The sequence below is a fragment of the Henckelia pumila genome, chromosome 2, assembly GCF_033568475.1.
Source record: "Henckelia pumila isolate YLH828 chromosome 2, ASM3356847v2, whole genome shotgun sequence".
NCBI lineage: Eukaryota > Viridiplantae > Streptophyta > Magnoliopsida > Lamiales > Gesneriaceae > Henckelia > Henckelia pumila.
Genome location: NC_133121.1, coordinates 154,764,777 through 154,836,865, shown reverse-complemented (window position 1 = coordinate 154,836,865; position 72,089 = coordinate 154,764,777). Strand labels below are relative to the sequence as shown.

The 72,089-nt window shown below is 37.3% G+C and overlaps 2 protein-coding genes across 6 annotated transcripts; both read right to left on the bottom strand.

The window, feature by feature from the left end:
• Nucleotides 1–15,500: 15,500 nt before the first annotated feature.
• Nucleotides 15,501–41,399, bottom strand: LOC140880175 (uncharacterized protein At5g08430-like). 5 transcript variants are annotated; one of them, XM_073284371.1, is made up of 14 exons: nt 41,029–41,399; nt 40,773–40,932; nt 39,896–39,932; nt 39,115–39,823; nt 37,879–37,991; nt 36,376–36,435; nt 35,192–35,242; nt 22,366–22,436; nt 21,088–21,290; nt 18,431–18,538; nt 18,098–18,142; nt 17,404–17,520; nt 17,216–17,260; nt 15,501–16,124 (listed from the first exon to the last, which is right to left on the bottom strand). In XM_073284371.1, exons 4-14 carry the CDS (start codon nt 39,740–39,742, stop codon nt 15,736–15,738), a joined length of 1,830 nt encoding a protein of 609 aa, XP_073140472.1. In that variant the 5' UTR covers nt 39,743–39,823; nt 39,896–39,932; nt 40,773–40,932; nt 41,029–41,399; the 3' UTR covers nt 15,501–15,735. The 5 variants fall into 5 exon arrangements, with proteins under 5 accessions (XP_073140472.1, XP_073140474.1, XP_073140470.1 ...); XM_073284373.1 differs by having other exon boundaries at nt 39,115–39,932; nt 40,773–40,815; nt 40,892–40,932; XM_073284369.1 differs by having other exon boundaries at nt 39,115–39,932; nt 41,029–41,124; nt 41,226–41,399.
• Nucleotides 41,400–49,616: 8,217 nt separating this feature from the next.
• On the bottom strand, nt 49,617–50,459 carry LOC140878744 (uncharacterized). The gene is made up of 2 exons (XM_073282360.1): nt 49,943–50,459; nt 49,617–49,828 (listed from the first exon to the last, which is right to left on the bottom strand). Exons 1-2 carry the CDS (start codon nt 50,457–50,459, stop codon nt 49,617–49,619), a joined length of 729 nt encoding a protein of 242 aa, XP_073138461.1.
• Between the last annotated feature and the right edge of the window lie 21,630 nt (nt 50,460–72,089).

The window sequence follows — 72,089 nt, the reverse complement described above, 5'->3', positions numbered from 1 at the left end:
TATTTTGTATCTCTCTTTTCTAACACTGTGGACCCAAAAGAACTAAAGGGTACCAAAATAAATTTTTTGTAGGGAAATAGGAAAAATGTTCTCCCTAGCATATGGTATCTAGACAGTGAATGTTCTAGACATATGACGGGAAACAAGGAGCTTCTACAATACATCAAACCAAAGGAGAAGGGAACTGTCACCTTTGGAGACAACAGCAAAGGAGTTGTCGAAGGAATCGGCTCAATAGGTATATCTGAATCTTGCTTGATTGATGATGTACTCCTAGTAAATGGGCTTAAACATAATCTACTAAGCATAAGTCAATTGTGCGATAGAGGTTATGAAGTCAAATTCACTCTCCAACACTGCACCATATCACTCATGACTGACAAATCCATAAATTTCAAAGGTTATAGAAGTGAAAATGTATACAAGGTTTTTTTAAATAATTTATATTTATCAAATATTAAAAGCCTTGTATCTTTGAATGTTGATGACAACATTCTTTGGCATAGACGACTAGGTCATGTTGGTCCTAGTACCATAGAAAAAAATTTTAAACTTGATTTAGTTGTTGGTATGCGAAAACTCAATTTAAAATTAGATTCTATTTGTGATGCATGTCAACTTGGCAAACATACAAGGAAATCTTTTAAAAGCAAAAATTTTATATCAACTTCTATGCCCCTTGAACTTCTTCACCTAGATCTATGTGGTCCCTCGAGGAACGCTAGCCTAGGAGGGAAGCTTTATGCATTTGTCATTGTGGATGATTTCTCACGATTCACGTGGACATTTTTTTTAGCCCACAAAAATGATGCCTTTGATTATTTTAAAACTTTTGTGAAACGTGTTGAGAATGAGAAAAATCTTTCAATAAAGCAGATCCGTAGTGACCACGGAACTGAATTTCAAAATGAGAGTTTTTCAAACTTTTGTGAAGAGAAAGGCATCGGTCATAATTTTTCTTGTCCTAGGACTCTTCAACAAAATGGGGTCGTTGAGAGGAAAAATAGGACACTTGTGGAGATTGCGAGGACCATGATATGTGAGCATTCTCTACCAAAATATTTTTGGGCTGAAGCAATGAACACTGTCTGTTACATTATCAATCGCGTATCAATAAGGCCAATTCTCAAGAAAACTCCATATGAATTATGGAGAGGGAGAAAGCCTAACATTTCTTACTTTCGAGCTTTCGGTTTCAAATGCTACATACATAACAATGGTAAGGACAACCTTGGCAAATTTGATGCCAAATCCGACAAAGGTATCTTTCTCGGATATTCTACCTCAAGTAAGGCCTTTAGAGTTTTTAATAAACGCACTTTACTTGTTGAAGAATCTATGCATGTTATTTTTGATGAATCTATGTCTACTATTGTTCGCACTAACATTGATGATGTAGAATTACTCGAAGAAGAGTTGGCTTCCTCAAGCCTAAATGATATAGATGTTTCCGTTGAGGAAACACCACTTCCGAAGGATTGGACGCTTCACAAAGATCATCCTATAGATCTTATTATTGGAAGTTCTTCGAAGGGTGTAACCACTCGTTCTTCTCTTAATAATATTTGCAATCATCTTGCTTTTGTTTCACATGTTGAACCTAAGTGCATTGATGATGCTTTATTAGATGATTCTTGGATTATTGCTATGCAAGATGAATTGAATGATTTTAAACGCAATGATGTTTGGTATCTTGTTCCTAGGCCGCATTATAGATCTATTATTGGAACTAAATGGGTGTTTAGGAATAAACTTGATGAGCATGGCACTATCACTAGAAATAAAGCTAGGCTTGTAGCGAAAGGTTATAGTCAAGAAGAAGGCATAGATTATGATGAGACATATGCGCCTGTTGCTATACTAGAATCCATTCGCATGCTACTTGCTTTTGCTTGCTCTAGAAAATTTAAGTTATTTCAAATGGATGTTAAGAGTGCTTTCCTGAATGGTGAATTGAAAGAAGAAGTTTATATTGAACAACCTGATGGCTTTGTTGATGCTTTACTGCCTGATCATGTGTATAAATTAAACAAAGCTTTGTATGGATTGAAACAAGCTCCTAGAGCTTGGTATGATAAACTGTCTACTTTCTTGCTTTCAAATGGTTTTTCAAGAGGAAATATCGACATTACTTTATTCACCAAGAATGTCAAAAATAATCTTTTGATTGTGCAAATTTATGTTGATGACATAATTTTTGGTTCTACTAATGAAACTCTTTGTCAAGAATTCTCTAAGTTGATGCAGGAACACTTCGAGATGAGTATGATGGGGGAACTTAACTATTTCCTCGGATTACAAATCAAACAGTGCAAGGATGGGTTCTTTGTGAACCAAAGCAAATACATCAAGGAGATTCTAAAGAAGTTTGGAATGGAGAACACAAAATCATCATCTACACCGATGAGCACAGCAATCAGACTCGACAAGGATGAAAATGGTAAATCTGTAGATCAATCTTCCTTTCATAATATAATTGGCTCCTTATTATATGCTACTGCTAGTAGACCGGACATTATGTTTAGTGTTTGCCTGTGTGCACGATTTGAATCATGTCCAAAGGAATCACATTTGTTCGCCTTAAAACGCATTTTCAAATATCTTTCAAATACTCCAAATCTCGGCTTGTGGTATTCGAAAAATTCTTTCTTTGATTTAAAAGCATATTGTGATGCCGACTTTGGTGGATATAAGGTGGACCGTAAAAGCACTAGTGGAACTTTTTTTTTTAGGAAACTGTTTAGTTTCTTGGTTTTCAAAGAAACAAAATTGTGTTGCGTTGTCAACGACCGAAGCCGAATATATGGCTGCTGGTAGTTGTTGTGCGCAAATTCTTTGGATGAAGCATCAATTGCTCGACTATGACGTCTCTTTTTCAAAAATCCCTATTTTCTGTGACAACACTAGCGCCATATGTCTAACAAAGAATCCGATTCAACATTTGCGCACCAAACATATTGACATTCGTCATCATTTTATTCGTGACCACATCGAACGAAATGAAGTTGAACTTCAATATGTTGACACGTCAAATCAAATTGCCGATATTTTTACAAAACCACTAGATGAAAATACTTTTATTCGTTTGCGTGGTGAACTTGGCATGATTGAGTTCTAATCACTTGTTGACATATTCTAAAGATAATGACATATTAAGAGGGAGCTTAATATAAAATTCGAGCAACTTAATTTTGGATAATACAAATTAATTGTATTTATTCAATATTATACGCTCATATTTTGTTAATTATATGAAATTTATGTGTTGCATTTTAGAAATCATATTTCAATTCTCATGTTTTTGCATACTTTTCCAGTCTTTTTGATTATCACAAAAAGGGGGAGAATTAGTTTGGTTAAATACTTTAACTAAAGGGGAGAGTTAGTATGGTTAAATGCATGAAGAATAAAATCGGTTATTTGATAAAAAAAAACTCTTCTTCACTAATTGTTTAATTTAGGGGGAGTTTTATTCATGCAATTATATTGTGCAAATTTAAATTATTTATTTAATATTGTACATTTATTTCTTCTATTTAACCAAGTTTTGTGATCATCAAAAAGGGAAAGATTGTTACGCCTTAAACACATACAAATCTCGTGTTAAGAGATTAATGTTTTTAATGCATTAACAAGTCTCATAATATTATGTTTTGATGATTACAAAACTCGGTTAATTGTTACTAACCATTTAAAGTGAGATTTTGCAGATTAGATTTATTGAAAAATAAATTATTGGAAGTTATTTTGAAGCTATACATGTATTTATAAAGTCTTGTATTGCTCATTGAATGGATGGAACATTGTTAAGAGATATGAAGAAAAAGACAAGAAGAAGCCAAAGTATGGAGCAGCAACTTCCGAAAATTACTGGAAATTTTCTATGACTCCAAATCGGATCTTCACCAGTCATAATCTAGATAAAGAAGTTTTACAAGTACTGTCCAAATTTGAGAGCAATCCAACGGCTAAAATGAGAAATATGAATTTTTCCATATATGCTGCACAGTACCCACTTCTGCAAGAAACAAAACCATGAAGATTCGACTTCAGAAAATAACTGGGAATGTTTGAGAAATCCAAATCAAATCTCCACCGATCAGATTCCGTATTATGATGTTATAAAGCTTTTGTCCACATTTCAGGTCAATCCAACGGATGGATTAAGAGATATGAATTTTTCAAATTTGTTGCACAGAACAGGTTTGAAAACATGATGAAGCGACTTCCGAAAATTACGAAAAATGTTTGACTCGTTAAAATCAAATCTCTACCATTCCGAATGAAGATCTGGATGTTTTAAAGCTTCAGTTCAAATTTCAGATCAATCCAACGGTTAGATTGTAAGATATGATTTTTCCACAAAATCCGCTCAGTGCTGGGAAAAAGAAGGCAGCGGCGCCGAACACTTTTTGTCTCTCCTTGACTTCTTAACACACGCTCCAAGCACTCAAATCAGATTCAAATCTTTGCCAACTATAAATAGAGGCCATCCAAGTTCATTTGGAGACATCCCAACTCATCTCTTCTCTCCTTTGCAAGCAATTTCTCACTATCAAAGTGTTTGTGTGATATATTTGAGATTGTTTGTAAAAATAGTTTGTGAGTTGGTTGTGCTATTGTTGTAAACACTTGAGTGTGAAGCCAAGTATGTTGTGCTATTGTTTTAAGCACTTGAGTGTGAAGCCAAGTGTTGTGTTGAGGCTATCCTTGGAGCCCTTAAGGCCAAGTGTTCGAGTTTTATCGGCGCGGTGATCATGTTGAGTTGTACGGCTATCCTTGGAGCCATCAAGGCCAAGAGTTGAAGTGCTAGTGGATCCTTGGTTAATCAATCTTAACCAAGAAGGGGAGACGTAGACGATTTATCATCGAACTTCCATAAACATATCCTATCTCATTTATCGCTTTATTTCTTTTACGCATTTATTTACCGCATTTATTTTTGATTGCTTTAAGTCTTTCGCTTGCATACTTGCATAATCGCTTTAAATTGCTAAAGTTGCCAATAGAACCTAAATTCCCCCCCCCCCCCCCCAATTATGTTTTAACAGAGATAACTCTAAAGGACAACCATGGGTAAGGGTAAGCTTATCCATGGAAATATTCACATTAAAGATGTATTACTTGTAGATAATTTAAAATATAATCTGATTAGTATTAGTCAATTGTGTGATTATGACTACTGTGTAGAATTCAAAAAGCACACTTGCATTGTAAAAGATCAATTTGGACTAACCATTATGACAGGTGAAAGAAGTGGAAATACTTATAAGGTAAATTGGTCGGATCAACCACTCACTACAGTCTGTCTGGTAGCAACAAAGATGAACCAAAATTGGTTATGGCACAAGAGACTAAATCACTTGAACTTCAAAGCGTTAGCCAATCTGAGTAAACATGAATTGGTTACAGGCCTGCCTAAAATCGAGTTTTCAAAGGATAAAGTGTGTTCTGCCTGCCAACTAGGTAAACAGATCAGATAAACTTTTAAAAGCAAATGATGTAAATCTTCTTCCAAAAGCTTAGAACTATTGCACATGGATCTTTTTGGTCCTATACCAGTAACAAGCTTAGGGGGAATGAAGTACACCCTAGTTATTGTTGATGATTTCTCGAGATTCACTTGGGTGATATTTTTAAAATCCAAAGATCAAACTGCCACCCAATTGATTAAACTTCTTTTAAGACTTCAAAATGAGAAATCTCAATTGATTGATAAAATTAGAAGTGACAGAGGAACCGAGTTTACAAATCAAACTCTGTCTACTTATCTTGAAAATCATGGAATCAAGCATGAGTATTCAACAGCTAGAACGCCACAACAAAATGGTGTTGCAGAAAGGAGAAATAGAACTCTAAAGGAAGCTGCTAGAACAATGATTGCTGATTCAGGTATTTCACAAAAGTTTTGGGCAGAAGCTGTAAACACAGCTTGTTATACTCAGAACAGATCAATGATTAATAAAAAAGTCGGAAAAACACCTTATGAGATCTGGTATGGTAAATTTCCAATGATATCTTATTTCAAAGTATTTGGCTGTAAATGTTTCATACATAACAATGGTAAGACTCATCTGACTGCACTCGATGTCAGATCAGATGCTGGCATATTTCTTGGTTACTCATCTGTTAGTAAAGCGTATAGAGCGTTTAATACTAAATCTCTAACAGTTGAAGAATCAGTTCACATTGTGTTTGATGAAACATCTATCACTAATGAATCTCCAAGCTTAAATGATCTTAGTAACAGAATAGAAGATTCAAAGCTTGACACATATGATGAGGAAGAGATCCAGATCATACAGAACAGAGAAATTCAATATGAGCCAGATCAGGTTGAAGAACAGAGACCAGAAGAACCTCTAGTTGATAATGAGATACCAATTAACACAGATCATGTTGAACCTCACAATGATCAAACCCAACAAGGAAACACATATCATCTTTGTCCATATTACAGATGGTCCAAGACTCACCCACCAAGTCTGGTAATAGGTAATCCATCGGCACCTTTGAGAACCAGAGGTCATATGATTAATGAATTCATGCATGCTGCTTTTATTTCTGAAATAGAACCTAATAAGATAGAAGAAGCTCTTCTTGGCAGTAATTGGATAGAAGCTATGAAAGATGAACTGAACCAATTTGAAAGGAACTCTGTCTGGCATTTAGTTCCTAGGCCCTCAGATAAATCTATAATAGTAACTAGATGGGTATTTAAAAATAAACTCAATGAAAGTGGTACTGTAATAAGAAATAAGGCTCGCTTAGTAGCACAGGGTTACAGACAAGAAAAAGGTATTGATTTTGATGAAACATTTGCTCCTGTAGCTAGACTTGAAGCTATTATAATATTTCTTGCTTATGCTGCTTTCAACGATTTTAAGGTATTCCAGATGGATGTTAAAAGTGCGTTTCTCAATGGTCTTCTTCAAGAAGAAGTATTTGTTTAACAACCCCCAGGTTTTGAAAGCAAAACTTATCCAGATCATGTGTTCAAACTGGATAAAGCTCTTTATGGGTTGAAACAAGCTCCACGAGCTTGGTATGATACTCTCTCACTTTTTCTTAATGATCATGGTTTTACTGTTAGTTCTGTAGATAAAAATCTTTTTAAATTTGTCAAAGGAGATCATACTTTATTAGTGCAAATATATGTTAATGACATCATATTTGGGTCAACTAACCCCAAACTATGTAAGAAATTTTCTGAGATGATGCAGGACAAATTCGAGATGAGTATGATGGGAGAATTAACATTCTTCCTTGGATTACAAGTCAGACAAATGGACAAATGAATATTTATAAATCAGGTTAAATACACAAAGGAACTCCTAAAGAAATTTGGAATGGAGAATTGCTTTGCTACTAGTACACCAATGAGTGCTTAAATCAAATTGGATAAAGATGAAGTTGGACCTTCAGTAGATCAAACCTTATTCAGAGGACTTATAGGTTCCTTAATTACTTTATCTGACAGCAAGCAGATCGGACATTATGTTTTCAGTCGGTCTGTGTGCAAGATTTCAATCTGATCCTAAGCAATCTCACTACATTGCTGTCAAAAGGATTCTCAAATATCTTAAAGGAATTCAAAACGTCGGATTATGGTATCCAAAGGATTCAAGTTTTAATCTTATTGGTTATTCAGATGCAGATTATGCAGGTTGCAAAATTGATCGTAAAAGCACAAGTGGGACTTGTCAATTTCTTGGAGACATGCTTATTTCTTGGTTTAGTAAGAAACAAACTTCTATTGCTACATCTACAGCTGAATCAAAATATTTAGCCGCAGGAAGTTGTTGTGCACAATTGCTATGGATTCAACAGCAACTCAGAGATTATGGTGTTGATTCATCTGAATCACCTATTTTCTATGAAAATACAAGCGCAATTGCTATTACATATAATCATGTCTTGCATTCCAGAACAAAACACATTGACATTCGTCATCACTTCATCCGAGACCATGTTCAAAAGAAAGATGTTCGTCTGGAACATGTCTCAACTGATCTGCAAGTTGCTGATATTTTCACAAAGCCTTTACCCGACGCTAAGTTTTCTTATTTTCGTAATGTTCTTGGTTTAATTGATATTAATTAGTTAAGCACTTGTTTAGGGGGAATATTTGATATACAATAATAAACATTTTTGCTCAAGAACAGAGGAACAGATGAAAAACATAAAGATATTGCATTTCATTCATTGATCTGCGTCATAAGTTACACGAGCAGAATCAATTCTACTACGCATTTCTTGGCTCCAGTTGATCATCCAAGCAATTAGGGAGCCTTGACCATTGCAGACGTCATCTTCAAAACATTGTTCTGCATCTCATCTCGCTCCTTGAGAAGAATGATAAGCCGAACTCTTGAAGACTTCAAGACATCTCGAGTATTTTGAGTACCAAGCATAAATTTGCACCATCGCATTCTAGCATGATTACGGTGACGCATTGCAGGAGTCAATGGAGGAAGGTTAGCATGGCGAGGACAGCGTAGAGAGTCAAGAAAATGCCACATCCTCATTCCTTTCTCGAAAACTCTTCTCCTGTACAGATCCTTCCGGATCTCATACTCTTGCTCAACAGATAAACCAATACTATTACTCATACTAGCTATTATCTTATGAATATTTTATCTTGTGACTCTAATATTTCTTTTAGTCATGCTTTTATAGGTACATCGCAAGAAAATGAAGGGACATCAATTGTATCAACCTCACAACTGTCCAATCAATGTTGTTTAAGAGCTGATAAAAGTTAATTTGCATATCTAGAGGATTGCATCAATCCTTCTTGAGATTCTCAAAAGCCTATCATATTTACCCTGTTTTTAATACCAACTCATATTCCATGCAGGAAATTAATTAGTTGCACAATTATTTCACAGACAGCATGTCCAATCACAAATAGTTCTTTTTTTGTTTACGTGTATACAATATCTTGCTTTGAAACTTTCAAAATATCATCATTACCTTAAGCATTTAATTTATTGTCTGTTCATTTATCTTTCTTCTGACTACTTAAATGTGTCATCTGCCTAAGATGAAGCGTTGATAAACTTTCATCCGGGACAATCTCATTTGATTTTCCCTTATTTATCTTTAGTAGTTTTTCACAATCTTATTCTGTATTATATGTTACTTCACTTCGTTTAATTTACTGAACAAGATAGAAAGATTTTAGCAAAATATTTCATTTCATAAACTTCGGAAGCTTACAAAATACAACTACATCTTACAAATACCTACCCTAATCACCTAGAGTCTTTCGTATTGGACCCCAGACTCTCTTCCTCACATCAGCATCAAGACGCCACAGGTTCAACCACTCAATCAGGGCCGGATCAAATCTCCTACCCTTGTACTCATCTGCATTAATCAGATGAGTAAGGACCTTCACCTCCTTCCTGTACATCAGAAAGGACACCCCCTGATGTGTAAGAATCTCATCAACAGTGATGACACCCGGCAACTCCATATACTTATCCTTGTGATCTTGTAACTCGCAATAATCTTCATATTTGCGTGGAGGGAATGGAGCTTGATGATACATCCGTATCTCCTCAACCTTGAACCAAAGCCTCATCACCCATTTAAGGATGAACTCTTGCAGCTCTTCCTTGAACTCTTTAACAGATTGATCGGAACTCATGATTCACCTATTTGCTCTCACTCTTGCCTTGAATATGCGAAAAGTTAATCGGACTCTTCATCCGAGTGTCCCATTTATAAAGGATTTTTTTATTTGTCGTTTTACATTCCTGAGAATTTATTAAAATATTATTTTATTTGCCGCGTGCATGACATATCTTATCAGCCGCATTTTATTTGAATTTGAATAGCTGCTTACGTCATGTGCCAAGTATTTAGGTTATTTAAACTTATCCGATTTACTCCTCTTCAAAATTCCTGAAATCTCTACGAAGCCCTAAAATTGTTTTTGCAAGAACATACTACTCGCATTCGTATCTCTAATTTTTGCAGGAACGACATTGCACCCATTACACATAACATTTTTTAGTTGATTTCCACACCATATTCGATCTTACAGATCAAGGAATGGTGGACATGTTCAGAACATTTGACTCATCTGGGCTGCGTAAATTTCTCGAAGGAGGGAAATCGCTCTACAAGCAGGCTTTGCCCAAGTTCTTTCAGACAACCAAATTTGAAGATGATGTTATAATTGCAACCTTGGGTGGATAATCAGTCCAACTTACATCCGCATTATTCACCACTTCATTCGATCTACCCCAACAGGGCATAACTGATTTCTCGACTATCTCTGCCAAAACAAAGCAACAGATGAAGAGCATGTACTCCTTGACGGACAAGTCAGTCCGCATTCCTTGCAAAAAGAAGGAATTGAAGATGGGATTCAGAATTTTGCACGATATTGTGGCCAAGTCTCTTCTGGCCAAAGCAGGTTCTTTTGATGAAATTACGTCTGAAAAATTTGATGTTATGGTTGCTATCTCTGCTGGTATTTCTGTGAATTGGTCTGTTGTTCTGTTCAACATCCTATCTGCTATGATAACTGCTCCTGCAGAACAATCCCAGGGATTTTCAATTTAGATCGGAGATATATTAAATGATCTGAATGTCCATCTAGGACCCTCTTCTGCACTTCATCCGCACAAGACTCTGAATGAGAGAGCAATTGAAGTTTACAAGGCTAAGCAATTAATAGTCTTCAAACATGGTTCATCTCATTCAGATGAAATTTAAGATCTTACTCTTCCGGATGAAAACAAGCTTCTATTAATCGAAGGTGCTAAAGAAATATCACCTCCCAAAAGGGCTACACCAAAGAGAAGATCATCGGCAAAGAGAAATGTGATAATTCATTCCTCTGATTCAGAGACCTCAGAATCAGATCAAATGATTCTTGCAGACATTATTGTGCCACATTTTCAAAAAAGACGAAGGACAATTAGACTCCCTCCTCGGATCCCTATGCCTACCCAAACTGAACCAGTTCCCGCCATACCTATTTCTATGGTTGAACATATTGTCCCTCCAGTACCTCAGATGAATATCACTACCTTCTGCTCTGGATTTTTCAAAAAGCCTGATGATGTCTCAAATCCAAAGTCAAAGTCTCAACGGCTAATTGATCTGACTGCCGATCGTATTTTCAAACATGTCAATATAAAGATGAAGATCTTTGATAAATGGGTATTTCATCGCACTGAGGATCACTTCACCAATATCAAAAATTTGAACAAACTGGAGAGCATTGCATCTCTTGAAGAAAGAATTCTTGAATGGGCTGAGACTCAAGTCATTTCTCGAGCTCTGGAAAGAAGAGAGTTTGTAAAAATCAGGCTTCAGGAATGCATTCTTCGATCTCACATTCGAATACAGAGAGCAAAGCTTCATCCCACTAGTTTGAACATTTTTGATATATCTGCCGCACTTACTCAACTGGAGAATGACGCTCATCTGTTAACTACAAAGGCAAATTTAATGAGACAAGATTTTTCTCTGGAAGCTCCAATCAAAGCGCAGGCTTCTTCATCTGATATGTGTTCTGAGATAGATGATTTGACTTTATCGGAGGAACTCAGTCTGTCTGCTGATCCAAATTCACCAACTGTCTCACATGTTAGAGTTGCTTCTCCTCCACAGAATTCATTAATCATTGATGTTGCCCCCACATATCAATCTGCCCAGGAATGCATTTCTAAGCAACCACTGACTTCTTCTCACTTTTTCGATGCGTCAAGTGATCAGTTTGTCATTATAGAACAGACTAACCTCTCTGTACACCATGAATTTGAAAGTGAAATAGAGGTACCACTGGCTGCATCAACTGTTCTCAACACTTTACCAGATGAAACTCTTATTTCTTCAGAAGAACAAGTTGCACATGAGTTTCCAGTGGATACTTCTACTCAAGAAGATTCCTTTATTGAAGAAATACTCATGGACTCTCCAGAACGAACGAAAATCTCTGCTATTGATCCGCACACAGCAATGGTACCGTTCGTTCCAGTGGAATAACAAAGTCATCTTTTATATGAGGAATCTCTGAAGATTGTTTCTTCTGAATGCTTGGTAATGGATCTGTCTCCTATATTTTAGGTAGTTAGGACTGATCTTATTCATAGTTTATTCAGGCCTATTACCATCATGTTCAAAGACAAGTTAAATCTTCCATCTGCAACCCTCTCAGAGATCTCTATCACAGATCCAGATGAATCGTCAAAGATTATGGACGATGTTGTTCTTACACCTCCAGTTATCTCTGCCCCACTGCTTCAAATTTGTGCTTCATCTGAAGCTGCAACAACTTCATCCTCTCGTCCAAATGAAGATAGACCCGATCATTCTCTCTCTGAATCTTTGGCTCAATTATCTATTATTGTCAGTGAGTTGCACGTTAATCAGATCCAGACATCTGCAGAACTTCGTGATTTCAAATCACACGTGCTGACAATAGTAAATAACATTAGTGAATCTGTTTTGAGTGTTCAGAAGCAACAAGCTACAGAATATATAAATATTCTTCGGAAACTTGACAGACTCGAAGCCTCTACAGAAGCTCACAATAAACAGATTAATGACACTTTTGGTACTCAACTCACGGTTATTCTAGACCTTCTATCTGAGAGTAGTGATGCCAAAAAAGGGGAAAAAGGCTATCTCATCTAAAGCCAAAGGCAAAGGAAAGAAGTAAGGACCACCAGATCAGAAGAAGAGCAGAGTAGAAAGATCATCTTGGAAAATTAATTTTTGACATTTATTTTGTCTAAAATTATTATTCGATCTATGATAAAATAATTTTGGAAAGCTCTTTGATCTATCACCTTTATCAAAATTTGATCCGAAAATGAACTTGGTTTTGACATCACCAAAAAGAGGAAAATTGTTGGAGATCAAACCCTAATAGTTTCGGTGATAACAAGTCAAAACAAAACCAAGTAATAAAATAATTCAAGGGCTAAATCTATTCGGATTCTTTCAAGAGGATCAAATATAATGCCAGATCAAATGCAAAATATTCGGATAAACCAATTGAAGTATAAATTGCCAGAACAAGTGCCCGATATCCAGATCAATCAAGAATATTCTCAACGGATTTTTCAGATCGATCTAAGACAGATCTAACATGCTATCAACCAGATCAAAAGCCTCACTTCAAAGTAACCGTTGTTGAGATTGTTGAAGAAAAGACAAAATCATTTAATGATATTTTGAACGTTAATTTGTCTCCATCAAAGTCAAGATTTGTGAGCTATTTATTAAGATATGCTGGCGGCTATTTATCAGAGATTGATTGGCGGCTATTTATCAGAGATTGTTGGTGGCTCACCGGCTACTTTTGAAGTTTATAAATACTCAAACACTTCAAATATTCAAACACGAGACCAAGAATGAAAAACACAAGCTATCTAAATCGAAGTTCATTCAAAAAGCCTTCACTCAGCATAACTCAGATACCCACATCATTAGATAAGAGTCTCGATATTCTGAGTTAGAAGATATTTCAAGATCGATCAAACTTCAAAGAAAGAATATACGAAATCGATCCAGATCAAAGTCATTCATAGCTATCCAGATCAAAACACCGAAACAAACTTTGTATTTGTACTGTGTAATTCAAAGCAGAAAGTTCGATCTGCTTCGAGAGAAAGTATTGCTAGGAGTTCCTCTCAAAAGATTGATTGGATTGGATTTGTACAAAGCCTTGTATAAATCAAAGTCTTTTAGTGAAATCTTTTTGGAAACAGAAGAAGGGGTGACGTAGGAGAATTCATCTCTGAACATCCAGAAACAACTCTATCTCTTTATTTACTGCACTTACTTTGCCTTATCTGCCTTAGCTATACATATATTCAATCTACGAGAAAGATTTCTTCCGCTTGTTATCTTTCAGATCTTTCGAGCAGATCAAAGTTTTAAGCAACAAAACTTCTGTCTGGTTTTAACAAATCAGATCGAAGACTCTTTATATTTTTAAAATAGTGTATTCACCCCCCCCCCCCCCCCTAAACACATATTTTCGATCCTAACATTCTTCAAAAGTGATTCTAATAAAAAGGTCGATGTTAAAATCATTATAATCACTTATTTATCAAACAATACTCAACTTTAATTTTTAGATTTTCACATTTGTTTTTATACACTATCAACTTCTGATTTTTCTTAACTTTTTTATAATTTATAAATGCATCACTTTTAAAAAAACATAATATTTTGCAAACACTCCCTTAGCGAGACAACAAAAAGTGGAAAAATCCTTGATCATGAGGCGATCTAGAAGAACCACCCAACCCAAGTTTGACAAAAATGAGCGAGGGAATTTCCGTCAGTCGACCGAAACGCGTTCTACGTGGCTGATAATCCATCTCCTATACTATATCCAACATTTTTTGAATTTCATGGCGCAGAAAAACCCACAATGAAGAAGACGCTGCTGAGTTCAAGGTCGTTAAATGCTCCAAATGCAATTCTTCGTCAGAAATGTTTCTCCACTTCTTCCACGGCCCTCATCATCAATCACACAGCATACCACCACAAATCATTCCCATCTACCTCTTCTATCAACTTGAATCCACCCCAGACGGATTCCAATCCTCCCCAGAGGACCAAGGAAGAGGCGTCTCCGCCGTCACTTGTGAAAAATGAAGTCAATCGCTGCTCCGGCTACCGTAGGCCTCACCGGGTTTAGATGCCGCTGCGGGGAACTTTCCTGCGCCGATCATAGATACTCGGATCGCCATGACTGCAGCTACGATTACAAAACCATCGGGAGAGAGGCAATTGAGAGGGAGAATCCGGTCGTTAAAGCTGCCAAAATCGTCAAAATTTGATGCTGAGATCGATCGGTTGTAGATTGATTGATTGATATGATATTTTTTCAGGTATTGTGTGTATGGGAATATAATTTTATTTTTCCTCAAGTTTTAATAATTTCCATGTTAAGTAATCATATAGTACAACCAGTAATGAGTTCAATATTTCAAAACACCAGTTAAGTTGTAGAACAATGTACATTCGTAGGTTATATATATATATATATATATATATATATATATATATAAATTTTCAGCTGTCCAACCAATGATGTCCAACTCATCCCCGACAACTAAAACACCCGGTAGTGAGTTTTAGTGATACAAAATTTTTTTAAAAAAACAACTAAAACCCGGTATAACGAGTTTTAATGGTCGGGAACGAGTTGGACAGGAATGGTCGGACAGCTGAAAATTACTATATATATATATATATATATATATATATATATATATATATATATTTGCTTGTTTGTCGGGAAATGAACCACATTAATCACTCGTCATCCCATCTTCTTGGATAATATCATTGTCATTTATAAGAACTGGGCTAAAGGCTTTAGCAGACAAGATGTCACATCCGGGTGGGGATGGATAAACAGGACTATATACATAATAGAAGCATAGCCTAAAACCATCTCTAGCGTGGCTCACCTTTTATCAAAGTTGGACATTGAATTGAACCTGAAATCTCTCCCATTTGTATTCAAGAATTTTTAAACAGAATCTTCCTACAACATGATCTTCTCTCCAGTTTAATTCCTAATTGTTCACACCAGAAAAGTTCCTAACCTTAAACTTTCTATTCATAAAACATGAATATTTCTATTATTCTTAATACACTACAGTGAATAGTTTATATAATATTCCAAAGCATTCGAATTTGCTAATCAAAATTTACATACCAAGTTGCTGAAACCTCTAATAATTCTCACGAAGGCAACGTCTGCCTCAGAACATCAATCAAAAGAACACTTTCATTTTGGCTTTGACCCGTTTTCCAAACCTTGAACTCCAAATGGAAGTAATTATAATCGCTCCATTGCTGCAATGTATTCAACGAAAAGGGACCCTGAATTTGCCCTTGGGGATCCAAATAATGCCATATGGGATTGTCGGAGGATTCACTGCCTATTTCATTTGTACCCATTTTGTCCTCTGGTTCTGATTCGTCGTCGCTCAACTCAATTACCTGGGTTGAAGCAGCTGTTTTTTCAGAACTTTGTTGAGGTTTGTTCTCTTTTGAATTCACAACCGGCATTTCTTTAGTGGTGACGGTACCAGTGATGGTGGGTTCAGGCAATTCAAAACTTCGATAACCTGCAATAATTTGTAACATGTTGACAAAGAGTAAGGTAAATGAGCTAGCAAATCTAGTTTATGTCGTGGAAATGAGCTACCTCAATAGTGTTTATATATATCGTTTAAGTGGGTGAAACTATAACATAAGTTTAGGAGAGCAAAAATACGCAGTCAGCATTAATAAATAATAATACACAAAAATCATACAAATTATTAAGAAACCCACTGGTTGGAGGTGGAATGCTACCCAGTCTATCCATCGAAGTTGTACAAACCAAGTTGAATGTGCCTTTTAAGTCTAACATATTAAATTAAAATTAAAACATATTCAAAGGTGTGCATAATTTCAATTCATCGCTGTTGCATGTTCTGTTTTATTTACTGAATGTTCATCATGTTTGCCATCGCTTATCACATTCCTGTAACCTTTTAAGGTAGAGATACGAAAATATCTAATGTTGCACGGCCTATGAGTGAAGAAAATGAAGGGGGCTGTACCCAAACTACCTCAATGCTATCAAAGAAGATTTCCATACTAAACTGCAGAAATATTTAGATGTAGTGTTGTAAAATGTGAGACTAAATTGGGATTAAGCAAGATTAAGTGTGAAGCATTAGCAAAACACAACTATTCGATCAAAAGTGATTAAAAAAATATTCAAACATTAGTTGACCGGATTACACGGGCTTAATGCATACAAAAAAAAAAAAAAAAAAGGAATGTTTTTCCTTTCCATATTAATATTGCAAAATTTTAAAAAAATTTCATGAAATAAGTTATTAAAAAATGTAGGTAATTTTTTAGGCGTTCTGAATTCTTGCCACGAAAATCCTTGATCTCATTTATTTTCCCCCAATATAAAGTTTTACATCTGATCTTACATATTTTTATGTTTAATTATTAGTTGTCTCGAGACTATTAAAATTATATTAACAACTAAACATACTTTTTGATGCTTAAGCTTGTAAAGCATATTAATTTATAGCGCTTTAGAGTCTTGAGCATATGGTAGTTGACATTTACAAACCCCCACTTCATTAATTAAATCATATAATACCCGAACTCAGAATTGATTTGAGAAGAGTTTCATAAGAAAACTGGCGCTTACTTGTTTCCTCCACTTGTTTGAAAGTCTCGCAAAAACTTTCGTGTCCTGCATCCATCATCAAGTACATGATTAGATATTGGATAGTAAAACTTTTGAATCTGAATCCATTTAATTACAGAAAACAAGCACTAAAAGCACATTGTTGATCTCGTTTTTTTAAAAATTAATATTAAAAGGCACAGCATTACGGTTTAGAGCCTCAAATGGTATGGCACAATTGGCATTGGCAACAATCCCATCCTTGTCTGCGACAACATTCCAGTCCTTGAAAGTAACTTCAGACCGCGTTGCAAGATCTTCAAAACCTGGACAGAAATGCATATATGGAATGAAATGGGGTGCTGAGAGTGCAAAGTAGTGGCTGCAACATTCCCATTTAAAGAATTCACAATGCAGGATCATCCAAAAACCAGGATAGATGAACAGCATCGAATCATAAAAGATCAGTTGGCAAGAAAATGACTTGGACCAGCACTTTCGGTCCCATATCACAAGTCTGCTGATACAGTTATCTCTACAACTTATACAAAACACTATTTGTATGTTCGATACATATCCATTAGCAAGCCTTTTGAATAAAACCTTTTATGCCATGAAATAGAGATGAACATCTAGTTATTGATGTAACACCAAATGTGGCAGAAAGTTAAATATGACAATCACCACCACAGATGATAGAAAATGTGGGGGTTGCGGTTAGTCTGGTATCTACATGTTAACAACGTCCAGGAAAATCTTGTGTAAATAAAAATCGACACTTAAAAACCTCAAATATATCCTACATCCAATTGTACTGAAGATAAGATAAAATTTTCAACAGCAAGCTCATGCAACCAAATAGAATTTTTTAGAGGCGAGTTCTGCGAGAAAACTGAGACTTACTCATTTCCTCCGCCTGCTTGAACGCCCCGTCAGCATTCGCATCTCCTACAATTCATTGATACCTAAGTGATTAAATACTCATTTATAACAAAAAAATGAAATAGGTAATAAATGAGTCTCAAAATTTTTATGCACAAGGTGTCAGAGATTCCATTTAGATTTCAATGGTTTGTGATTGATGACACGCATGGTTTAACAATTCCCAAGTTCAGCATCCTGAGCTTAAATGGCTAAGGTGTAGTTTCTTTGGTAACACATTATCAAAAGACATAAATTTTCTGCTAAAAGATAAAACATTATTATGAAAAAATAGTACTTTAAACATTGAGTTACCATTTGGAGCCTCAACAGGTATGATATCGAAAGTTCTACCTCCCTTTTCTCTGATAGCAATTGAATCATTGAGACTAACTTGAGAACTGTTAACCACATTCACAAATCCTGGAAAAGAATGACAAAGATGGAATGAAATGGGAGATAAGATTGCAGAGTAAATAGATGCTAATATTTACCAATTAAAAGAGAATAACTAAGCCCAAGATGTTTCTTTAGGGTCAAGTAAAGGAGTCTCCAAGCATAACCATCCAAGCATAACTGTCTCCATTGCACCAATGTGGAAAGTTCAAGCCCAAGGGATTATTCTGCTAAAATCTCTTATATAGGATTTGTTGTTGTCTTATCCTTTATTTAAGTTTTAAATAAATAAGATCATTCTATAGAGTGATCTTATATTTATGTCAGGATTCGATTTCTTTATTCGAATCATCGTACTCTATTATAAATAGAGTATTTTATTAATTTATCAGGAAATATTCACAATATTGTATTACGAGATCTATAGTTCTCTCCCAACGAGCCTTAAAACCAAGAGATCGAGAGGTTCTCTCTAAGGAACCTTGAATTTAAAGCATCATGAATTATGATCAGCCCTTAAATCGCCACATAACAATATGAAAAACCTGGGACCATGACACTCCGAGAATCCAAGTATTGAGATATTTTCAGTGTAAGCAATCAAGCAAGTTGCAGCCTTACAATTCCCAAGCAGCAGCCAAAATGTTGCGCACAGTCAGGAGCTCAACCATTGTGAAGCTGTTGGGACCTTGGCTAAACAAGAATGACAATTTCGCTCATTGAGCAATAGAGAATCGGCAACCAAGTGAGAGTTGTCGTGGTCGAAAAATACTCCCATTGAGGAGAGAATCATGATTTCAATATCAATTTTGAACAGTCCGGTGGAGAAATTGAGCTATTTAACTCATATTAATTCAACTAGTCATATGCAATTAGTGGTGATTCATGCACAATCCAAATGATTGGCACAGGAATGTAGTGAGGTATATCTTGGATAATAAGTCTTCTCCTAGCAGAGGTATAATATTCTCCAGACATGGTCGTCAGGACAAAATTGGTGTCACGACCAGTCAAGCCTAACAGTCTTCAGAGACTAGCTTATGCCCAACAGCACGCAAGGATATCGTTTATCGAAGACAGACATATGGGAAGTTCAAAGCTGCAGCTTAGACAGTCCTTGGTAGTGATAGGATTTTCAAATTTTCTATCTTCTCGTTTGTTTTTCAAAATAAGAGTTTCTCTCATTGGTTAGGGAGTTTTTATATTTTGGTTTAGACAGGCTTTTACCTTTTTGGTTTCTTGGTCATCAAGACATTTTATGTATTTATTGGAAGTTTTTGAATATAATAAAGATGTCAGAAATTTTATTCCTATCAAGGAGTTTGGTGATCGTGAGGTTCTCTTTAATGAGCCTCATCCTACAATCATCAAAATAGCGAGACGAGGGCGAAAATCCCATACACATGTTGACACCATTGCAAGTGGGAATTTCCCTGTTAATTGTGCCAAACTAGATCCTTTGCACGCGCACATAACAGTTGGTCATACATACATAGAATTTGACGAATCTAGATTGGATAGGAAGTGTAGGTCATGATATATAACATTTATCCTGGGCAATCTGATGACTTGGACAAGCAAGAAACAATATACAGTCTAGTGCAGAAGCTGAATATGTGCTCTTCATCATGCAACTATGGAGCTTTGCTTGCTAAAAATTCTCCAAAGCAAACTCAGCTCTGGTTCAGAAAAACTTAGGACACTCTTCAACAATAATATGGCAGCTACCAAAATCGCAAAGAATCCAGTGTAATACAATGGAACAAAGCATGTTGATCTTGCATGAGCCACATTAAAGATAATCAAGAATGTGGCAAAGTAAATCAGCTAGCTTTTATGAGGACTGGTGCTATTCCTAGTGTACCATTCACCATTCTATTCAGCGAGCATACATGATATTTATAACTAACTTGACGGTGAGAGTCAACGTGTACAGCTTGCATAATAAATTGAATTACTATATTTTCTCCTAGGATATGATTTGATGCATTAGTGTCAGTATATTAGCTGTCTAAAAAATCTATTGTATGCTTTCCCAAAATAGATTGTCTATACTTTGTGTGGAGAAATAGAAAGATTTAATTCATAGAATCAAGCATATTTTATACCTCAAATCAAAGAATGATAACTGAACAGTTACCACATTTAAGAATTGCTATCATGGATAAATATAGGCTTTTGAACATAAGTTACCCATTCAGGAAGATTATATAAAATAATGATGCTGTGTCTTTCTCTTTTCTCTGTGTATTTTGTTGTTTTCTTTGTTTTCATTTTGTAAAACGGCCCCTTCGTATGAATTCATTCAGCCAATTCATCATTAAAACAAACGCACCAAACAGAAAAATGAAAAATAGAGATGCTGGCAAGAAAATGAGACAGGCAGATAAGGGTGGTAAAGCAAACAAATATAGGTCAGCCTCAGCTATTAGCAGTCGGAATAATACAGAAATGACAATATCATGACGAAGAAGACATAGCAAAAAGAATTTGATAAGGATTTCAAAACTAGTAAAGAACATCAGGTGCGAGTAAAGAACCAGGAAAGCAAGACGTCAAAAGCCAAACAAACACACCTGAGGCATCTGCGCTGGATACATCTGAAGCCCTAAGAGCGGACTTCGGTGAACAGCTCTCTCTTTCTGCTTTTTCAGAAGAGACAGCCAGAGTCTCATCAGGCACTAATTCTTCAGCAATAACTTCTGGAATGGTAGCAAATAATTTTTCCTGTTCTGATGGTTTCTGTAGCTGCTTCCTTCTTTCTAGGAGCTCGAATAACGTAAACTCAATAAAATTAAGGAAACCATGTTGCCAAAATATAATAACAAATAAGAGTAGTGGGATAGTAGCCATTTCCCTCACTTGTGCCATCAAAGTTATCTAATTCCAAACAAAATATATGACTGACATGTCAGGAGTTCCCAGAAATAGACGTCGTAGGGGTAACTATATTGCTATTGTTACAACATCTTCATAAAAAGATCAATGAAACGCTACAAACCATTTTCAGGCACAAAATTATCATGTTTAAACTTTTTTTTGGAACAAAACAATTGGGACTCTTAAAGTTGGTATACTAGACAACTTTATGGATATTTATTAATTAGGAATAAAAAAATTGATGGCATAAAGTAAAGACAATTTAGCTTCGTTGACAAAATGACGGCAAGACCATGAAGAAACCTAACAAGGCTCTGTGGAGAGCATGAACTTCCACCGAAAGTAACTAATGTCACAGGAAGAGGCAGAGCAATCTACCCAAGCAAACAAGTCTGACTCAAAAACCAGGAAAACAAAACCGGGCAAAACAAGATTCACAAAGGCTACAACAAAAGTCCATTGAGAGAAAATTTGAAGGGAAATTTATTTTGGATGATGAAAATTCAGTACAATACAGTGTGTAATGGTCATTGGGGTTTAATTCTATTATTGGTATTTTTTTATAACAAAAAAAATTAATACATAAACATATGTACCGGGCATGTAATGGTCTTCTACCTGAAATTAAGCCAAAGAAATTGCCCAAACATATTACAAAAAAGGGGCAAAACTTGACAAACAACATTTTTACTGGTCAAAATTTTTTAAGATGACACATGCATCGTCTAGCCCACAAAAAAATAGCAGAATGGTATGAGATACATGAAATTGCCTAATTAAATTGATTTTATCATTTTCTTTTTACCTACAAGTTCCCATTTGTGTATGTAACTCAAAATAATGATTAGGTTTTGTTCCAAGAAGCAAGATACATGATATGCCTCAGCACATGTATAATGAAGTTGTCCAGTTGATATACAAACTAGAACGCACATATGAGTTACATTGTGAAAATTAGGCGCATCAAAGGATATTCTCTCCGCCGTCCTTTTTCATTGGCATGATCAATGAGCTTTTGTAACAATGGTATTTCTTTCGCAATCCACTACAAACCAAAAAAAAGGATTAATTGAAATATTCAGAACCACAGCAGAGGTTAGCAAAAATAAGAGAAAGAACTATTGAAATTATTAACTTCTAGATTACGTGATACACAAGATCAAAATTCTTGCTCAAGGATCACTTGGTTGGTAATTAAATGCGCCTCCATTTGCAAGAGTGAACATGATAATTTAGGTACATAGTAGATATAGCGGTGAATATTTAACAAAATGACATTTGTTTGACCATGAATTTGAAATATAACCTTCTCAATTTTTAACCTTTGTTTGGCATCTGTTTTCCTGTATGAGTGAAGGCCATTTTTAAAAAAAAATTTAAAGAAATGTTACAATTCAAAAAAAATGTTTGACGAAGGTTATATTTCAAACTCTCCCATTGATAGCGCCACTCATTAATGGAATTGCAACATAATTGAAAAAATATAAGCTTTCTACTCGTAAAATGGAATTGCAGCATAATTAAAAATATATATAGGCTTTGACTGTAACAAGTCAAGCTCGAAAACCACATCAAGCAGACTACAGAAAGAGAGTTTGATGACAAGAAAGATGACTAAACTCATTGGATTTTCTGTCGGATTAGGAAGACGGCCACAGTTTGACCAATACAGTTATTTTATGATAAATTTTACAAGATCGGTGTCCAAAATCATCTCTATTTAAGAATAATATTTGAAATTACTAAAATTATGACAAATATTGATACGAGTGCTTAAAATCATAGCCAAAAGGCATGTAAGTCATCCACATTACATCTAGCACCGTCACTACTGTGTAAGTGAGGTGGAAAGCTCGAATACACTTAAGTTTCTCATAGCTAAGGCATATACGTCAGTTAATATAATTTAGATATACCATGAGATACAACCCTAGTTACATAAAATATTCATCTAAATCTTACACTTCAATATTTTTTTTTTTATCAGAAACATAAATATTATTAATAATTAAAATAATTAAAGTACAAATTGTAGACCAGTGATCCACTAATCCTCAAAAGATGTTCAAGTAAATCTAGCTCAAAGCTAAGCTCCAATCCCTATACAAATCTGAAATAGCAAAAGGTTGAAATTCTTTTATATTGTGTAACCAAATTGATCCGCTCAACTTTATCTTGTCCCAAGTAACTTCAATCGAATCTTCTTCATCTTCAAATATCCTTCTGTTTCTTTCTAGCCAAACAATCCAACAAACGCAATGCACTAAAACACCCCACAAAATTTGCCCCCTAGTTCCCAATGACCAACCCAAATCTGCTCCGAATAGCTCTCTCGTGGAACCTGGTGCCACCCATGACAAACCCACTTCCTGCAGCAGCAACCACCATAAGGAACTTGTGTATGCACAATGAACCAACAAATGATCTTGACTCTCTGCCACTTGTTTGCACAATACACACCAATTAGGGCTCAAGGAGCAATTCGGAAACCTCCTTTGAATCACATCACAAGTCGGCAATCTTCCCAACACCGTTGTCCATGCGAATACCTTTACCTTAGAGGGAATCTTAGCCTTCCAGATAATGTGAGAAAGATCGAATTTTGGATACAAATCATCCGAGAAGAAGGAATCAAAGAAGGATTTAACTGAAAACACTCCTGAGTCAACCCACTTCCACCTCCGAACATCCTCCCCTCCGTCCACTAGGCTAACCCTACCCAAAACTTCCAACAAACTAGACAACTCACCCAGCTCCTCATCCCTAATATTACGACGAAGATGCAAATCCCATGAAGGAGAATTTAACGAAGAGATGGAGTCGCTAGAAAGAAAATGAGAAATGGATTTATTATGAGCGCTAGAGATCTGAAAAAGCGAAGGAAACAGAAACTGAAAAGAGAATTGCCCTACCCAACAATCCTCCCAGAACCTAATTCTATTTCCCCCTTTGACCTCTAACCTCACTGATTGAATAAAATCCGGATAAATCCTAGAGATGAACTTACAGGGACTCCGAAAAGTGTTATGTTTTGCCAGTCCCGCATCCCATCCATTCTCATGCATGCCGTATTTGCTTGCCACAATCCTCTTCCACAACGAATTACCCTCCTCCGAGAAACGCCACCACCATTTACCCAACAAAGCTCTATTCCTAGAACGGATATTGCCGATCCCCAGCCCTCCCCTACTCTTTGGCTAGCTAAACTTTTCCCAAGATACCAGATGACAATGTTTGTCCCCGTCCGGCCCATCCCACAAAAAATTCCTCATTAACTTTTCCATGGTCCCCGCCACCCCCCTAGGGATTCTGAATAGCGATAACTGATACAACGGAATGGCATTCATCACCGCCTCAATCAAAGTTAGTCTACCTCCTCTCGATAGAAAGATTTTTTCCAACTCGCCAGCTTTTTTGACATTTTGAACAATACCGGCTCCCAAAAGGATATCTTGAGAGGATTTCCTCCTAAAGGTACCCCAGGTAAGTAATGGGCCAAGACTCCAGCCCGCAACCAAAATCTCTAGCCATCTCTACTTCCACTTCGGCCTCACAATTAATGCTCAACAAAGCACTCTTATCCAGGTTGATCTTCAAACCCGACATTTCGCAAAAAGTAAACAGAATGTCTGTAGATTATGATAAATTAGGGTTTTATTTTATAATATATATTGTTGATTTGATAAGATATTATCTTTGTAAATTAGGTAGGATGAGATTTGTTATCCCTTATTCACTGGGATATGATTTACTCTTTGTAATTATAAATAGATGTACATATCATCTCAATAAAGTATTCTCCCGATAATTCAATATTCTACATGGTATCAGAGCGCCAGGACCTCTCAATTCTCGTCCAGCCCATCTTTCTTCTCTTCTCTGCCATAATTTTCCGCAGTCCACTCTATTAATCTCCTCTTCAGCGGCCCACCTATAGCACTATGTCGGCAGAATCTTCCACTGTCTCTGTGATTTCCAGCGACACAGTGGCTGAGAAATCCAATGGATCGATCGCTTCTCTTTCCGGCAGCGAGTTTTCATATCTACAAATTACCTCCCATAAATTAAATGGGCGTAATTATCTTCAGTGGGCTCAATCAATCAAGATCGTAATTTGCGGTCGTGGAAAGTTGGGTTATCTTACTGGTGATCTACCATCGCCTGACAACAATGACCCCTCGTTCAAAACCTGGACAGCCAAAAACTCAATTGTTATGGCTTGGCTTCTGAATTCAATGGAGCCCCAAATCAGTCGGCGTTACCTTTGGTTTCAAACCGCGAAAGAAGTTTGGGACGCAGCTCGCAAGATGTACTCCGATCTTGGAAACTCTTCTCAACTATTTGAGCTTCGCTCCAAACTGAAAGACATCAAACAAGGGGAGAAATCTGTCACCCAATACTTCTCTGAACTTCAGGATATTTGGCAAGAATTGGATCTGTTTATTGAAGATACTTCGCCATGTGCTTCCTGCAGCGTTAAAATCCGGCAGTCCTTGGAAAAAGAACGTGTCTTCGATTTTTTGGCTGGCCTCAGCCGCAACCTTGATGATGTTCGTGCAGAGTTGTTGCACGTGAACCATTTCCATCACCTGAAGATGCCTTTGCTGATGTTAGACGTGAGGAAATGCGCAGAAAAGTAATGTTATCCGATGATTTCTCCCGCCAACAGTCTGCCCCTGATGTCTCTGCCCTTGTGACACACAAAACATCATTTTTTACTCCACGTACATCCAAACGCCCTTGGTGTGAGCACTGTAAGCGCCCTGGACATACAAAAGATAAGTGTTGGGAACTACATGGTAAGCCCGCAAACTGGCAGCCCAGAAAGAAAGGGGATACGCACGGTTTTCACACCCAAATCATCCAGGATCATCCTGCAAATTCTGGACCAGCTGCACCCTTCACCAAGGAACAGATTGAGCAGATTGAACAGTACTGTCATTTTCTGCGTCAAATGTCTCTGAATCCCTCCACCAAACCCCCTGTTGGGTCCTGCTCAATGACCCAATCTGGTATGATTTTTTGGGCCCTTCACTCTACTTGTCTAGGATCTTGGATTGTTGATTCCGGTGCATCCGACCACATGACATCAGATTCCAGCTTATTTTGCAATTTTACTAATTATTCGAGTCCCACTTTTGTGAAAATTGCTAATGGGTCGATGACCCCTGTTATGGGTATTGGTAGTATCCGTTTGTCGCCAGATATTGTCCTCAATTCAGTCCTCCATGTCCCTTCCTTAGCATGCAATCTCATTTCTGTTAGTAAATTCACTCTTGATAATCATTGTGTTGCTAAATTTGTGCCTTTCTCCTGTCAGTTTCAGAACCCACGATCGGGGAAGATGATTGGCAGTGCTAGGATTCACAATGGTCTTTATTATTTGGAGGTTGCTCCGCCTGAAGGTCTTCCTACTCAAGTTTCGAATATTGCCTCTACTTTTGTTTCTAGGTCTAGTGAAATAATGTTATGGCATCATCGGTTAGGCCATCCCAGTTTTTCGTATTTAAAACATTTGTTTCCTTCATTATTCAATAATAAACATCTTGATACATTTGATTGTGATGTTTGTCCCTTGGCTAAGCATACTCGATCTCCCTTTACTTCTAAAACGTATACACCGTCTTCACCATTTGCACTCATTCATAGTGATATTTGGGGGCCTTCTCCAGTCACGACCTCCCAAGGAAAAAAATGGTTTCTAACCTTTATTGATGATCACACGAGGGTCACTTGGTTTACCTCCTTAATAACAAATCTGACACAAGTCAAATCTTCACAGCATTCCACAAAATGATTCAAACACAATTTCATACAAACATTCAAACTCTTCGCACTGACAATGGTACAGAATACTTCAACACCATCCTGGGTGAATATTTGTTGGCACATGGAATCATTCATCAAAGTACGTGTGTCGATACCCCACAACAAAATGGGGTATCCGAAAGAAAAAATCGCCATTTGTTGGAAGTTGCTCGGGCCTTAATGTTCACTATGAATGTCCCAAAATATCTCTGGGGGGATGCCATCCTAACCGCCGCTTACCTCATCAATCGCTTACCAAGTCGTCCTCTAAATTTTGCTACCCCTTTATCCCTCCTCATTCAGAAATTCCCTCACCTCCACATAACCCATAAACTACCATTAAAGACATTTGGTTGCACCGCCTTTGTCCATATCCATACCCACCACCGCAGCAAACTAGATCCACGAGCTATCAAAACTATCTTCATTGGTTACTCACCCACTCAAAAGGGTTATCGGTGCTACTGCCCCAAAACCCGGAAAATGTTTGTCTCCCGGGATGTCACTTTCCTTGAAAAAACACCTTATTTCTTCTCCACTTCGCTTCAGGGGGGGAGCTTAGATGAAGCTTGTTGGGATAACCTACCTCTTCCCGCAACTGATCCTATCCAACTAACTCTTCCCACAACTAATCAGATCCAAGAAAATACACCCAATTCTCTAGAAAATATTTCAGGCTTGGAAACAAAAGAAAAAGCAATACCACAACGAGAGTTGCAAGTCTACTCCAGACGTAAACCTAAAAATAAAAACACTGTGAATCCTATCCACAGCCAAGAAGATGAACCGATCGTGGATCCTCAGTCAGGTAAAATTTCTGATCTCGATATACCCATAGCTTTGAGAAAAGGTATTCGACCATGCACTCAACACCCTATCTCAAAGTTTGTTTCCTATTCAAATCTATCATCATCATTTCGTGCTTTCATCTCGAATGTGTCTAGTGTAAACATTCCCAGGTCTGTTCAAGATGCTTTTATGGTCCCAGAATGGAAAATAGCGATACTTGAAGAAATGCATGCATTAAGGCAAAATAACACCTGGAGTTTGGTGGAATTACCACAAGGGAAAAATACAGTGGGATGCAAATGGATATTCATTGTAAAATATAAAGCTGATGGATCAATCGAAAGATACAAGGCTCGTCTGGTAGCCAGGGGATTCACTCAAACATATGGCATTGACTACACTGAAACATTTGCCCCTGTTGCAAAACCCAACACTATCAGAATTCTTCTATCCTTGGCAGCAAATCTTGATTGGCCGCTACATCAGCTCGACATAAAGAATGCCTTCCTAAATGGTGAACTTGAAGAGGAAGTCTATATGAGTCAACCTCCAGGATTTGAAGAACAACTAGGATCTCGAACAGTGTGCAAACTTCACAAGTCACTTTATGGGCTGAAACAATCTCCACGTGCCTGGTTTGGTAGATTCTCAAAGGTAATAAAGAATTTTGGCTATGTTCAGGGACAAGCAGATCATACTCTCTTCATCAAACACTCTGAGAATAAACACATCACCATTCTCATAGTGTATGTTGATGACATCATTATTACTGGAAATGATAGCAAAGAAATGGCAAGCATAAAACAAATGATGGCAAAAGAATTTGAGGTTAAAGACCTTGGAACACTGAAACATTTTTTAGGAATGGAATTTGCCAGAAGTAAAAAAGGTATCTCCGTCTCTCAGCGAAAGTACACATTAGATCTTTTGGAAGAAACGGGAATGTTGGGCTGTAAACCTAGCAATACGCCCATCGAGCTAGGAAACAAAGGGAAGATGTTTGAAGGAAAAACGGTGGACAAAGAACAATATCAGCGACTTGTGGGAAAACTCATTTACCTATCACATACTCGCCCAGATATTGCCTTTGCAGTCAGCCTAGTAAGTCAATACATGCACTCACCATGTCAAGGCCACCTCGATGCTGTGTAGAATTCTGAAATACTTGAAAAAGGCTCCAGGAAAAGGCTTACTGTTTGCAAAACATGAAAATAGAGCAGTACATGCATTCACCGATGCAGATTGGGCTGGATCTATTTCTGATAGAAGGTCTACATCAGGATATTGTACCATTGTCTGGGGAAATCTGGTAACATGGAGTAGCAAAAAACAATCTGTCGTTGCTAGAAGTAGTGCAGAGGCAGAATATAGAGCACTGGCCCATGGAGTTTGTGAACTAATCTGGATAAGGAGAATTATGATGGAATTGAAACTTGAGGTTGAAAAACCTATGACATTGTTTTGTGACAACAAATCAACCATCAGTATTGTTCATAATCCGGTTCACCACGATAGGACTAAACATGTTGAAGTTGATCGTCATTTCATCAAAGAAAAGATAGAAGGGGGTGATCTCAATGTTGAATATGTTCCTACTTCTCACCAGTTGGCTGACTTGCTCACCAAAGGACTATCAGAACAGGCTCATGAATTTCTTGTTGGCAAGCTTGGTCTCATCAACATCTACAACCAAGCTTGAGGGGGAGTGTAGATTATGATAAATTAGGGTTTTATTTTATAATATATATTGTTGATTTGATAAGATATTATCTTTGTAAATTAGGTAGGATGAGATTTGTTATCCCTTATTCACTGGGATATGATTTACTCTTTGTAATTATAAATAGATGTACATATCATCTCAATAAAGTATTCTCCCGATAATTCAATATTCTACAATGTCCTTCAAAAATCTTAGATGTCCTACGTCCTTCACAAAAAATAAAGAGTCATCTGCGAATTGTATGTGAGAAACCTCGACTCCTCCCCTCCCTATATCCCAGCCTTGAATAAAGTTCATGGCCTTAGCCTTGTCCATCAGCCTAGCCAGAACATCAGCTACCAAGTTAAAAAGAAAGGGAGATAGAGAATCTCCCTGCCTCAAACCTTTTTCTCCTCTTATTTTGCCACAAGGCCTGCCATTGATAAGAATCGAATAGTTGACGTTGTCTAGGCAGCCTTTGATCCATCTTCTCCACCTCTCACCGAATCCCTTTTTCATGAGTACAAAATCTAGAAATCTGAAATCCACGTTATCGTATGCTTTTTCGAAATCTGCTTTAAAAGCCCATCCTTTCTTTTTCTTCAATCTGAACTCTTCTACCATCTCGTTAGCAATACCATCTCGTTAGCAATGAGACAGCAGTCAAGAATCTGTCTCCTTTTGATGAAAGCTCTTTGTGAATCTGCAATCGTATAATCCATTACCTTTTTCAGACGCGAAGCTAGCACCTTGGCGATGATCTTATACAAACTGGTTACCAAACTAATAGGTCGAAAGCCCTTGATACGCTCTGAATCTTTCTTTTTTGGGACCAAACAAATATAGGTTTCGTTTGTTACACCGTTAATTATTCCTTTTTCGTAAAATTCCTCAAATACCTTAAGCAAATCCCCCTTGATTATTTGCCAACAATCCTGATAAACTGCCATTGTGAAACCATCGGGGCCCGGAGATTTCGATCCATCACACTCGAAGACTGCTTTTCTGATTTCTGCTTCTGAAAACGGAAGCTCAAGCTGTAACATATCATCGTGATCAATTTGGCTCCATTCCACTCCCTCTATGCCGAACCCCTCCCCATTACCTGTTTTACTGAAGAGGTTGCTATAGAAATCGATCAAATGCGCCTTGATAAGTTCACTGTCCGTGCAAAAGGTTCCATCGTCCAATTTCAGTTTCTCAATTCTCGATCTACTCCTCCTCTGACGGAGTAAAGAATGAAAAAATCTCGTGTTACAATCCCCTTCCTTCAACCACTTTACTTTTGCTTTCTGAAATTCCTTTTGAGCACTCCTGCAAGCTAACTCCTCCATTTCACTCCTAAGAACTCTTCTCTCTATCACCAAATTGTCTTCCCAAAGTCCCTCGCTTTCCTTAGTGTCCAGCTCACTGATCTTGCTCTCCAAGTCCTTCCTTCTCGCATCTAAGTTCCCAAACTTATCTGAATTCCATTTCTTAATGTCCGATTTGATATCCTTCAATTTCCTCATGAACTTATACCCCTCCCACCCTTGCAAACTTTTACTCGACCACCAAATTGCGAACTCTTCTCTGAAATTCTTATTTTTTAACCACATATTTTCAAACCTAAAAGGAGTTGGACCCCATTCCCCTTTTGTGGTGTCCAAAATTACTGGATTATGATCTGAAGTGATTCTCGGCAGTATCCGTTGTCTACTGAACTTGAACATCTCTTTCCAACCCCCTGAGAACAAAAATCTATCAAGTCTGCAGCAAATAGGGGACACTCGCATGTTGGACCAAGTGAATTTGCCATTCAAGAGCGGAGGATCACACAACTCTAACTCTCTGATCAAAGAGTCAAAGTTTCTCATGCTACTGGTCGAGGTGGTGCTGTTCAACTTCTCACTCAGAGACCTCACCACATTGAAATCTCGGCCTACACACCAGTTAGGATTACACAACGCCTCCAGTCCTGCCAATTCCTCCCAAAAATATTGCCTATCCTTCGGATTGCATGGGCCATACACCCCTGAAAACCACCAATCAGAATTACTACCCTTTTCTATTTTAACCGAAACTGAGAATTCTCCGATTAAGTTGTCCTTCACTGATACCGTCTTAGAATCCCATGCCACCAGAATACCCCCTCTACTGCCCAAAGCTGGCAACTCCAGCCACTCAATAAATCTTGACTTCCACAAACTCGCTATAAACCTCCTATCAACCCTCATTTGCTTGGTTTCTTGGAAGACCACTAGGTCCGGCTTCTCCCTCCTAAGGATCGCACGAATCAAACTCCTCCTTCTGCTGGAGCCTCCCCCTCTAATATTCCAAGAGAAAATCTGCATTAAACTACCCCACGGCCCGAGAACTGCTGGTTTCCTACCGATGCTTTATCAGCGGTAGGATCTCTAAGGTAAAATGAGCTCCTATGAAGGATGCCCTCTGATTCTGGCTTGTTAAAGTTCACCCGACTAACCTCCAATCTAGCAAGGCAATCGTTGATCCCTATTTTCTTCCCCAGAAGAGCACTGTCCTCCTCAATTCCTTGAGAAGTTAAGGTTTTCCGGTTTCCCAGAACATCTCCAATCTGATCATCCGTTTTATTATCCAACAGCGAGATTAACCCCTCCCCCTACCCCTATCCCACTGACTCCTCACCCCCCCCCCCCTCCCCCGACAGACTGAAAGGAATGACCCGAAAAAGAAGGAAGGCAAAGGTTGAAAGGAAGGCTAGTCGAAACCCCCTCAGGATCAGGAATATTAACATGAACCAAAGGATGAAAAGAATGCTTACCTGCCGGAGACCCAAAGAGGTCCCTGATGTCCTCCAATCCATCTTGAATCTGTGAGTTGTTGCCAGATCCCCCTTCTAGATCACTGTCTGACGCAAACGAGTCTGAGACCTCCGACAAGTTATCTCCGCCGAATTCTAAGACCGAATCTTCTTTGATCCACTCGGGATCCTTGTTACTAGACAAAATGACCTCTGGATCCAAAGGGCACACTACGCTGCCCCCCTCCGCAAATCCAGAAGTTTGCTGAACAGCCACGATAGGTTTTCTCCTAGAGTACACCTTCTTGAAACATGGTAGAGACTGATGCTTGAATGGTGTCTTAATCTTATTTGCCGCCGCTGCTAACCCCGAACTAGACTGGATAACACCCTTACAAAAATCCTCTTTCCCTTTAGGGCTAATCTTGTTGAGAAGTTTGATGCGATCACCTATGGACGGTGATTTCACTCCCTGCTCTCTCAAACCAGGACAGTTCACCGTTACTGTAGTCTTTATTTTGAGCTGGCCATTGTTGTTGGGCGTAGGCTTCGGAGCAAAATCAGTCTTATCTACCGATTTATTAATCGATTTCCTAATCCACCCCCCCCCCCCCCCAACCAACTGGCACCTTCACACCATCGACCACCACTTGGGCGTACGAGCGCTTTTCATAGATTTCATAAGCATCTAGATTAACAGAATTCACCACAATGCGAACCACCAAGGGTCCTTGATCCGTTTGGATTTGCAAAAAACTGTTAATAAAGCCACCTACAGGACCTACCACCTTTATTTTAGCTGCCGACAAATCTTTGAACATGATAGTGTCCAAGCTGATATCCAACAATCCACCACACTGCTCACCCACTGTTTTGAACAAATCATTGGACCATAAGTCCCACGGGAGCCCTAAAATGCTAACCCAGCTATTACAACAAGCGAAAACTTTTTGTTCCCTATTGATTAGGGGTCTCCACTCTTCGAAGGATAAAGTAACTCTATTCTCTAGGTAGCATTTCTTGTGCTTCAAGAAGGATGAAGCGTCTTCTGCTTTGTAAGGCCACCATACTGCTTTGTTAGCTTGGAAAGGAAGTAACTCTAACCTTCTATTCACTGCCTTCCCAAGTAATGATCTAACCAAGTCCCATGAAGTGTCAACCCTCGCCTTAGTAATAATAATAGCTTTTGTCCAATCTTTGACTAAGCACTGCTTAATATTCTCCTTCGCTTCTAATGATCCCTTCCTCTCGTTTTGTGGAACCTTGATTCTTTGCTGCTGAAGCTGCTGAGTCTCCTGCGTCTTCTGGGGCCCCCGAGTTTTGCCTCTGGCTTCCCGAGAATCCGATCTCTGAACTATTCCGTGGTTGATGAAGAAGTGAAGGTGGGTTGCCAGACGTTTCCACCCCCAATTTCCGCGCCCGCTAGGAATAATTATGCGCTGCTTAATCCCATTCTGAGAAATTCTGCTCACCTCCATCGAGCTGCCTCTGTCATTGCTAATTCGATGGATGCAGAAAGCTTCGTCCTTGACTCTCCATTTTTTGAATGCTGGGAACGCTTTAGGACTCTTGATGTGGTCCCAAATCGTAGCCCATAATCATCTAGCTTTGTTGAAGTCCAGCTCCAGAAGATAACTGGCCTTCCGAGTTCTCTCTGTCAAACAAATCGAAGCTCCCCTCGGCCCCATTCTAGTAAGAAACAATTTCTGAGCTATTCTAACCTCTTCCACCACCTTCGAAATCGGCCACTCGTAGTAAACCCCTGTACCTGTCTGAAACCCTACTCTCGAAGCCATTCTCGAACCCAACCCAACTTTGCCGAAGCCAAGGGTCTCTACTAGTCCCTCCTTGCTCGAGAGATGGAGGAGAAGAAGGAGAAGAGACGCAGGCCTTCAGATCTGAGACGTACTATGAAAACCCTAGAACGCCGGAAAAGATCTCTCCCTATGAGATCGCCGGAACCCTAGACTGCCGGAAGACCCGTCGCCGAGAACCTCCTGGTAAGACTCCGTCGTGAACGACTGATAGACTTCTTACACCTCAATATTCGTTATTATCCAGATCCTCACAAGCAATCATTTGATGCATTATACTTCTATACATGCATATTAGTAGAGCATATTAGTAGAACAACTCTGGGTCACATACAAAGTTTAAGGGTGTCTCAATCTCTGATTTATTAAGAGATTTGGCTTTTGTTTAATGTTGATATGATTAGGGATTTGGTCCTTTTTTGTTGTACGTGGATCACTTGTTCGTCTCTTGTAATTAATAGCTTTTACATAGTTGTTAAGGGCGCAATAAGGCGCACTAAGGCGCAAAGGGTCCTGGAGCATGAGGCGCAAGGCGAGGCGCGCGCCTTATCGAAGCAAGGCGCAATATTAATTTTTCAAAAAAATATATTTATTTAATGCTATATGACAAAAAACCATTATTGAAATAATTAATCTAAGCAAAAATATATCATATCACAAAAATATTTATCTATTACTGCTATTTCATAGTAAAGTACATATATTTTGATAATGCAGTAAGAAAATCTTTCATTATCGTATATTTATGCGTTACTTTTACTTTTCTAATCTAGAATACTGATACGATCGCCTTTGACAACTATGGCTTTTACTTTAAGTAATTCCTTGTGCACACTAATAAATCATACGTTAAGACAATAGTTAACTGAAATAGTAAGTTAGATTTGAATCACAAAATGAGGAGAGAGAGTGTGGGGAGTACCTACATGTTTCATTATATCTTCATGCAACATTTTGGCCTTCGAATTTAACTCCACCTGTTCATTATAATACTCCGTCAAAAAATAAAACTGAAATCAATAGTTGAACAAACAACAAAATACTATTTCAATCCCTGTGAACAATTCATCAATAATATATAATCATAGCCTCCAAAACATGCATTAGAACATGTAAAACATAAATTAAGACTAACATGAAAAGAAAAAGTGCTCAAATGGGCCACAATCATCACTTCGCTAATGCTTTAAGGATTATCAAACTATGTAAAGAGCTACACATTATAACTTGTTTTGAAGTTGGAAAAATCATTGGATGACAACAGTTACAACACAGCCAAAATGATAAAAGCAAATAACAGGAAAGTATAGGGAAAGAGCAGGATTTAATATGAGAAATTGAACGAAAGCAGCAGCCCCGAACTACTTCCTTGGACTCAATCGCATTTATCAATTGAATATTTACACGCAAGCATTTAGGTTGTGTTTGGATTGACGTATTTGAAATGAAGTATTTCAAACCAATTATCTCAAAATCCTTTAACTTCTTCAGATGGACAAAATATCAAATGAATTTCAAATTGACTTATGTCAAGTTAAGCAATTTTAATAGTAAATTTATCGGACAAGTCTCCTAGTTTACCCTACACGAAGCCATGTGCAAAATTTGCTGTGATTAAGGTCATGCTTGATTGATGGATTTGATTTAGAGAAAGGGATTCAATTTATGAAGAATTTGAGAAATAGATTTCAAATTATATTCAAAATTCTCCTTCACGTATATTTATGACCAAACAAATATCTAACACGAGAAAATTAAATCATCTCTATAAGCATGAAATTTTTTGTTGGCTTGTTCAAGGGAATAAATAAAGCTTTAAAAATGTTCAAGTTTTGCAAATTGAAGTGCATATGCCTCTCTTAATATTGTTGCCCAGTAACCATACTCAAAATTGGTCTTTACAGGTTGAAAATTGAAATTAAAATTCAGATGTTCCGAGTGTTGATTTAAATTATCTCTGTCCTGGATTCAAGAATCGTAAATTCACAATTCTGATATAAAAGATCCAGGTAACCATATGATCTTAACAGAAATCTCTCATGAGAAGTGCTATAAAATTCCTAGTAATTAAAGAAATAAGAAGACTCGATTTGCGCTAAAGAAATCTTACGACAGTCATCTTTTCAAGCAAACCAGCTTTAACTCTGTCTCGTAAATCCTCCATTTCTTCCTGCATCAAACAAGACTAGGATTATATCACAATACAAAATCCTTCAAAAATGGTTACAATGAAAAGCTGGTTACATCAGCCATCTTCACCAAGTGAACATTGAACCTTTATCAATTCAATTAAAGTAAAACAATAAATTGTGTCTTCACGTCAGAGTATGGAATTAAAACTTGAAGGGCCAAGCTACATTGAAGAGTAACATAGCACAGAGATCGATTGCGAAACCAATACAGTAGGAGAGACTCAAATATGAGAACCTCCAATTACAGGATACCTAAATTTTGTCTAATTGTGAAGTACCAAGAGTTATTAACATAACATGTGATGACCCTTTACAACAAACTTTCATAAAAAACTGTCCTCTGCATAACTCTTAAAATCATGGATATCAGCAGAATACAGATTGCAACTTTAAGAAATTAATTCCAAATTTTCAAAAACAAACCGAGCAGCCTTCACCTTTGAAAGTAACATTCTGCATTTTGCTCTATATGTAAAAGAATTGCAAAATGGTGGTGCGTGTTAAATTATATGAACTGCCCATAAAAAAAGAAACCTGGTTCACTGAGCAATTTATCCTCAAAATTCATGAGCTAATCGAAATCAGGTAAATAAAATATCAGCAACATTTGCACTTTGGATTACCAGGTGCAAAATGGCAAAGGGAAAAGAACATTTAATGTTCATTAAAGGAATCGGGAAAACCAGTCACTATTCAAATTTTTTTTCAGAATTAATTGGCAGATGATGACAATATATTACTGTTATGATTTTTCATAATTTCATCGTGCGATACTTTTTTATGGCCCTGGTGGTTTGGCAAGATTGTAGAATCACCAAAAAAATTTAGGACTAATCTGGAACGATCTTTCTTATACCAATCATCGTTTTATGATTTTTCATTAAGTTGTCATCGATAAGGTAGGAGATTAATTCACTTTCTTAAAGAGGTTTAATAATGAATGCCAGATATTAATCAGTCATTGTCGGCCTTTGTTTTCCAGATGTTTGGGAACAGTACATCCACTCATCCTTTTCAAATATTCCTCTAGCTCATTATGTATTGTAATTGTTTTATGCTTTCACCAGCATATGGATAAGGTGATCTAAGGATTCCTTATGAGTTAGAAATGAAGTTTGTATAGAGTCTTGCAGTCACTGCAATCTGATTTACTAGGTCAGATTACAAATTTGTCGAGAATCCTCTTTCTCTTTTAGAATTATGTATTCATTTCCTCGGGAATCTGAGAGTGATTCATAAACATTTTTTCCTTCATTCAAGATTGATAATACAACTCAAAATACACCCACAAAAAATGTCATTGGGTGCCGTACAACATATAACACCGTGCTCTTAAAACTAATTCAATAATGAGTGCCTAAAGGACTCTCCATATCTGGCCAACAGCACCGAAAAATTTACTTGCTCAGATGAATGTTTACCTCAGAAAAGTTATCATCTGACAGCATGCAGATAGGAACATCTTTAAAATGATTTGAAACTTGTAGAGAAGTTTCAATACGACCATCACTAGCTCCGGGAAGCATTTTGACACCTTCAGAACATGATACAAAATCACTTGACAAACTAGAGAAAAGGGAAAATTTACGGTGAACTAGAGCAAATGTAAACAATCGCAACACTTTTCGAATCTAGAAATATCACCTTCCCCTGGTTGATAAATTAAGAAATTTTGGTTTCAGCAACTAAATTCATTTAATGAGAAAGCAATAAAAAAAAAATTGGTAATTGAACAAAGAATGTTTCACATAGTAAATAGAAAATCTTCAGGTAATAACGCCATATTGATGTATTGATTTACTATAAATAGCCTTGCACATTTCAATGCCCTATGTGATTTACTTGCCGTCCCATTGGATAGCCAATGACGTTTTATACCCAGCAAGATAATATAGTCCTTGATCTACTCTTGGCAGTTAAACAATTTCACTTCTTATTTATTACTCTTGATAGAAGAAAGATGATGGATCAATGGCACTATAAACAGAGTCATAGAAAAAATACGATTCCAGTTTCGAAGGAATATTTCCAAAAGTCTCTCACATTCATTTTGCACTGTCCTAGTAGAATCTATGGGTTATAACACGTGGAACAAGCACTGTTCTAAAAGTCGCTGCCTAGGACCGCCTAGGCGGTAGGTGGCCACCCACCGCCCCAATTTTTAGAAAATTGGTGGCTCTAGGCGATGCTGGAAAAATCGGCCGCCTAGGCGGGTAACAAAAAAACTGCCTAGGCAGTTCGATTTTTTTGAAAAACAATTTAATATAAAATATTAATACATTTTTAAAAAATGGTTAGAACAAATTTATGCATGTTTTTTGTTGAAATATATGCACATAAAAAATTTATGCATATCAATAGGTATGGTTGAAAAATATTGATGAAAATGTTGAACACATTTATGCATATTTTGACTAACTTTGGTATTATAAAATATTTTATATATTTTTATAATCAATATATTAATATATTTTTAAAAAAAACCGCCTAGGCGGCAGCTTAGACACGGCCACCCACCGCCTAGCACTTTTTAGAAGCTTGGGAACAAGATACGAAAATGGACACTATGGAGAAGAACACTAAAAGACTCTGAGGCAGTACGCTAGCATCAGTGCAGCATGCATTAGGATAATGAGTCATACACTACACTCAATCACCTGTAACTAGTTGAAGCTGGAAGCGATTCTTTTGGTAAATGTCATTAGGGTCAGATTTCATCCTGACGAAACTCCCCACTATTTTACACTCGAAGCTTTCAGGAACCTTGAGAAACTCCTGCACTAAAGTTCTCTTTAAATAAACGAGTTTGATGTTCTCAGGGATAATAGCTGCAAAGCAACTTTTTGGAGACCCGAAACCCTTCTTTTTGTGACCAATACAATTACTTTTTGAGCTTCTTTCTTTATAATTTTCCTCTTCCGAACTGCATAGCAGATCATCATCCGAATCATCAAAATTTTCAGCAAAGTGCTCCTCCAGCAAATCATATATTTTTGTTCGAGATACAGATGACCTTCCAAAAAGGGCTCGAAGGATCTCATCACATTCAACTCTCTTATTCTTCTTTACAAGACTTTTATCATGCATATACTTGGTAACGAACTCGGACACCTCACGTTGGGAATGCTTTTTCACTGTATCCTTACCAATTGCTTCAAGAAATTCAAGTAGAGGTTTGGATCCCCACCCAATAAACTCTATTTTCTTTTTCCCAACTCTTCTCTTCCTCTTCAAAGGAGGAAGAGGTTTCCCACTGTTTTCCTCCACCCAAAATGTGTCTTTCATATTGTCAAGTTTTCACAAAACCTGAGCTTCTTAGCAGCAAAGAGTTAACAAGAGCTTTTATAGCTTTCCACATGTCCTTGCCTGAGCATTATAACTTAAAGCCTAAGAGACCACGCGAGATTGATGAATCAACAAATTTTTTGTTGCCTTTACCAGATTTTTACTACCACCTTAAGCGCTTCCAATCCATCTAAGACAAACAAAAATAGAAAACTATCAATAAAGTAAGTTTCGTAGATTCAGTTTCATGTACTTGAAAATATGAAGTTTTGAAGATTCTACAACCTTTTAACATGCTACAGATGCACGAAAGACATTATCAATGCACAAGGGGAGGCTTTTCCTAAGCAAGTCAACAACGAAATTAATCCAGAACGAGAATATTACTGCTTAATATGACTGTTGATATAGAGAAAGTTTGACTTCAACATCACGCTCCTTGAGCTCATGTTAAAACTGACAGGGATCATCATCATGCACGCAAGTCTTTGTCCCAACTCAGTCCAGTCGCACTTTTTGACATTAAATATCATTATCGCTAAATACTTTACATAATTATATTATCATTATGGTGTTAGCTCTTCAATTAATAAAATAAGGGTGGCATCTTTAACTTTTTAAAAAGCAGGTTAGCCCAAACATTATGTCTTTTCAACTCATGATCTTCTAAAAATTTTGACCAAAGACTCCAGAACAGTTTATAAGCAGCAGGCTCTAATAAGCTGTCTTGATGCATTCCCCTCTTACTCATGGTATCATCTAGGAGAATTCTGGAAAAATAAAGCACAGGAAGCTTCTGCTCTGCTAAAAAAAATTTATAATCATCCTTAAAAGAGTTGATTTCTTTCAGGCGAGTTCATTTAAATTAGAAAAGTTAAACGACCAAGTTCATTCTTATTCTTTTCCCATATTTTCACATGACATTCACTATAATGGCGCGCACACAGGACATCACCCTCATTTGGAAAAATAAAATTCAAAATTTCAAATATGTGAAAATGCAAGTTGAAGAAAAAAATATGAAACTGACCTCAAACTAAAAAATTAGGCCGGCCCTTGGTCAGGCTTGAATTCTGCATGCACGGGCAGGGCGGGGAGAATCAAGAAAGAATTGCATCAAAAAACAGAAAACGCCCAAAATTCACTCACTAAGCAGCAGAAGACCATAAGCAAACGCCATTCACAGAATTCTGCAACAAAGAAACACAAAAGAAGACATGCATTACATATTAACATGACATATATAAATGACATACTGCAACCAAAAAAAAATCTGATTTGCTTACCCAAATCAGAGTCGAGAAAGAGGGGGAAAACTTAAATATCCTTCGAACAAATTCAGGCGAGTAATGAGCAATAACGAGCACAAGGAATGCCAGAGGCTCACAAAATGAAAAGGAAATTCAAATGGGTTTTCGCGCAACCCTATGAAAATCAAACTGTTGACCGAAAAAATAAAAACAAAATTGCAGATTCTTTGTACCAGAGAAGACGGTGGTGCTTCAATGAAAAGCTCGGAGAAACCAAAGGTGAAGTGTAAACTGTGTACAGTTCAGAAGCAGAGGAATAAAAGGAAATCCATATATAAAAAGGTAAATTTCCATAAGGGAAATTGGGGGCTGACGTATTCTGCTGGAGCTGAGTTGTCGGACTTTCAGGCCCGCTTTTGCCAAATGGTAATACTGATTATAATTTCAGAATAATAAACACCTTTTTCCTTTTTTTATAGATAGATAATAACAAAATTTTGTTATGACATGATATTGAATATAGAAGATTATCGAGATATATTTTTGTGTTCTCAATCTTATTTATCTATAGCTTAATTTGAATCTTGCAATTGTAGGTTATAAATAGGTTCTTGGTTATGAATGAACTAATTCTAAATCGTTCTCTCAATTTTTTTAGTATTATTTTATCATCTCTCTTTTATCATCAAATTTATAGCATGTTATACTTTTTGTTTGAGTTATTCTATCGGAAAAAAAAACTCGTTATAAAATAATTTTAATGTTTTTTTTTGAAATCAAATATTCTTAATGTTATTATATCATATTATTGTAATTTTTTGGTGATGTTTCTGAAGTGGCACAACACGATTTTATATTTAAACTTAGAAAAATCCAATATGTACAGATATTCTTGAAGAATATGGATTTGAAAATTGAAAATCTAATCACATTTATGATTTATGATATATGAAATGTCTATATTCGTGAAGAATATTAGAGCTAAAATTATATCTAAGATCGATATATCAATATTTTTGAAAAATATTGATGTAAGCTTATCAATTTCATGAATAATATTGATTTTAGATATATCAACATTCTTCAATATATTAAGTAAGATTTGAATCGATAAATGATATATCATCTAAAATTTATCAATATTTTTAAGGTTATTGATTTTAAATATTCCTTAAAAATATTGATGCATAATAACATATTTATCGATGTTGTTAAAATTATTGATATTGTGTATGAGATTTGTTAACATTCTTGAAGAAGACAAAAACTTCTATGATATTATCTTTTAAAAAGTATTACATTTTATGTCAAAAGTATTACTTATTATTATAAATATTGGTAGGATTGACCCGTCTCACGAATGAAACCGTCTCACAGAAGTGTTACTCCTTGAAGAATATTAAACTACATACAAGATGTGCTACTATTCTTGAAAAATATCGATCTTAAACATTTTAATGTAAATTATATATATATATATATATATATATATATATATATATATATATATATATATATATATATATAAATAGTTCTCTCGAATAGCACATGTTATAACAAGTATTATATTTAAATCTTATTATATTATTATAGTAGATGTCTTTTAATTAACTAAATTTCAATTAATTGGTGAAACTTGAAAAAAATTACGCTTATATCTTAACTTAATTTACAACAAAAAATAAGTAAGCAAATTAGTTATTTTATATGATTTTATTTTTCTTAGTCAATAGATGTTTTCTTATTTAACAAAATGACATTAACTTTGTGGCCTTTGGTGTTCTTTTATTTATAAAAATATCACACCCCTTTAAAATTGATGTATTTGTTACATTTTAATGACTATTTATTTATGAAAACATTAATTTTTTGGTATTTTTTAATTTTATAATTTACTTTTTTTTGTTTTTCCTTAAAAAAACGGACTTACAAGCACGCAATGAGTGCACAAGGATTTATTTATGCTCCAGAAGCAATATAATTGATACGATTCATATTGATATGAGATCTATCAATATTCATAAAGACTATTAATCTACAATAAATAATCTATCAATATTTATGAACAATATTAATTTTAGGTTTATCAATAATCATGAATAATATTGATAAACATCTATCTATATTCATGTAAAATATTGATATAAATCTAAAGTTTATCAATATTTCTACAGAATATTGATACAAAATAGAAGATGCATAATATCTTCAAAAATATTAATTGAAGTTTTATTAATGTTCTTGAAAAATATTGAACTAATATAAAAGGTCTATTAACATATATTATCAATATAATATATAAGATTTCTAAATGATATTGATATATAATATATAAGATTTGTTCATATACTGAAATAATATTGATCAATGATTTAAAATTTTTTGACATTCCTGAAGAGTATTAAACTCAATACTCTTGAAAATTTTACCAAAATTCTTGAAGAATATTGATTTGAGATCAAATTTTGTCGATCTAAGATCTAAGATATATATGTATATATTGTCAATGTTCTTGAAGAACATTGATTTAATTAAATATCATATATTTGTTTTTAGTTCTTTTTATAAAGCATGAACTAATATTTAACAATACTCATGATGAATATCAATTTAATTTGAATTAGAAATACATATTTGTTGAATGATGCAATTATACCTGTGACCCGTCCCCGATCACCAACTTAACGAGACTAAAACATGCAATTAACCTAAGATAAATATAATTAAATAAAACAGCATAAACTAAAGGTATTATAGCCCAATCGAAAGCTAGTGATACCCAAATAACGATACAATCATATCGAATGACAGTATCAAAACCAACAACTTATGAGAAACCAGAACCAACTCCTCGGAACGTTGCAGTCTCTGCCTCGACGACCACTCCCGTTGGGTCCATCCAACCTAAGTCATGCCCCATGGAATGAGGTGTACAATAAAAAATCAAGGACATGAGCGATAACAACGCTCAGTATGAAAATATGAGTATACACATGCTATGAGTGCGTGAATGAAAATGTATAGGGTACCGAAAACCTATCACGATCAGATTCTGCTCAGTCAAGAAGGCATCGTGGTATGTAGCATGCTGGGTCATCGCATCAAGAGGTGACACACATACCAGAATAACTGTGGATATAGGTGACCTGATCTTGTACTAACGGGTCCAACCATCAACTAAAGAAATAAGGGGTTGAGCGACCCTACTACAGGCTATAACAAGGTATAGACTCAACATGATAATGCATGCAGCATAATAATCGTGAAATAATAGGGGCACATAAAACATGTCACATAAATATGCAATATATAGAACTTACATACTCAACTAAGATATCTCGAAAAATATTTTTGTACCTCTAAACAGAAATCAAGTAACTCCGGCCCACAAGTCCAACCCTTAAGCCAGTGAATACCATATCACTTATTACTTACTAAAAGCCTTAACTAGAGTAATTGTTACTCCTAAAGCTATTATGACTCTAGACTTATACCTGCGGTCGTCGATAATCCTTTGTAGTGGAAAGCCCTGCCCCTTGGACATAGCTCCGCCGCTATCCTGGAATCGCCTCGCTAGTGCTCAGTCCTCAATCGGATGGCTAAGACGCCCAAGAAAACTGTAGTGACCCTGCATTGAATCACCTACTAACTGGCAACTATAGCATGCATTAATCTTAATTAAAAGATAAACACTTAACATAGTAAAACGTGCGGAAACATAACTCATAATTTACATATCAGCTTAGTACAAAAGTTCAAGGCTTAATTCAGTGGTGATAAAACCATATCAAAATAACTTAAAATTAAATTTTCCAAAACATTTATACAGCTATAAAGAGTCCTGATGTATAAAATATCCACTTGGCTCCTGCTCCCTAGTTCTGCCTCGAACTCCCAGCTCCGTCCATCCTGCGACCTGCCCCATGGAATGGGCTGTCCAAGATAATAACGTGAGCGACTAACGCATAGTACATAAATATGAGTATATATATATATATATATATATATATATATACGATGCATGCAATCGAGTTGAAGGGTAATAAGTCATCTGAAAGTCATGCTAATAACCGACGCTAATGAGTGTTGTGACCGCTCGGATAAAATCTCTGGGTACAACCACACTCGCCTAGAACCCTCCACTATAACAGTACATCCGGTTCTAGAATATCTCCTAGAACCCCCCGCTATAACGGTACATCCAGCTCTAGACTAAATATAGGTATATCAAAGGAATAGGCTCAACGTATATGAGCACATGACATATGAATATGGAAAGTAGTAAACCATACATCATGCCACAAAATAATTCCATGGAAAATGCAACATATAAACATGTATATTCGCTGGCAAGCTCAGTCAATGTTTAAGCTAGTTCGAGTTCAGTAGGACCTACGTTCCAAGCCTATTATCAAAAGTTCATCGTAAAACTACACAAGTTCTATAAGTCTTAACTAAGCTATTAGATACTCCCAAAACTTAATAAGATTCTCGAACCATACCTTCGTCCGTAGTAAGCCCTTTGGAGTCGCTCGTTCTGGAGGACTATAACAAGACCTTTGTTATTCCAGAACCTCACTATTAACCGATAGGGCCCTCAAGTGTATACCTCATACTATTTATAACTGAAGAAGGAAACTCGAAAATCTTATATGAAAATCTGAATCGGAAATCCTTTATTTATAGGCAAAATCTCGGACTAGATCGTTGCGTCCGTTCTGGCTTCGTTGCGTCCGTTCTATGCATGTTTGACAATTGTCAATACTCGTGGCTTAGTCACCAAGCCATCTCATGCCTGGCTGTCCCTAAGAGATCGTTGCGTCCGTTCTCGGATCGTTGCGTCCGTTCTAGTTCGGACGCTCTGATCGGCTTCTTTCCGTCCGAACTCGTTTGGTTGTTTTTGGACTGTCTGAGACCTCCGAGACCCTTCCTACCATTTTTGGACGTTTTGGATCTGATTTTTCAATTATTTTTACCAAATAATGACTCCTTAAACATGTTTTGACACTTTTAAAATTATATGCCACTTTATAACGTGTTTAAAATCACTTAATCTTGTAAAATGGAACCGGGCTACTACATTCTCCCCACCTTTAGATATTTCGTCCGCGAAATAAACTCTAAAGTAACGATCAAGATAATAATATGAAACATAAAACCATGTTTTATTACAAAACACTGTAATTACACTGATAAATGGTAATCAATAATACAAAGCAAACAACTCAGGATATTCTGCTCGCATACGGATTTCCGTTTCCCAAGTTTCTTCCTCGATGCCTCGTCGCTGCCACTGTACCATCACAAGTGGTATAGTCTTATTTGGAAGTACTTTCTCCTTCCTGTCAAGGATACGGAGTGATCGTTCAACATAAGACAGATCTGGTTCTAGCTGAACGTCAGTAGGCTGGATAATATGTGACTCATAAGCTATATATTGTCAATGTAACGACACGTGAAAAACATCATGTATACTGGAAAGATATGACGGTAACGCCAAACGATAAGCAACATCACCGATCTTTTCTAGTATCTGAAAAGCCCAATATAACGAGGTGATAACTTGTCTTTCAAACCAAACCTCATTACCTTCCTGAAAGGTGATAATCGAAGAAATACATATTCACCAGGCTCAAACTGAAGTGTCCTGCGGTGAACATTATCATAACTGGCTTGTCTGTCTTGAGCAACTTTGATTTTTCGTTTGATCAGACCTACCTTGTCTACAATCTATTGTACCAACTCTGGACCCTCCATCTCTCGTTCTCCCACCTCATCCCAGAATAGTGGAGTACGACATCGTCGACCATATAATGCCTTGAAGGGTGCCATATCAATACTGCGATGATAACTGTTATTGTAGAAAAATTCAATCAAAGGTAACTGATCCTGTCAAGACAAATAAAAATCCATCGTAGAAGCACGCAACATATCTTCATGTGTACGTATCGTCCGTTCCGACTGACCATCAGTCTCCGAATGATATGCAGTACTCAGACTCAAAGTGGTACCCAATGTCTGCTAAAAACTACCCCAAAAACGTGAGGTAAACCGCGGACCTCTGTCACTGACTATGCTCACCGGAATCTCATGTAATCGCACTATCTCCTGAATGTATAAGCGTTCCATGCGATCATAAGAATACTCCCTGTTGTAAGGAATGAAGTGTGCTGATTTCGTCAAATGATCAACAATGACCCAGATAGCATCACACTGACGTGCAGTCATAGGCAAGTGGGTGACAAAATCCATAGTCACATGCTCCCACTTCCATTCGAGAATCTCAAGATTATGAAGTAATACATCTGGTCGTCAGTGTTCAGTCATGACCTATTGACAAACAAGACATCTAGACACAAATTGATACACACTTTGTTTCATCCTCTTCCACCAGAATCTAGTTCGCAAGTCCTTATATATTTTCATGCTTTCAGGATGAACTGATAATCGAATCCTGTGATCTTGTGATAGAATATCATTCCTGAGCTCCGCATCATCAGGTACAACCACTCGATTCGATAAACACAATAAGCCATCTATTTGATAATGGAATCCAGACGTATTAACTCCATTGGCTAGACGTGCCAAACGCTGAGTCTTAACATCTGATATTTGAGCTTCTCTGATCAGAGAGTACAATGCTGGCTCAGATAAAATATTATATAAACGAATTCCATTTTTTCGTTTCTTGTGCTTGAGTGTGAAACTCAGTGAACAACATTCCAGAATCATATGAGATAAATCACTAGTCTGAAGTACAGAAAGTCTCACCTTTCGACTCAGGGCATCAACAATAAGATTGGCAGAACCTGGATGATACTTAATCTCGCAGTCATAATCTTTCAGTAAATCCATCCAGCGTCTCTGTTGCATATTCAACTTCGCCTGAGCGAATAAATATTTCAGACTCTTGGGATCCGTAAATTCTCAAATTTCTTGCCTTAAAGATAATGCCTCCAAATCTTGAGTGCAAATACAATGGCGGCTAACTCGAGATCATGCACTGGATAATTCGTCTCATGTGTCTTCAATTGTCGAGAAGCATAGGCAATAACATGTCCATGTTATGTCAAAACACATCCTAGCCCCTGACCAGAGGCATCAGTGTAAACAACATAACCTCCTGATCCAGAAGGTAGAGCTAGCACAGGTGCAGTAGTAAGACGTCTATGCAGCTCGTGAAATGATTCCTCACGATCCGAGGATCATGTGAAGGCAACATCTTTCCGTGTAAGCTATGTCAAAGGCCTGGTCAACTGTGTAAAATTCTCGATGAACCGACGGTAATAACCAGCTAGACCCAAGAAACTTCGAATCTCAGCAACCGTCGTCGGATGAGACCAGTTCAGCACTGCCTCGATCTTGCTTGGATCCATAGATATTCCTTCACTAGAAATCACATGACCGATAAACACTACCCAATCAAGCCAAAACTCACACTTGCTCAGCTTCACATACAACTTCTTCTCCCGTAACGTTTGTAAAACAATTCTCAGATGCTGTGCATGTTCATCTCTGGCATGAGAATAGACAAGAATATCATCAATTAAGACGATGACAAATATATCCAGATATTCTCGAAATACTTGATTCATCAGATTCATAAAGACTGACGGTGCATTCGTCAGACCAAATGACATCACGAGAAATTCACAATGCCCGTATCTGGTTTTGAAAGCAGTCGTAGCAATATCTGAGTCTCGTATCCGCATCTGATGGTATTCTGATATCAGATCTATCTTGGAATAAACAGAAGTACCCTGTAATTGATCGAATAGATCATCAATTCGTGGCAAAGGATACTTATTTTTGATGGTGACACAATTCAACTGCCTGTACTCAATACATAATCGCATCGATCCATCCTTCTTCTTGACGAACAAAACAGGTGCTCCTCACGGAGAAACACTCGGGCATTTATATCCCTTATCAAGTAGATCTTGCAACTGCTATTTCAATTCCCTCATCTCTGACGGTTCCAGACGATAAGGTGCTCGGGATATAGGCGTTGTTCCTGGTGCTAGATCAATGTCAAATTCAACCTCTCGAACCGGAGAAAAACTAGGAATCTCATCAGGGAATACATCAAGAAATTCACTGAATACTGGTAACTGATCAATACCATGACTACTCGTGGACATATCAACTGCATATATGAGGTAACCCTCCCCACCTAACTCTAAGACATGACATGCCTTCAGATCCGATACAAGTGGCATCGGAGTTCGTGCTCCCTCACCATAGAAGCACCAGCTGTCACCCTCATCCGGATGAAAATGTAAGAGACGCTGATAACAATCCACAGTGGCATGATATAAAGTCAACATGTCTATTCCCAAAATACAATCAAAATATCACATCGCTAGAATCGTCAGATTAGCAGACAACACATGACCCTCGAACTCTAGAAGGAAACCCATCACTAGACGCTTAGTTACTACCTCCTGCTCCAGCGGAGTAGATACAACTAAATTCAGGTCTAATGATACATAAGGCAATCGATGTCTCTTAACAAAACGGCTAGAAATAAAGAAATGCGATGCTTCAGTATCAATTAAAACAAGTGCAGGAATACCACATAACAAAATGGTATCTGCCAACATGCGATCGCTTCCCTCTGTAGCCTACTTCTGAGAAAGAGAAAATACCTGCCCCTGAGTACGTGGGCGAAGACTGGAAGAACTAGGTGGTGCTGGTGGATGATGTGGATAAGTAGAAGCCTGAGATCCAGCCTGTGATCCCGATCCACTAGCAGCTCTCATACGAGTAGGACAATCCCTTCGCAGATGCCCTTGCTCGCCACAAATAAAACAAGCACCAGATGCCTTTCTACAGGCTACAGCAGGATGCTTCCCATCACAATGATTAAAACGGTCATTCTTCTTCTTCTTCCCAAATCGGAACATGCCTCAAGAACCAAAAGAAGTAGTAGTAGAAGAAGACTTAGTACCTGATTGCACAATATATTGAGCCCTAGGCCCAAGAAATCCACTAGGTTGTCCTGACATCATTAGCTGTGCCTGTATGTTGCTGTTCTCTACTTGACGGCACCGATTAACAAGAGTCTCATATGATGTCGGATCATAAAAAACAACCACCTGTGAATAAATATCCTGATTGAGGCCTTTAAGAAAGATATCATACTTGGACGCATCACTCTCATTGATATGGAGACTGTAAGGTAGTAGATCAATGAATCGCTGCTGATACTCATCAATAGTCATGGATCCATGCCTCAGCGTAAGCAACTCCATAGATCGTGTCGGACGGACAACTGGAGGAAAATAAAGTCTCTGAAACTGCTGACGAAAATCTTCCCAAGTCACCCGTCCTCTCTCAGTATGCGCCTGAGCAGCCTTGGAGTCCCACCATAAGCGTGCTCGTCCATCAAGAACAAAATCAAGAACTTCCAGCTTCTGCTCCTCAGTACACTCGAAAGCACGAAAAGCACTTTCGATCCTGGCCATCTAGTTCCTTGCCTCCTCAGGATTCTCGCCTCCCATCAATGGTTTCGATCCGACTTGCAGAAATTTATTGATAGAATAGCGACGTCTACCCTCGTGGTGATGACGACGATGATGATGGCCTCCTTCTTGACCAACACTGCCATGGATTTCGTCACCTCTTTCAGCCATATCTGAAAAATATTTGCACATTTAAATCTCAAATGCGCATTAATTTATTCAAGACGAGACTAAATCCCAAGTACTAATCACAAAATCTATGCATGCTCTAATACCACAAATTTAGTGACCCTGCATTGAATCACCTACTAATTGTCAACTATAGCATGCATTAAATTAAAAGATAAACACTTAACAAAGTAAAACGTGCGGAAACATAACCCATAATTTACATATCAGCTTAGTACAAAAGTTCAAGGCTTAATTCAGTAGTGATACAACCATATCGAAATAACTTAAAAGTAAACTGTCCAAAACATTTATACAACTATAACCAGTCCTGATGTAAAAAAGATCCACCCATGGCTCCTGCTCCCTAGTCTTGCCTCGAACTCCTAGCTCCGTCCATCCTGAAACCTGCCTCATGGAATAGGGTGTCCAAGATAATAACTATGACGTGAGCGACTAACGTCTAGTACATAAACATGAGTAAACATATGTAATGAACTGGGCTGGCCCAGTTCATTCTTGAACTCATGATCTTCTCCCCCCTGGTGGGGAGTTTTTGCCCTCCCCAGGATTCAAACCTTGCACTCCAGGTCATAAATGCAATGTTTTCTTAATCCTGGTACCATCACCAGGAGTTTTTTCCCTCCCTAGGATTCGAACCTTGCACTCCAGGTCATAAATGCAATGTTCCCTTAATCCTGGTACCATTGAGCTCTAGCTCAATGGTACTAGGATTAAGGGAACATTGCATTTATGACCTGGAGTGCAAGATTCGAATCCTGGGGAGGGCAAAAACTCCCCACCAGGGGGGAAAAGATCATGAGTTCAAGAATGAACTAGGCCAGCCCAGTTCATTACATAAAAGGGCTTTTTATGTAATGAACTGGGCTGGCCCAGTTCATTCTTGAACTCATGATCTTCTTCCCCCTGGTGGGGAGTTTTTGCCCTCCCCAGGATTCGAACCTTGCACTCCAGGTCATAAATGCAATGTTCCCTTAATCCTGGTACCATTGAGCGCGTCCTTTTTTGTAATGAACTGGGCTGGCCCAGTTCATTCTTGCTCTCATGATCTTCTCCCCCCTGGTGGGGAGTTTTTGCCCTCCCCAGGATTCGAACCTTGCACTCCAGGTCATAAATGCAATGTTCCCTCAATCCTGGTACCATTGAGCTAGCTAGCTCAATGGTACCAGGATTGAGGGAACATTGCATTTATGACCTGGAGTGCAAGGTTCGAATCCTGAGGAGGGCAAAAACTCCCCACCAGGGGGGAGAAGATCATGAGAGCAAGAATGAACTGGGCCAGCCCAGTTCATTACAACATATATATAGGATGCATGCAATCGTGATGACGGGTAATAAGTCATCTGAAAGTCATGATGCTAATAACCGGCGCCAATGAATATTGTGACCGCTTGGATCAAACCTCTGGGTACAACCACACTTGATTAGAAACCCCTCACTATAACGGTACATCCGGTTCTAGAATATCTTCTAGAACCCCCAGCTATAATGGTACATCCAGCTCTAGACTAAATACAGGTATATCAAAGGAATAGACCCAACCTGTATGCGCACATGACATATGAATATGAAAAGCAGTGAACCATACATCATGCCACATAATAATGCCATAAATGCAACATATAAACATGTATACTCGCTGGCAATCTCAGTCAATGTATACGTACCTCTAAGCTAATTCGAGTCTAGTAGGACCTAGGTTCCAAGCTTATAATCAAAAGTTCACCGTATCACTACACAAGTTCTATAAGACTTAACTAAGCTATTAGATACTCCCAAAACTTAATAAGATTCTCGAACCATACCTTCGTCCGTAGTAATCCCTTTGGAATCGGTCGTTCTGGAGGACTATAACCAAACCTTTGTTATTCCAGAACCTCACTATTAACCGATAGGGCCCTCAAGTGTATACCTCACACTATTTATAACTGAAGAAGGAAACTTGGAAATCTTAATGAAAATATGAATCGGAAATCCTCTATTTATAGGTAAAATCCCGGACTAGATCACTGCATCCATTCTGGCTTCGTTGCATCCGTTCTGTGCATGTTTGACACTTGTCAACACTGTTGGAAAAAACTGGCGGTCAGATCAATCACGATTGATACCCGGTGCAGCGAAAGTTTAAAAATTTTATCATGGAACAATTCCATGGTGTGGGTATCAACCATTCAACGATTAAATTATTGTGTGTGTAAAATTCAAATAACAATTAATTAAATTTTACCTTCAATCTCGAATCGAGATTAATGGACACCACACAGATTTCTCTGCGCTTCTTGTATCTCCCAGGAACTGATGAACTCCTTCAATCAGGTCCACGAATGGGGTTTAAATCCCTCTGATAGATTGCACTAGAAAATCTATCAGAAGTTTTTCTGCGAAGAGATTAAACGAATCTGATTCGTTATTCCTGACTGCGATTCAAAATCACAGACCGAAATTTCTCGGGCAGAGAACAGGGAGGGGACGGCCGAAAACTTTTGAGAGAGAGGAGGGTTTCGATTTTCTGTCTCAAAAATTATGAGCTGTTCTGTCTAATTTCTGTACTGCAATAACTTATTTATAATGCAGGCCACTAATACCTTAGGGCCCATTAGTCATAAGTTGAGGCCCGACAAGCAAAGCCCGCTCGTTCAGAAATTAATATAAAATTCATCGTGACTCCGATTGATAAACCGATTTTACCAATGTGCACAGAAACCATTTCTGCACATTTTAAAGTCAAAATAAATTTTCCTGAATCCGAATTCAGTGGTTTCCTAAAATGTCCATCCCTATGTCATTTTAGGAAATCCTACTCCCTTACTCTTATTTAAGAAGTCCAACTCCTTAGTTCATTAAATTTAACTCTTTAAATTTAACTATCTCAACGGGGATTAAAACTCCATTACACTGTGTGACCCTCAATGGTTCAGGGATACAGCTAGCCGTGGGCTCACAACTCCTTGTGACTCGGAACAACACTTTCCGACTTGCCCAACGAATCATGGTAAAGCGCCTAGCAACATCGCCCCATGATTCCCTAGGTATCACTGATAGTGCCTACAAGAACCAGTAGATTTTGGTTAGCGTACAGTACGGTCCCTTCATCCATATATCCCGATCGAATCAACAACCATTGGTATATCGAGAGTCGCTCAAGATTCGATAACTATGCAATGCATCTTGAAGATCAAATTAGTGATATCGCATGTGCTACTAAGAAACCATTTCTTAAATCACATCAAGTACTCTGGCCAGAGATTTGTCACACTAATATCTCCTCAGATCGCATAGGATATCCACACTCGCAAGTATGTGGTGAATCCTTGACAACAATGCATTGACTCCTATATGTGTCGTAACTGTACCCAATCTCGACACCTGATGACCCCCATAGAGTCGGTAAACGAGTCAAAGCACAGCACTAGCATATAGAGTCTCCATGATGTTTCAAGTCGTAAGGACTAATGGTGTACAACCAAAACCGCGGACTTTATCCACTCGATAAGTGATAACCACTTGGAAAGTCCGGATAGGGTAGTTCGATTATTCATCCTATGAATATCCATTTGCATGCTTCGAACATCTCCATGTTCCCTACCAATGAAACGTGGTACTCCGCATCGCAAATGCTAGTCTCAAACTCGAGCGATCCTTATCCTTATTATCGGACGGTTCAATCGACTAGGAACGGTTTTTAGAATATACAGTGACTATAAGATGTATTTCATGATAGACATCTCCATGTTCTACCACATCTTACATACACTATAGTATATTCAAGGTCTTTATCAAAACAACAATAGTATATCACAATATAACAATATGAAGTAATATAAAGTCATTGCCATAAAAGTGTAAATAATATTAAACAAAAGATTATTTATACAAAGAGTCATCAAAGCCCATAGCCACACAGTTGGCTCACTGGGCACCCACTCTTACAATCTCCCACTTGCCCTATAGCCAACTAGTCATACTACGTAGACCCATTGCTTCGCGATGTTTGTCAAACAATGGTCCTGGCAAGGGCTTAGTAAGCGGATCAGCGATATTGTCTGCAGAGGCCACTCGTTCGACAATGATGTCTCCTCTTTCCACAATCTCCCGGATTATGTGGTATTTCCTCAGTACGTGTTTGGATCTTTGATGAGACCTTGGTTCCTTTGCTTGAGCAACGGCACCCGTGTTGTCACAGTACACCGGGACTGGACCAACAAATTCAGGAATAACGCCCAACTCTTAGACGAACTTCCTTATCCAAACGGCCTCTTTAGCAGCAGCTGATGCTGCAATGTATTCAGCCTCAGTGGTGGAATCCGCTGTGGTGTCCTGCTTGGAACTCTTCCAAGAGACAGCACCGCCATTGAGCATGAACACAAATCCAGAGGTTGACTTCGAGTCATCCACATCACTTTGGAAGCTAGAGTCGGTATAGCCTTCCAATTTGAGATCTCGTCCTCCATACACCATGAACATATTCTTAGTCCTTCGCAAGTACTTAAGAATGTCCTTCACGGCTTTCCAATGCATTTGACCAGGATTAGACTGATATCTGCTCGTGACACTCAGAGCAAATGCTACATCCGGTCTGGTAGATATCATCCCATACATGATACTACCTATAGCTGACGCATATGGTACATGTGTCATATTCTCTATCTCTGCATCAGTCTTGGGACACATAGACTTGGATAGAGAAACTCCATGACACATGGGTAGATGTCCTCTTTTGGACCCATCCATTGAAAACCGTTTCAATATGGTATCGATGTAGGTTGATTGAGTGAGTCCTATCATTCTCTTAGACCTATCTCTATAGATCTGTATCCCAAGAATGTAGGATGCCTCTCCCAAATCCTTCATCGAAAATCTACCTGATAACCATATCTTTGTTGACTGCAACATCCCTACATCATTCCCAATGAGTAGGATGTCATCAACATAAAGTACTAAGAATGTCACTGCATCCTTAACTACTTTCTTGTACACGCAAGGTTCCTCCGGGTTCTTGATGAAACCAAAATCTTTTATTGTTTCATCAAATTTCTGGTTCCAACTTCTTGATGCTTGTTTTAGACCATAAATTGATCTCTGAAGCTTGCATACCTTATGCTCGCTTCCCATGGATGTGTACCCCTCAGGCTGCTTCATATAGATTTCTTCCTTAATGTCTCCATTAAGAAAAGCAGTCTTCACATCCATTTGCCATATCTCATAGTCATACCATGCAGCTATGGCAATCAGGATTCTTATGGACTTGAACATTGCAACTGGTGAAAAGGTTTCATCATAGTCAACTCCTTGCCTTTGAGTATAACCTTTCGCCACCAATCGCGCCTTGTAGGTCAATACCTTACCATCAGGCCCAAGCTTTCTCTTGTAGATCCATTTACACCCTATTGGAACAATTCCATCGGGAGGATCTACTAAAGACCAAACTTGGTTTGTATGCATCGAATCCAATTCTGACTGCATAGCTTCAAGCCATAAATTCGAATCCGCATCAGAAATTGCTTCCTTGAAGTTTCTTGGATCACATCCAATGTCGGGTTCATCTTGATCCCCTTCAAGAAGAAGACCATATCGAACTGGAGGTCTAGAAGTCCTTTCGGATCTTCTAGGTGCAGGCGTGTCCAGCAATGGTTCCTGAGGTGTAGGATCGTTATTTTGTATTTCGGGTTCTTCTCGAACTTCTTCGAGTTCCATCATCTCGCCTTTCTTATCCAATAAGAACTCCTTCTCCAAGAAGGTGGCATTCCTAGAAACAAACACCTTTGTTTCAGCAGGATAATAGAAATAATATCCGATTGAATTCTTCGGATACCCTACAAAATAACATAAGCTGGATCGACTATCCAACTTATCTCCCACTGTCCGCTTCACGTAAGCAGGACATCCCCAAATCCTCAAGTACGAATACTTAGGAGCTTTGCCATTCCATAACTCGTATGGTGTTTTGTCCACTGCTTTAGTGTGGACGTTGTTCAACAACAATACCGCCGTTTCAAGCGCATAGCCCCAAAACGAAGGTGGAAGCTCAGTGAAGCTCATCATAGATCGAACCATGTCCAACAAAGTTCGATTACGACGCTCCGATACACCATTAAGCTGTGGTGTCATAGGAGGAGTCCACTGAGAGAGAATCCCATTCTCTTTCAGATAGTCCAAAAACTCGGTACTCAAGTATTCTCCACCTCGATCCGATCGAAGTGCTTTAATACTTTTACCTAGCTTGTTTTCTACTTCAGCCCTGAATTCTTTGAACTTTTCAAATGCTTCAGACTTATATTTCATTAAATATAAATACCCATACCTTGAATAATCATCAGTAAAGGTAATGAAGTAGGTGTGGCCATGTTGAGTCCCTACTCTAAATGGACCACAAACATCTGTATGGATCAAATCCAACAGATTCTGACTACGCTCAGGTTTCCCCTTAAAAGGAGATTTAGTCATTTTTCCTTTTAGGCAGGATTCACAAGTAGGTAGAGAATTAATATCAGACATATCAAACATGCCCTCTCCCACTAGCTTGTTCATCCTCCTTGAGGAAATATGACCTAGCCTAGCATGCCAAAGGTTTGCCGGGTTTTGACTATCGATTTTCCTTTTGTTTGTTGTCGCCGGTTTATCAACATAATTCACTGGAACGTCTTTTAGTTTTAAGTTGTATAGATCGTTTTCAAGTTGTCCATTTCCAATTAAACATTCATTCTTGTAAATATTGCAAATCCCATTCACAAAATTGCAAGAATAACCATCTCTATCAAGCATAGAAATAGAAATAATGTTTTTAATTAAATCTGGCACAAATAAAACATCTCTTAACAATAATTTAAAACCGTTCTGCAAAGTCAAACAAACATCTCCAATGGCCGTAGCTTCAACTCTGGAACCATTCCCGAGCCTCAGCTGGGTCTCACCCATTCTAAGCCTGCGACTTCTTGTCATCACCTGCAAATCATTGCAAATGTGAGATCCACATCCGGTATCCAATACCCAAGAAGTTGTATTAAGTGACATGTTTATTTCAATATAGAACATACCCTTTGCAGTTCCCAACTGCTCAAGATATTCCTTGCAGTTGCGCTTCCAATGACCCGGCTTCTTGCAGTAATGGCAAACATCCTTGGATTTTCCATTGTTTGAAGCCTTTGTCTTTTGCTTCTTCTCGGGCTCGACTTTCTTGGGTGGGGTAGAACGTTTCTTGCCCTTCATACTTGGCCCCTTCTTAGCAGAAGATGAGGAGCCCACCAAGAAAGCTGGTTTATCCTTCTTAAGTGTGGATTCATATGTAACGAGCATATTGACCATCTCTTCTAGGGTGGCCTCTATCTTGTTCATATTAAAATTTATCACAAATCCATCAAATGAAGAAGGAAGAGACAGAAGCAATAAATCCACATTGAGTTCATGCTCCAACACCAAATCTAGGGTCGCCAACTTCTGTATGAGCCAAATCACTCGTACCCCATGATCACGGACCGAAGTCCCTTCACGCATGCGGCACGTCATCAACTCCTTAACAGTAGCGAACCTTTCAGCCCTCGACTGAGCCCCAAAAAGTTCCTTGAGTTGCGCATGAATGTCAGCAGCATTCACCGTGTCCTCAAATCACCTCTGGAGTTCATCAGACATCGAGGCTTGCATATAGCATTTGGTCTTGATGTCATGGTCACACCATGCATCAAGTTTGGCCAATTCCTCCGGACTTATGTCAGCTGGTGCTTCCTTCGGAGGTGCTTTCTCCAACACGTAGAGCATTTTCTCCGAAGTTAAGACAATCTTCAACTTCCGGAACCATTCCGTATAGTTGGCGCCAGTCAACTTGTTTTGTTCGAGGATCGAGAATAATGGATTTCGCGAATTCATTGTATGAAATACTGAAAAGAAAAACAGACATATATCAATGATTGTTTAACAATTTACTAAGACATAAAATAGGCGAATTTAATTTTATGAATCTCACTCCCACTATTTTAACGATTTCACCCTCTAGTGAAAACGGGAAACTTTTTCTTTAGTGAGAACATGGAGTCCAATTGACAAACTTATGGTCCCGAATAATATCAGCCAACCATAATTCTCAAAAGGTAGAGCCCAATTGCTTCCTAAGCAACCCCCATGTGTTTACCTCATGTCCAATAAGGGCCCAATAATATGACGCCGTTTAAAGTGACATGTCAAGATGACCCATCAATATTAAGTTGTGATGGACGGTCGCCATGTGGATCCCCCAATAATATGAGCCGATCCCATGGGAGTTCCACCCAACTTACAACATTTGTCGATCCAATGTACAGCTTTCCGACGGACGGGCCCCCCCAATAATATGAGCCGGACCGTATCCGCGGGTAGCATCACATACATTGACCGTTGATGGAAGGTAGGAACATTTAAACAAATTTAAATTTCCTTTATTTATCTTGATATAAATTTTAAATCATATTTAAAATGAGGGATTTTTAATTATAAAAATATTTGTCTCATCATATTTAATTTATTGCATGCTTGCCGGATTCACGCAATTATGTCTAAACATGCATACAATCATAATATCAAATATTATATAGGATGATCGATTCCATTTCTAATTGACCCGTGGTTGCCAATCACGGGTCTTAGTCCAATCCTAGGTAATATGCAGTATGCAATGCAATCCTATTACATGTGCTTCCAATTTACATTTCTTCAGTCTTTATTGTCTGCTGGGCCCACCATCTTCAAATCTTGATCTCCCACTAAATCTAATGCATTTACAATAAATAACAATGACAAGTAGGGGATACATTTTTAGGGGTGGGAACGGGCTATAAACCAAGCCCACTTTTATTACATATGACATTCGTATCGGGCCATAAACCATGCCCATTAATAAAACCAACAACAATAAAAACAAAATGTAAATTCCTAACATACACCTACAAAATTGGTCATGGCAATCGATCATCCTTATCCAATAACATTTAATTCAAAATTAATTTATTGGATAACATGCAGTGGCAATTCAAATTTAAACAAGATAAAATCATATTTTATATATAAAATCTCATTTCACATATAAAATCATATTTTATCTCTATATCAAATAAAATCATATTTTATCTACAAAATCCAATTTTACAAATAAAATCATATTTTACTCAATATATCATAAGATCATATCTTATCATCAATTGTACCAAAATAATTGATTTCAAAATTCAATTTACGGATAAAACATTAAAATTTTTCCAAAAATTCAAATTTATCCAAAATCAATTTTAAAATTTACGGACTCGAACAATTCGATCCGAAATCTCGTGAACCAATCAAAAACAATTTTTGACCGGACCAAAAATAAAATTTTATCACATTAAAATTAATTTTAAATAAAAATTTAATTTTTCCCGCGGGCCGCCCGGGACACTCCCGGGCCGGCCCGCACCCGTGGGCGCGGGCCGGGGCAGCCCGGCTGCCCCTTTAGGGCAGCAACAATTGCTGCCCTGGCGGCGCCTGGCGCCGCCGCTGGGCGGCGCCGAGCGTCGCCCCTGGGCGGCGCCGTGCGCCGCCCTGGGCAGCGCCTAGCGCTGCCCTGCGCAGCGCCCAGCGCTGCCCTGGGCAGCGCCGAGCGCTGCCCTGGCGGCGCTGAGCGCCGCCCCTGGGCGACGCCGTGCGCCGCCGTGGGCGGCGCCGTGCGCCCCCTTTGGGCGGCGCCGTGCGCCGCCCGGGGCAGCAACAATTGCTGCCCCACCGGGCAGCGATCCAATCGCTGCCCGGGTTTTGCCCCCGAAATTTTTTTAAATTTTTATTTAAAAATATTTATTTTGTTTCAAAAATCGAGACTCAAAAATTTTTGTACAATTGATTAATTTAATCGTTTGATCTGAGCAACCTGGCTTTGATACCACTGTTGGAAAAAACTGGCGGTCAGATCAATCACGATTGATACCCGGTGCAGCGGAAGTTTAAAAATTTTATCATGGAACAATTCCATGGTGTGGGTATCAACCATTCAACGATTAAATTATTGTGTGTGTAAAATTCAAATAACAATTAATTAAATTTTACCTTCAATCTCGAATCGAGATTAATGGACACCACACAGATTTCTCTGCGCTTCTTGTATCTCCCAGGAACTGATGAACTCCTTCAATCAGGTCCACGAATGGGGTTTAAATCCCTCTGATAGATTGCACTAGAAAATCTATCAGAAGTTTTTCTGCGAAGAGATTAAACGAATCTGATTCGTTATTCCTGACTGCGATTCAAAATCACAGACCGAAATTTCTCGGGCAGAGAACAGGGAGGGGACGGCCGAAAACTTTTGAGAGAGGAGGGTTTCGATTTTCTGTCTCAAAAATTATGAGCTGTTCTGTCTAATTTCTGTACTGCAATAACTTATTTATAATGCAGGCCACTAACACCTTAGGGCCCATTAGTCATAAGTTGAGGCCCGACAAGCAAAGCCCGCTCGTTCAGAAATTAATATAAAATTCATCGTGACTCCGATTGATAAACCGATTTTACCAATGTGCACAAAAACCATTTCTGCACATTTTAAAGTCAAAATAAATTTTCCTGAATCCGAATTCAGTGGTTTCCTAAAATGTCCATCCCTATGTCATTTTAGGAAATCCTACTCCCTTACTCTTATTTAAGAAGTCCAACTCCTTAGTTCATTAAATTTAACTCTTTAAATTTAACTATCTCAACGGGGATTAAAACTCCATTACACTGTGTGACCCTCAATGGTTCAGGGATACAGCTAGCCGTGGGCTCACAACTCCTTGTGACTCGGAACAACACTTTCCGACTTGCCCAACGAATCATGGTAAAGCGCCTAGCAACATCGCCCCATGATTCCCTAGGTATCACTGATAGTGCCTACAAGAACCAGTAGATTTTGGTTAGCGTACAGTACGGTCCCTTCATCCATATATCCCGATCGAATCAACAACCATTGGTATATCGAGAGTCGCTCAAGATTCGATAACTATGCAATGCATCTTGAAGATCAAATTAGTGACATCGCATGTGCTACTAAGAAACCATTTCTTAAATCACATCAAGTACTCTGGCCAGAGATTTGTCACACTAATATCTCCTCAGATCGCATAGGATATCCACACTCGCAAGTATGTGGTGAATCCTTGACAACAATGCATTGACTCCTATATGTGTCGTAACTGTACCCAATCTCGACACCTGATGACCCCCATAGAGTCGGTAAACGAGTCAAAGCACAGCACTAGCATATAGAGTCTCCATGATGTTTCAAGTCGTAAGGACTAATGGTGTACAACCAAAACCGCGGACTTTATCCACTCGATAAGTGATAACCACTTGGAAAGTCCGGATAGGGTAGTTCGATTATTCATCCTATGAATATCCATTTGCATGCTTCGAACATCTCCATGTTCCCTACCAATGAAACGTGGTACTCTGCATCGCAAATGCTAGTCTCAAACTCGAGCGATCCTTATCCTTATTATCGGACGGCTCAATCGACTAGGAACGGTTTTTAGAATATACAGTGACTATAAGATGTATTTCATGATAGACATCTCCATGTTCTACCACATCTTACATACACTATAGTATATTCAAGGTCTTTATCAAAACAACAATAGTATATCACAATATAACAATATGAAGTAATATAAAGTCATTGCCATAAAAGTGTAAATAATATTAAACAAAAGATTGTTTATACAAAGAGTCATCAAAGCCCATAGCCACACAGTTGGCTCACTGGGCACGCACTCTTACAAACACTCGTGGCTTAGTCACCAAGCCACATCATGTCTGGATATCCCTAAGAGATCGTTGCGTCCGTTCTCGGATCGTTGCTTCTGTTCTAGTTCAAATGCTCCGATCAACTTCGTTCCGTCTGAATTCGTTTGACTGTTTTTGGACTGTCTGAGACCCTTCCTATTATTTTTGGACGTTTTGGATCTAATTTTCCACTTATTTTTACCAAATAATGACTCATTAAACATGTTTTGACACATTTCAAATTATATGTCACTTTCTAACAAGTTTAAAATCACTTAATCTTATAAAATAAAACCGGGATACTACAAAAACTCTGAATATGAGAGAGTAGGTTTGGAAATGAGCAAGAAATTGAGCTATTGGATGGCCTATTTTTAGGCAATGATCGAACGTTCCGATCTCTGGATCGGACGATCCGATCTTTATATGCAAGCCACGTTCCGAACTGGCCACTTCAAAAGCTCTTATCTCCATTTTCGTACCTTCCGATCTCAGTTGTGGTTGGCAGCTGGACTCTTGTCTTTCTCGTATGTTTAATTGGCCAACAAATGTATGTGCGACAAGAGGCCAACTAATAGATTGAACAATTATCAATACCTATCTCTTGAAAAATAGTCTATAAACTCATTTTTGTGTGGAGGATTTATCCCTCAAAACCCATCTCTTGTATTTTTTCTCACACCAGACTTATTGGGGTTACTCTCATTCCAGCTTGTTTTTCTTCAATAATCTGCCTATGCTTTTAATTCCCATCAAAATTTGTTTTTTGATCTTCCAAATATTGTATTTATAGCCTCAAACAATGATATAGATGCTAGACAAAAAAATATGACCGTCGGAATAGTTATGTGTTGCTGGAGCAAAACTGATCAGTTGAGTAAAACTGGATCAGTTGAGCAAACTAGATTGACTGAGCCAATTGGTTGAGCTGGATCAATTGAGGATGAGTTCAGTTGCGCATTGGTTCAGTTGAGCGTGGGTTCAATTGAGATGGATCAGTTGAGCATGATTCGTTGATATTTGAGAAAAGTGATGAGCATGAAAGTTGTAGCACTTTGTCTTGGCTTTCCATAACATCAAGAATCATTCGATTTCAATTTTTATGAGACAGATATGCTCCAAACACTCAGTTGTGCCAGAATTTCAGCTCAACTGAATTTGAGTCCAGAACTAGAAACTTCAATGCTATTTATCAGCTTCTTAAGATCTTATTCAGACTTTGACCAAGATATTAGCTAATGCATTTTGAATCATTCTATTTGGATAAATGAGCTAAGAAATATGGCCATTAAACTAGATTTGATCTGTCAAACTGTTTGCTGCTATAAGTTCATCTAGCTCTATCTTGAGGCGCCAGTTTGTCATAGATAACATCCGAATTGGTCCAAATGGTCTGAAATATGACTTGTAGATTTTTGAGTTGTCTATTCAAAAGTTTTTACTTCTTGTCATTTGGATCAACAAGATATGAGATATGCTTAAAAGACATCAGCTCGCCAGAAATTCAGTTGACTAAATTTGAGTTTCAACTAAAAACTTTCAACTTTTGATCTACTAACTACACAATTGAGTAAATATGTTAGATATAAAATAACAAGTTTTATTATCATCAAAATCAAGATTTCTTGCATTTTCGGGCCCAACAATCTCCCTCTTTTTGATGATCACAAAACGTGGGTAAAAAAATGTACATAGAAACTTAAGAAATACAAAGCATGACTAACATATTTTAATGAATATATTTCTCTCTCTTTTTGTGAAAATAAAAAAAGTTACGAAAATATGAGATAAGATGAGCTCTCCCTCAAGAGTCAAAGAAGTTTGTAAGAAAAAAGAGGCGTAAATCCAGTATGCTCAACTGAATTTCCATTCTTGCACACTTTATGCACAAGAAAATCAATCTCAACTTGATTAAAAAAATAGATAAAGCGAGATATTTAACACAAGTAAATCAAGTTGAGCAACTAACAAGCTTAATCAAAATTGGACAAAATTAGCTCAAAATACCAAGCAAGACAAAGTTAAGATTGACATGCGAACTAAAATAATATTCATAAAGCATTTACGCGTCCTTTTTTAATATTTAAGCACAACCGTTGATGTAAGAGAATGACTAAACATTCTTAATATCAAAGACATGCTAGCACAAGTAGAACATCAAGATGTCAATCAAACTCAAATTCTCTCTTAAAAGATAATTTTATAATGAGTTTACCTAGTTTTCTTGACAATGTGTGCCTCAAATTTGAATTAATTTATCTTTTATATTGATGAGTGCAACATCCTTGATCTTCTTGACAAAAACACTAACTATTGTCCATGTCTGTTTTCTGCCACAACAAGATGGTTCAATTTCAACCAATAAACTAATTTTCCTCGTACATGAACATGCCACAAATTTCATACCGCTGCGATCCTTTACCTGTCTAATTTTCAATGCAAAAATCATTTTGTCATTTGGACACTCGAGCGAGGAGGTATGCCATTTTTTCCAAGGTCGCTGGAAGTTGCCGGAAATAATCAAATAGGCATAAATATGTTATAAAAATCTCAAAATCCAAAATTTGAAAATAAAATCAATTTAAAATTCTCTTTAAAGAACAACTAGCTCTGATTTTGGGATCGAAAACATGTGTAGAGGAGGGGGGGGGGGGGGGGGGGGGATGAATACACACTATTAAAATATTTTGAGCTACAATAGCTCGTTCTTGAAATGTTCAAACATGAACCAAGCAATGAGAAATTATATCAAGTTTGGTTTTCAAACCAATCAGAAGACACTCAAAATATTCCTTCTAAAATTGATTTAAACATTTAGAAATCATTTGAAAATAATGCAAGTTAAATAAATAAAAATAGTTTGGTTGAAACATTTTATTAAACACTTTGTATATAACATTTCGGTATTTTATCAAACACATAAAATTCTTCAAAAATGCATCTCAAAATAGTAGCAATAATTAAATGTAATAAAATAACGAGATATGAATTTGTTTATGAAAGTTCGAAGGTCAAATCCTTTTACATCTCTCCTTCTTCCGTTTTCGGAAAGATTTCACTAGAAGACTTTGATTTATACAAGTCATTTGTACAAACCCATACTTAGGACTTATCCCTCGCCTAATTGAGACTTCTAGAAAATCTCAACTATGGTTGGGACAACAAGTCTCACAAACAAATACAAATATTATGCATTCTTTAATGTCTTTGTGCAAAGACTCTCACAAAACTATTCTATGAAATACATCGCTCTTTTGTGTGAGTGAGCTCTCTTAAAATAATGTATTCTTAAATACTTGAACATGGAAGAGTGTTCTAAAAACTCATTTTGGTGTGGAAGATTTATCTCTCAAAACTCATCTCTTGTATTTTCTCTCACACTTCACTTTCTTGGACTTGCTCTCATTCTAGCTTGTTTTTATTCAATAATATGTTTATGCTTTTAATCCCCATCAAAAGTTATTGTTTGATATTCCCAATGTATTCAAATGTAGTATTTATAGCCTCCAACAATGATATAGACGTTAGACACCAAAATATGACCGTTGGAAAAATTCTGTTTGTTGGAGCGAAACTAATCAGTTGAGGAAAACTGGATTAGTTGAGAAAACTGATCAGTTGATGATGATTTCAGTTGCGCATTGGTTCAGTTGAGCATGAGTTCAATTAAGCAACCAGATCAGTTGAGCAACTCAACTCAATATTCCAATCGCCGATGCTTTGCAGCAAATGCTTAATTATGCTAAATTCTTGTAGGAGGTGGTGTCTAGGAAGCGGAAGTTGGAGGAGTATGAGACAGCGAACTTTACTGAAGAATGTAGCGCTATACTTCAAAACAAGATACCATAGAAATTGAAAGATCCAGAGAGTTTTTCGATTCCTTGCACTATTGGTTCTTCCAATTTGAATAAAGCATTATGTGATTTAGAAGCTACCATTAATTTAAGGCTTTTGTCTGTTATTATGAGCTTAGGATTTGGGGAGGTGAAACCTACTACAATCGCATTTTAGCTAGCAGATAAATCGCTCATATATCCACGTGTTCTGGTAAAAATTGATAGATTTATTTTCCCTACGGATTTTTGTGGTGCTAGATATGGAGGAAGATGAAAATATGACTTTGATTTTGGGGAGACCATTCTTGGCTACTGCTGAAGCCAAAATCGATGTCAAAAAAAGAGAATTGACGGTGAGTGTAGAAGGTAAGAAAGTAAATTTTAATGTATTCAAGGAGACTAGAAATCCATCCACGGAGAAAGTGTTCATGATTGAACAAGCAAAGAAGATGGTATGCTGTCGTGCAGATGTTAGTGTCATAGAATTGCCAAAGGAGAAGGATCCAAAGGTGCCAAAGAAAAAGAAAAAGAAAGAGAAATTCAAAAAGAAGATTATCGAGTATGTTTGGAGGGTGAAAGAGAAGAGAAAAACCTCCAACAAAGTGGCAACGGGCTAGAATCGGAGTTATAGTTGGAGCTATATACTATAAACTAAGCGCTTCTTGGGAGGCAACCCAAGCTAGTATCCTTTATTTGATTTATTTTTTATTTTATTTTAGGTTTTTTTCTTTAATTTATTTTTTATGATGAGACTAGACATCAAAAATAATTTTGACTTGTGTAGGTGAAAAGTGTGGAGCTACAAGAGCTTAGGTACCACCCCTGAAATAAGAGCAATGGATGATCGAGATGGCGCCGAGTACTAACGCTCGGTGCCCAAGGTACGTGTTGATTATTTTTGTTTAATACTGTACATTGAGGACAATGCATGTATTTAAGTTTGGGGTGTGTATGAAAAAAAATTGAGTCAATTTGAAAGTTGAGTTGATATATATTGTTTGAGTTATTGAGTTTTAGTGAGTCAAAAACATGATGTGTAAACGTGTTGGCCTATGATGATGAAAATAATTTTATGTGAAAAAGATATAAAAAAGTCATTGTTAGCTATATTTAATCTTGAGTTCTCACACATATGAATTAATTCCATGATTTTCGATACTCCTAGAAATTAGAGAACAATTATGTGGATTTATGATGTGAATTAGAGGAATTAATTCTTAACCCTTGTGTTTTTTGTTTGAAACTGAGGTAGATTTTTATGAACACATAAATGATTTAGGAAAAAAAAATTTTGAATCAATTTGAGTATTTTTAGTCACTCTATATTCATAGAAGTCCAAAACAAATTGAGTCGCTAAAAAGTTCAAAGAAAAAAGTGTAATGGCGGAGAAAGTAAGGTGAGGGGAGGTCTTGAAGAAAAAAAAATTGAAATTCTAATCCAAATACAAGGCTAAAGATGGAGAATGTATGGAGTAGAAGAAAGCCAAGATCAATATTTTGCAGTGCAAATAATAATTTTTTTAGCTACTCATACTGCCCAATGTGATAAATTTCAATCCCTTTGCTTAAATCTTGAGTCTTTGATTGATGTTGATATATATTTGGATACCTGTTCTCCTGCTTAATTTTCTTGAACCTAATGTTAATCAAAAAAGTTATGTTGATCTGTGCAAATAAGATTGAACTTGGTGGAGAGTATTTAAAACTAGAAAGCGGAGTTAATGAGTTTATGAAGCTTACAGATTGCATGATTTTATCGAAAGTTAGATGGGTAGATGAGATTGACAACTCACACACACACGAGAACTCTTGAGAAAATTAGCTGACACGTGAAATATTGAATCATGAAATATAAAATTTGGAGGTCGATTGTATTACACAATTTCATGTCTTCTCACGTGTGCTTTATTTATCTTGTGATTGATTTTATTATCTGCATAGTTTTGCTTGGGACTAGCAAAAGTTTAAGTTTGGAGGGATTTGATAAATGCAATTTATGCACTTAATTTGTATATGATTTAACTTGGCTTTTATGATGAATTGAGTGGTATTATGCGCATTTCGCTGTTGTTTTTGTGATATGCAGGAAGTGGACAAGATACATGAATTTCACAAAAATAAAGGTGTTTAGGATACAAAGAACTACAATAAGAAGTAAGATATGATTTTTGAGCACGAAGGAAGAGCTCAATACCAAGAAGAAGCGCAAGAAGGAATCCTGAAACAGCAAGAGTCCAAAAATTATCAGTGACTTTAGAGAAAACTGAATCCAATCTCCACCGTTCAGAATGTAATATAAGAAGTTTTAATGCTGTTGTTCAAATTTCATCCCGATCCAACAGCTAGAATTTTGGATATGATTTTTGCAAGAATTCTGCACATATAGTGAAATGGAAGGCTGCAGGTAGCGCTTAGGCGCCATTCTTCAGCGCCTAGGCGCTTTGGCTATGCGAAAAAAAACAAAAGGGCCAGCGCACCTGAGACGTCCCTAAATATTTTAATGAATAATCTAAGATTTTAAAATAAATAAACGCAGAAAATAAAATTCTTAACTTGCGCCCTAAAGGTCAATAGTAACCCATATTACTATTCACAGACATAAATCATTTTCATAAATATCACTAAACAATAAAACAGTAAAAATCTAAAATGAGAAAATTATGGATAAAACATCTTCAAATTTAAACTTACAAATTTAATCATAACATAAAAATATTAATCAACAAACTAAACGGTTTCTACAATTCCTAAATTAACTCATAAACCTTAAATAAAATATATGACACTAAATTCTACATATAAAACATTTGCGAAAAGCTAGCATAGCTCGGAGGGTGTCGTTTTCTATTGCATCGCAATCCCCTAAAGTGTCCTACCTCTCGATCTCAACGAAACAACAACTGTACCAAACAAGCGTAGTGAGCCTAAAGACTCAACAAGTATAAACCTTTAATATCAAATACTATATAATACATGCACATGCCTTTAAAATAATTATAATCAACATCTTTGAAACTTTACTCGGAAAATTCTTTTAACTAAAAATAAGACTTGAACTAAAAGAGGCCGCATACATTAAAACTCACTCAACTTGAACTTAAACTAGAAACTTTAACTGAAACTCATGCTTGAAACTTCAACTGAAATCATGCTTGAAAGTTTAACTGAAATCATGCTTGAAACTTTAACTGGTCTTTAACTTAAACTTTTATGTGAATTTAGATCATCGAGTGTGACTTCTCGTTCGATTGATCAATCTATAGCTATATTACTATGCTGGCAAGGAAACAAATATTTTTCCCGACTCCACATTGCCCTTTGATGGCAAGGAAATTAAGATTTCTCTCAACTCCACAATACCCCTCATTGGAAAGGAAATCAATATTTTTCCAAACTCCACAATACCCCTCATTGGCAAGGAAATCGATATTTCTCCCGACTCTACAATACCCCTCGTTTGGAAAGTAAACTGAGACATCTCCCGTCTCATCATTGCACGCCAATAGTCACAATCAATTTTCCTCATTCAAAACCTTTTCTATTCACTTCATACCTCAACATAACTTTCTTGTCTTTAAGTACTTATCAATCATGGTAGGAAATCAACACAAGTTCCACTCAAACATGTCATGCACCAAAATCTTTAAAATAACTTCAAAATATCACTTGACAAACTTTAAAATAAGGGTTTTAAATGCTATACATGATGGTTAAACTGCCCCTAGCTTTGGAATTAACTCCCTCAACTACTTCTTCTCTCAAAATTGGCGCAATTCGAGCACCGGACCCGAAAAACTCATAACTCGGTCATCCCTTGCCCGAAATACTTTTAAATTGAACCGAAATCTTCTACACACTCTAAACTAACCCAAGTACCAGTTCTTATCTTCTCAAGCAAACCCGAACATCCCGAAAAAAATGGAGTTCCGAGCAGCAACCTTACTCTCAAAAATCACCCTTAATCTATCCAGAACTTAATCGAATTTCTCCCAACTTGAAACGACACACTCCTAACCTCCTGAAATTGACCTACGACCAGACCCCTACCAGCCCTTGCAGCCCGAACTCACTACCTGGACCGAACTCCAACAGCCAATGCACGAGCGTTTAAAATCTGCACTAGCCACACTAAGTTTCAAACCTCCTAACTCGATCATAACTAACATGAATTGCTCCTAATTTGAACCGAAATGCTCTTCACATCCTATATTTTAATTGGAACCAGACCCCGGACAACCCCTACCACCCAAACCAGCCACCTGTACCGATTCCCAGACATCCCCTCACAAAGAGCCAAAAATTTGCACAACTACACTACACCTACTTTGGCCCCTTCAACTCATGAACCACCAATCCACCTAAAACCAGACCTTCAAACGCACCATGAGCCACCTCTAGAACCAACCTCAGCCCCTAGACTGCCTCGGGTCTCGGTTAGAACCACCCAAGCCGAGCCCTAACCACACGCATCATCATTACTCGATCCATCCCAAGACTCACGCCCGTAGCCCCAAATTCTTTCAGCCTCTTCCCTCAATACTTAAACCACTCCAACCACATTCAAACCACCTCAATGCAAGCACAACAACCTAAATAATGCAGCCCCTTCACCAACATATAAATAAATCCTACAATTATTTTTTTAAAATAAATATTTTCAAATAAATATGATTACTCAAAACTCCTTAAAATAAAGCTTTATCTATTTTCCTCAATTTTTTTAAGGATTTAAAATCTTTAAATAAAAGATACCTCGACATCCTCGGCTCCCCTTGTCGGCCCTGAAATAATGCAACTCAAGAATTCTTTTTAAATCAATACTTAAACATTTCGATGTCACACAGATAATTAAAACATTTAAATAATAAACGGAGCAATTAAAATAATTTTAAATAAAATAGCTGAACATTTAAAATTCATTTAAATAAATACACAAACGGAATTAAAAATCTTTAAAACAAATTGGACAGTAAAAAACATTTGAATAATTAATATAGTCAGTTAAAATCATTTAAATAACTAACCGATAAACTTAAGTCATTTTAAATAAATAAGTCGAATAAAAATTATTTAAATAAGCAAGCCTAAACCTTTAAAATCATTAAAACAAATAAGTTGTACAAAAAAATCATTTATATAAAAAATTAACATTTTATTAACACATAAATCAAATAAAGAATTTAAATCAATTAAAATTAAAATAATAATCATAATATTTATTTAATTTAATGCATGCGATTTAGTAGATTGAATTTTAGGCGCTACATCACCCATGCCCATGCGCTGCGGCAATGAAAAAAATAAGCACCTAGGTGCTGATCTGTGGTGCCTCGGCACTGCACCTGCGCAAGAAAGGGTGCAGAATTTCGAAAATTGAAAACTCTTGATTTGTCGGGCTTTATTCTATGGGCTTCAAGGACATATAAAAGGAGAAAAGAGGACACATACAAGGGAAAAAACATGCAACACAACACATGCACACAACGAGAGAGAACGAGAGGGAGAAATCTACGCACAAGGAGAAGAATTCGAGCAAGAGGATCAAATATGAAGACAAAGACGGTGCAATTTGGGGACAGAAACGCTATTTTGGATTCGTTCTTCCTTATCTTTCTCATTAAATTCTTATTATTGATGTCTAAATTCCTAAACATGATTATTTTTTGTTTAGTTTGCATCGTGAACTAAGTTTTTAATTCTAGAGGGATGATGTAGCTTAGTTAAGACAACTTCTATGAATTTTTTATTTATTTGATTGAATTCCTCAAATTTGATTGTGTTTTTTAGATTTGATTGCATTCAATTACTTGATTACTAATTGAATTGTTATATTTATTTGAAATCCGGTACTTGGGAGAGGGGA

What these genes read in the sequence shown, in the direction of transcription:
- LOC140880175 (XM_073284370.1), bottom strand. Translation starts at nt 39,742, where the DNA reads ATGAAAGACACATTTTGGGTGGAGGAAAACAGTGGGAAACCTCTTCCT. An exon ending in AAAAAGGACGGCGGAGAGAA is followed by an intron (nt 21,290 to 22,364) that starts TATCCTTTGATG and finishes ATTGAGTTTACG; the next exon opens with TTATTCGAGCTCCTAGAAAG. An exon ending in ACCTGTTGAGGCTCCAAATG is followed by an intron (nt 18,143 to 18,430) that starts GTAACTCAATGT and finishes AATGAATTGTAG; the next exon opens with GAGATGCGAATGCTGACGGG.
- LOC140878744 (XM_073282360.1), bottom strand. Translation starts at nt 50,459, where the DNA reads ATGGCCAGGATCGAAAGTGCTTTTCGTGCTTTCGAGTGTACTGAGGAG. An exon ending in TCAATATATTGTGCAATCAG is followed by an intron (nt 49,829 to 49,942) that starts GTACTAAGTCTT and finishes ATCCTGCTGTAG; the next exon opens with CCTGTAGAAAGGCATCTGGT.